Source organism: Rhinatrema bivittatum, chromosome 1 (genome assembly GCF_901001135.1).
Source record: "Rhinatrema bivittatum chromosome 1, aRhiBiv1.1, whole genome shotgun sequence".
In the NCBI taxonomy this organism is placed as follows: Eukaryota; Metazoa; Chordata; class Amphibia; order Gymnophiona; family Rhinatrematidae; genus Rhinatrema; species Rhinatrema bivittatum.
The window spans coordinates 646,591,962-646,664,050 of NC_042615.1; the positions used below are offsets into that span (position 1 = coordinate 646,591,962).

At 43.5% G+C, this 72,089-nt stretch overlaps 1 long non-coding RNA gene across 1 annotated transcript; it reads left to right on the plus strand.

Moving 5' to 3' along the window:
• The first annotated feature begins 36,764 nt into the window (after nucleotides 1-36,764).
• LOC115081824 lies at nucleotides 36,765-49,354 on the plus strand. The gene is made up of 4 exons (XR_003853903.1): nucleotides 36,765-37,011; nucleotides 39,403-39,580; nucleotides 47,437-47,951; nucleotides 49,246-49,354. It is a non-coding gene; the product is annotated as an uncharacterized LOC115081824 (long non-coding RNA).
• The last annotated feature ends 22,735 nt before the right edge of the window (nucleotides 49,355-72,089 follow it).

A 72,089-nucleotide genomic window follows, 5' to 3' on the forward strand; every position in this document is an offset into this window, starting at 1 on the left:
GAAATATCCCAGGATATTTTAACTCCACAGGCAAAAATGACAAGGGGTCAACTGAGCCCTCTGTTTTAAAGGAAATGTAATAGTTTAACTGGGAAGTAATTTACAGTAATACACAGATACGATAATGTGGCCTGATAAAAGCTCTTCTTGTTATCAGTTGATGAGGTGTCATATGCTATAATATCATGAGGTTACAAAATAGCCTTTTCATCCAAATGCATGGCACTGATTATTCATCAGAATGCTAGGACTTATAATGAAAGTTTCTGATATCCTTCTCTCGTTTTATTTATTTGATTTACTCTGAAAATTTATGAAACTACTTGTTATTTTTAAAGGTGAAGGCACTCATACAAAACAAAATATATCAAGTAAGATAAAAAAAAATATTGCAATTAAAAGTTTCAGTAGAGTAGCTCAGCATCTGGTGGTTGTTTCAACTTCCAGCAATGTTCTCTTGCATAATGTTTATTCTAAAAAAATGAATTGGAGAAAAATGCTTTTAAAAGAAAATAAGATTTATTGGAACTTCTGAGCTGTCAAGTAACTGACGACAGCCCTGATTAGAAAATGTATCCCGTATCATATCACATTTTGCTTCAAATTGACACTGTAAAGCAACCTTGTTGTGTGGTTATGCCCTGGCTTGAAATGCACAATGTCATCTTTCTGGAGACAAGTAGCTACAAGCTGTGATTGACTCCTATTTTGGCAATGTACTCTACATTAAAACAATCTCGTCTTGATGAGCGAAAAATATGCAGACCTAGTCAGAAGAACATGAGAATACAGTATATATATGAGATTAGTATTTCCTGTTTTATAACTGCTGATTGTATCCTGTTTTCAAACTATAATATATATTTTTCTGATTTTAGTTGACTAATACTAGGTATAGTAGTAGTAAAACAAAATTATTTTATTACAGCTTTCATAACAGTCAATAAATTATCGCAGATACAGCTATCAAATTCTGTGTAAGTGTAATGACTGATAGAATCTTGGGATATAAGTTGTACAGTTCTATGGTATATCTGAAGAAAGCCTTCTTACCATTCAATATTCTTTCAGATTCAACTAAAGGGAAGAGTTCATGAAAATGAAGGGCATTAATGCAGTGGGCACTAGTATTTCACACAAAATGGAATTCATGATATTTATCACAAATTCCATTGAGAGAGAGAGAAAAACTCTGGGGTTGCATACATAATTGTCATCTATATATATCACTATGAGAGGGTAATCTAGTAACTTGAGGTGAGGTTTTGGTGGTGGACTAGGGTTTTGGGGCCAGTTTTACATGCACGGTCAGATTTACGAACAACGCATTACACATCACTGGAGATTGGATGTGATTTGGAATCAGGAAAAATATACAAAGATGAGATTTCTGTTATGGAAGAGAAGGAAAGAGAGAAAAAGAGAGAGAGAGTGTTGTGATGGATGGCCGCAGAACCACCTGGCCACCCACAGAACCCCCAAATTAGGCCGATCCTCTTCGCGGCATCTTGGAGTCCCCACCATCGCCTCCTTCCCACTCAGCAGGCAGATTACACTGCCGCCGCTGCACTGCCTGCTTCAGCTTCCCCTAGGTGCGTGCATGCGGCTGGAAGCACTATTTTTAAGGCAGCCCCTGCTGCCCAAACTTTGCCTCAGCAACAGGTTGCACTCTTGAGAGTCTGCAAGTTGCTCTGTGTGTTCCTTCTCCAGTTCCTGCTTCTCCGTGTTCCTGCTCCAGCTCCTGCTCCACCTCGTTCCTGCTCCTGGTCCCATGCTCCTGCCCCGGATCAGCTCTCCTGTTCCTTGGATAGTTCTGGTTTTGACCCTGATACGTTCTTCGGATTCCGCCTGCCTGCCACCTGCTGTGACCTTTGGAGTATTTCCTGGATTCATATGTCTGCTGCCTGCCCCGAACTTTGACCTGTTTCCTGGATTTGTTTGCTGCCTGCCCCTGACTCTGCCATCTGATTCTGCTTTCACCTGTCGTCCTCCTGGATTTGTTGCTCAGAGACCTGTGCCTAAGTCCAGCTGGCCCTGGTACCTGGTACCCAAGGGCTCAACCTGCAGGGAACGAGGGTTGTTAGTGATGAAGGTCCAGTTGGGTCTCTGCACCATTCTGCTTCACCTGCCGATGATGGGGACCTGCAGAAGGGATCTCCTTCTGCTGGTAGTGTCAACCCCGCCTCAGCCCAAGGGTCCACATTGCAACAGCTTGCTAAGGCCATGGACCCGGCATACCTCTCAGGCCTCCAAGCCATACCAGGTCTGGCACAGAAAATTCAGCAACAATTCCTGGAGATGTTGACGACATCACTGGACTGCATAAATGCCTGACTCAATGCCTCGGAAGCATCCACCAACACTCCTCCTCCTCAGGCGGCACCTGTGGACCCCACCATTAGTCTTCCGGCTCCTCCTAGATATGCCGGTGACCTCAAGCAGTGCTGCGGGTTCCTCAGCCACTGCTTTATGCACTTCACCTTGCAGCCTGCACAATTTTATATGGATGTCATCAAGACCATGTTTATTCTCTCCCTCCTTGACAGGAAGGCCTTGGTGTGGGCCTCTCCTCTGTGGGAATGTGGGGTCTCACTCCTTCAGGACCTGCAGCACTTCATCCTGATGTTTAAACAGATGTTCCACAAGTCAGGCCATCTAGCCGCGACAGGGTCAGACATCTTGCACCTTCGCCAGGGGAAAAGGCCCCTTATAGACTACGCTATAGAATTCCACACCATGGCAACAGAACTCGGTTGGAGGGAGAACTGTCTAAAGAGTATCTTTCTGGAGGTATTGTCCTCATGTATTAAGGTTGAGCTGGTGGCCAGAGATCTCCCTGAATCCTTCAATGAACTGATTGACCTGGCTGGAAGGGTGGACCATCACTTCCAGCAGCGAGCCTGAGAACTTCGTACTCTGTGCTGTCCCATCACACTGGCACCTCCTTCTCTCGCCCACTCACCACCACTGCCTCTGCTCCAGTACATCCTGATGAGCCCATGCAGCTTGGACGAATCCCACTGACACCTGAGGAGAAACAATGTCGTTGGGCGATGGGCTTATGCCTGTACTGTGCCGGCAAAGGTCACTTCCTTGCTCAATGTCCTAAGAAGCCAGGAAATTCCCGGGCCTAGGACTCATCGGGGAGGTGATACTAGGCTTCACTAATCCCATTCCTCAGCTCATGCTTCCTGTGGCTTTTCGTTTGCTCAGCCAGGAATTCCAGACCCAGGACCTCATTGATTCTGGAATAGGATGGAATTCCATCATGAAGAGCTGGGTGAAACACCTGAAGCTACCAATGACCCTGCTGAGCAGCCCTCTTGTAATCTCCTCGATCTCGGGAGTTCCTCTCCCCAGATGAATCACTGAGACCCTGCTTCCCTTGGTCTGTGGACCGGCTTGCTGCACCTGGAGGAGATTACCTTCCATGTGATCGAGAAGGCTGTATATCCGGTTGTCCTTGGGTTACCGTGATTGCAGCTGCATTCCCCTACTATTGATTGGGAGACCCTCCAAATCAGTAAATGGGTTTCCCGCTGCCATCAAGATTGCCTCCTACCCGCCTTATAGCCTCCCGTGGTGCTCCTCGCTGCCACCATTCCGGACCTGTCTCCACAGTACCCTAACCTTTCAAATGTTTTCTTGAAGGAAAAGGCAGAGATCCTCCCTGAACAGCACCCCTACAATTGCGCCTTCATCTTGATCCCCGGCACTGTCCCTATGTGCGGGAGAGTGTATCCTCTGTCCCTTCCAGAAATGGAGGCCATGGCACAGTACATCTGGAAGAATCTGGAGAGAGGATTTATTCACCCCTCCACATCACCGCAGGAGCAGGGTTCTTTTTCGTGACCAAGAAAGACGACACCCTCCAGCCCTGCATCGATTACCGGGTTCTAAATGCAATTACAGAGAAGGACAGCTATCCTCTGCCCCTCATTGCAGAGTTGCTGGATCACTTGCAAGGGGCCAAGATTTTTATTAAACTGGACCTCCGAGGAGCATACAACTTGGTCCATATTAAACTTGGAGACGAATGGAAGATCATGTTTATCACAAGCAATGGCCACTATGAGTACCTAGTCATGCCCTTCAGCTTTTATAATGCCCCTGTAGAATTCCAGCAGATAATGAATGAAATCTTCAGAGATCTCATTTACGTCAACGTAGTGGTCTACTTGGATGATGTCCTTATTTTCTCCAAGGATCTCCACTCTCATCAACAGGATGTTCGACAGGTGCTCCAACGACTGCATGCCAAACAACTTTACACTAAGCTCAAGAAATGTATGTTTGAGCAGGAATCTCTCCCCTTCCTTGGATACATGATTTCTAGCACTGGGTTCCACATGGACCCAGAGAAGGTGGCCTAAATCTGAGACTGGCCCCAACCTTCTGGATTCTGACCTCTATAGCAATTCCTTGACTTTGCCAATTTCTACAGACTTTTTATTCCCAACTTTTCTCACCTGGTTGCCCCTCTTAAGGCCCTTACTAAAAAGGGGGATAACCTAAGGAGTGGCCCGAAAAAGTGACTGCAGCTTTCCACAAGCTAAAGCAAGCCTTCCTGCAGGAACCATGTCTCATACATCTGGATACAACTCGTCCATTTATCATGGAGGTCGACATCTCCGCCTTCGCAGTTGGAGCAGTCCTAGGCCAATTCTCTCCTAAAGAGGCCTTCCATCCCTGTTCCTATTTCTCACGGAGGTTCACTCCTGCAGAGAGGAATTACGGCATTGGGGATAAATAACTCCTGGCATAAAGTTGGCCTTCAAGGAATAGCACCAATGGCTAGAAGGGGCACAACACACCATTATGGTCTACACTGACCACAAATACCTAAAGCACCATCGCCATGCCCAGCAGTTGAGCGCCCACCAGTCTCACAGGTCCCTATTTTTCTCCTGCTTTGACTCCGTGGTAAAGTACAGACCAGCCACTAAGAATGTCAGAGTGGATACCCTTTCATGATCTTTCAAGATCATGAAAGGGTATCCACTCTGACATTCTAACCCCTTTCATATCCTAGTTATTTTTCCTTGTTTTTTGTAACTTTCTCACATCCTAAATATTGTTATAATATTTTTTAAGTTTCATACTATATTTGATGTTGAATTGGGAAATGTTCTTTACTTTGTTACTCTCTGCCTTTACTCACATTGTTAATTGTAAACCGGGTTGATGTGATTCCTATCATGAAATTTGGTATAATAAAAAAAAAAAAAAAAAATAATAATAATAATAATAATAAAAAGGAGAACCCTGATCCCCCTGGGTATGTGATTGATCCTGCACGGATTCTACTAGCCGCGTTGCACACTGTTCCTACCAGGAAAACAGTGGTCCCCTCTAGGCTTCGGCAATGTGTGGTCAAAGAATCATGGAGTGGTCCCATGATTCTCAAGTAGCGGGTCACCCAGACCGGGCCAGGACCCTTACTTTACTCAGGCAATACTATTAGTGGCCTCAGATGGACTGGGACGTGAAGGCCTATGTGGATTTGTGCCTCATCTGTGCTCAACAAAAGCCCTTGGTGGGGCAACCATGGGGGCTGTTACAGCTGCTACCATACCCCAAGAAACCCTGGACCCACCTGTCTACCCACTTTGTGGTAGACCTCCTTCTCTCTAGTGGCAACCACATCATTTGGGTTGTGAATAACCGTTTTTCCAAAATGTCTCACTACATTGCGCTTCCGACCCTGTCATCTGCCCCAGAGCTAGCCAAGCTATTCACCACACACATTTTTTGCCACCATGGACTGCCACATCACATCACCTCAGATCAAGGCATCCAGTTTACTTCCAAGTATTGGCGGGCCCTCTGCTGCAAGTTCAATGTCAAGCTAGATTTTACATCGGCTTTCCACCACCAGGTGAACGGACAAGTAGAACATTCAAATTGGACCCTTAAAACTTTTCTCCAGACATTTGTAAATGAGAGACAAGACAATTGGGCCGCTCTCCTTCTCTGGGCAGAGTTTTTGCACAATTCTCACATTAATGCGGCTACTGGGACTTCTCCTTTCCTGTTAGTATACGGGAGACAACCATTTCTGCCACTCCCTCTACCCTTGGTCATCCCTTCACTGGCCGCCCAACTGACAGCGCAGGAGCTTTATGACCTTTGGACCCAAACCAACAACATGATTCAAAAAGCAGCTCAGAAAGCAAAGAGTTTCGCAGATAGACACTGGCGCCCGGCACCACAGTTCAAACCAGGGGATAAGGTCTGGTTAAGCACCCGTAACATCTGCCTTTGAGTATCTTCCATGAGGTTAGCACCTCACTACATCGGCCCATTCTCCATCATGCGCCAATTTAACCCAGCAACAACACTGGCTTCTCACAACCTTAAGCATCCACAATGTTTTCCAAGTCTCTCTCTCCTTAAGCTAGAGGTCTTATCCTGGCCCTCCAGAAGAACCCCGACTCTGAAGAAGGTATCCTCTGATGAAGATCAGGTATACCAGGTGAAAGAGATACTGAACATTCGCCGCCAGAACAAAAGATGGGAATATCTGCTATCCTGGGAGGGATATGGCCAAGAAGAAAACTCTTGGGAGCCTTCATCCAACATTTTTGGATAAAAAACTTCTTCAAAGTTTCCATGCCTTGCACCCCAGGAAACCTAAGCTCCCGGGGGGAGCTTGGGGGGGGGGGGGGTACTGTTGTGATGACTGACCATGGAACCACCTGGCCAGCCACCCCCCCTCCCCCCCCGAACCAGGCTGATCCTCTTCGTAGCATCTTGGAGCCGCCACGGTCACCTCCTTCCCACACAGCGGGGAGGCGACACTGCTGCTGCTGTGCTGCCTCCCCTAGGCACGCGTGCATGCTTCCCCTAGGCCAGCTTGGGGGGGTCAGGAGGCCCCCCCAAGCTGGCCAAAAGTTCTTTTTGGGCTGAACGAGCCGTCCGGCGCGAACGAGCCGGGAATCACGTGACGCCGGCGTCACTCGACGTGCCGCCGACGTCACATGCTTCTCGCCAAGGATTGCAGAAATGGCGTCCTCACTCCTCGCTCCATCACCAGGGAGTTGTGGTAAGTCGGGGGGGGGGGGATTAAGGAGGGTGAGGGGGTTTATATTTTTATTTTGGCTCAACAATCGCGATTTCCCACATATCCAACATATCTATGTTGGATATGTGGGAAATCCGATCGTTTATGTCGAATCAATTTTTTAAGTTAAAAAAAAATATGAGTAGCGTTTTACTAATGCGGTCAATCCGAATGCACACCCCTACCCTCAATAGCTGTGCTGTAGTGGAGAGAAACTGAGATAGTGAGTACAGTGGAGCATACACAAGATTCTAGTATAGAGCCTCATTGGTTGATTACTCACACAGCGGTTTCTCCTGGAAGGTAACACAGAAGCTGGAGTAGAGGCAGGCCCTTGAGGAGCGAGTAACTGGTTCCAGGGAACAGCTCTGAGAGAATATAGATGGTAACTCACTGATGGTGTAGGCAGTGGTTTCTTCCAAGCAGAAGTGAGCTCAGGCAGCGAGTCCGGGAACATGGGCCCTCGAGGAGCGAGTACCGGTTCCAGACAGCGACCTGAAAGAAAAAAGAGAGGCCCCTGAGGAGTGGGTACCCCGATAGAGTAAGTCCAATTAAGGAGAGGCAGAGTAGCTAGCAAACAGAGTAGGCTTTTGTATCCGGGATGCATGACATCATCACAGGGGGACGCCCCTGAGGTTCGCACCAAAGAAGGAATAAGAAGCAGGGCCGCACGGCGTGCGTGCCCTATGGCAGCTGAACAACATGGCGGGATGCAGTGCCCAAGCCGGACCAGGGACGCCGGAGAGGACAGCAGGCAGATGCCCGGCAGCCAGACGTCCATCAACCGCAGGAGGAGTCGCCAAAGAGGTAAGGAGGGCGGAATGGAGACGTCAGGCAGTGACAGTCGTAACACCTGCGGGGATCAAGGGTTGGTAGTAGTGAAGGTCCAGTTGGGTCTCTGCACGCTCTATTCCACCTGCCGATGACGGGGACCTACAGAGAGGATATCCTTCTGCTGGTAGTGTCATCCCCGCCTCTGCCCAAGGGTCCACCTTGTAACAGAGAGAGAGTGAGAGAAACTCTTTATAAGGTTCTCATAGTACTGAACTATTTATACCACTAAAGGAAGGTAATCTAATAACTCGAAGTGAGGTTTTGGTGGTAGACTAGGGTTTTGGGGACAGTTTTACATGAAAAGTCAGACAAAGGAACAGCACAGTACACATCAGTGAAGATTGGATGTGATTTGTTCTCTCACCCTAGCATGATATTGTCAAGCTAGGGTGAGAACATTGTAGATATTTCATCTTTGTGTATCTTTCCTCTTTCCAAATCACATGCAATCTGCACTAATGTGTACTGTGCTGTTCATATGTCTGACTGTGCATGTAAAACTGGCCCTAAAACCCTAGTCCACCACCAAAGCCTCACCTCTAGTTACTAGATTACCCTCCTATAGTAGTATAAATAGTTTACTACTTTGAGAGCCTTATAAAGAATCTCTCTCTCTCTCTCTCTCTCACTCTTAGCACTTTGTTACGTTCAAAGTAAAAAATATTGCACAATGCAATAATATACCTATGCAAAGAGCTAAAATAGTGCATGGTGCAGTAACTCTAAAATTATCATAGTTAACCCCTTTTCCTTATCATGGGTGTTATTCATGTTAAATTTACAGCATTTTGATGAATCTAGGACTTAGCCTGTCTTTCATCTTTGAAAAAAAGAAACAAGGTGAAAATTAGACTGGGATCCAAGTGGCAAACAGGGAGGCATCAAAACCTGCAAGGTATAGCATCAGGAGTATGGCAGCAAGACCCCCAAGGTGTTGTGTTAGAATCGGGGTAGCAAAGCAGAAAGGCAGCAAGACTGTTAAGGTGTAGTATCAGGGCATGGCACTAGGAAGTTGCAACAAGACCCCCAAGGTACTTTCAGTCATCCTACCACCCACATAGAAATTCAACAAAAGCAGATTGATTTTCAAAAAGACCAAATTTTCCTTCTACTCTGCCACCAGCCATGAATCATGAGGGCTCATGAGTTATTCTGCCATCAAGAAGAGATGCTCACTGGCCATGCTTCAGTGGCAGGAAAGATAATGCTGACTCACTATGGCCAAGTCTGGCCAGGCCATAGAATTGTGTGCTCATTATGCCAGTGGACCTGTGGCCATTTAAATCGATGGGATCCCTCAGATTGCATGTCTCAGAAATTGCTGCTGGAGTCTCTTTATCTGGGGTGGGATGAGGTTTCTGCTGCTATCTTCTCTAGCTATGGTCTGCACCAACTCTTTGGGAGCAAGTGGCTGTGGGTGTGTTGAAGAGGGTGAGGAAGTGATAGCTGCTAGGATGCTCCTCATGATAAAATTTGTCTCTGAGGTAGCCATTTTTTCTTGTGGTACATCCGATTGCACCTTTGCCTCTGGTGCTCCTGTTTCTGTGCCCTAGCCACCAGTATCTCCTTCAAGTAAACGAGAAGCTGAGACCAGAGGATGACATCTTTCACCTTACATGCATGCCACAGTTTGGGTCACAACCTGTGGCATGCATGTCAGAGGTATTTGCATCTGTTGCTGCAAACAGTCCACAAACTGCAACACCTCTGCTTTTATTCTCTCTTGCTTGTGGCAACTCTCTAACTTTTCATCCAGAATATTTACTATGGGGATGACCCCACCAAGGAGGGTGCTTCTGGAACTCAGATCCTTTGTGGTATCCTTGAAGGGCTTCAGGACTTATATATTTATTTATTTATTTATTTAAGGTTTTTATATACCGGCATTCATGAAACGATCACATCATGCTGGTTTACAAATAAACAGGGGTGCAATAAATACATCAAAACAGAAATAACATGTCGAAGAAAGCAGTTACAATTAACAAGGACTATTGAACTGGGATCAAATCAAATCAAACTGGGATCAGACTTGTATCATCTGCTTATTACTACCTAACCATGATGCCTCTGTGGATGATCCATATCTATTTCCATTTCCAGAAAAAGGTTATGAAGAGGTGATTGCTGTCCACTAACCTCTGCAGCATTGTATAGGTGGATTTCCAGCAAGTGCCAACATCTTGAATCAGCCAATTATGAGAGATCTCGAATTCGGGAAGAATTCCTGAATTCTTCTCATGGAGACGTTTTCCACCCTTCACATTATGATGAAAATGTCCTGCTGGTATCCTGCACCTCTCTATTTGGTCCTTCAAGACTGGAATCCCATGCAAAGGGCATCCCTCACTGTCAGTTGTGGCAAATGTACAAAGCAATGATTCTCCTGATAGCCCTCATCTTCCACTGCCCTTATCATATTTTCACAAAAAAAGCTTGCCTGAATACTCCTGCCTGTCTTATCTAGCTGTGAGCCCTCCAGCATCTTTTTTTATGGCTATTAGGATCTTGAATAAGGCATGGGCGATACCTATCACCTGGGTGTGCAGCATAACCCACTGGCACACCCTGTTGCTTGGTTCACATGAGAGCTGTTGCCTGCCCCTGGCTTGGCTAACTCCCACCAGGGTGCTGTTAGGGAGAGGTAGGCATGTGTAGAGTGCACACTGGTTCAGCTATTGCTGGTGAAATGCATTTTATTCTCCTCTGCCTTGGTCAGCTGTGCATGCATGCATGCATGCATCTATAGCACTGATGGTACAAGGTGGGGATAACCTGCATACTGAATGTAGTTCTAGTCTAGAGGGCATTGAAATTGGGTGCTAAGAGGTGCAGCAGATGCTGTGGGATCAGCTAGGGAAAAGTCTTTCCTTTTTCAAACCTTTTGCTACAGCTTCTGCTTTGAGTGGGAGAGGAGGTTCTTGGGCTAGCAGTGATGCCTCCCCTGATACCAATGCTGGTGTTTGGTGATTCTCTAGGTGATGTTCCATATCAGCATTTGTCAGATGCCCCACACCTTCTCTCAACTAATGACCTTACTGCAATGAATACACTGAGCAGCTCACAGGTTCTCCCTCACTTTAAAGTGTCTCCATGCCCATGGATATCTTAAATAGTCTCTCGGCAATCTTGGGGACTGCTGCTGCTGCTGGCACTGGAGTTCAGGTTGAGGGTGGACCATGAAGTAGATGGCCAGGAGTTGGGGAAGGGGTGTCATGCAATGCAGTAGTAATGGGAGGCTTCTAGCTCCGAGAGCTCCTGCTTCCCCCCTTATTAAATTTGCACCTTTGTTTTTTTATGGCCAAGAAAGGAGCTAAAATGTGTCTCCTGATGTTGTGAGGAGAACAAGTAATCCAGCCAAAGAGATCTTGCTGAAAACCAACTTTGGTAAAACCTCTGACCTCAGAGAATGTGGCATTGGAGGACAAGGCCACTATGGAGGTCACAATGCCTAGCAAGATGATTGAAGTGATCTGGGCCCAGTAATGCGGCAAATGGGGGAAAAAATACAATCTAACCTAGATGCAAACCTTGAGAATGTAATTGATAAAGTGACCCATTTATTGCCTAATATAGGGAAAATGAATGCTCATATAGATCAAGTGGAGAACCTAGAGCTATCCTTAACCTCAGCTTGGCAATGGCTGCAAGTACTGGAGCAGGCACAGAGAAAGTCGGCTGAAAATCTAGATGACTGAGAATAGAAGCCAAAAGAAGAAGCTCTGGATAGTTGGCTTGCCAGAGAAAGTGAATGGAAAGGGTTCAGTCAAATTCCCAGCTAATTGGATTCTGGGGTTTCCTCACTTGGAGTGCAAAGGAGGCCAGCTAAAGACTAAACGTGATCTTAGAGCCCTGGTGCCAGCTCCAGCTGAGAACGGCTGACTGAGAGTGATATAATTATAATGAATCTACATTATTATGGTGAGAAGAACAGACTCCTGGAGGCTAGATGAAAGCTTAAAGAACTTTTTTAGCAAGATAGAAGAATTTATTTCTTTCCGAATTTTTCAAATTGACTCCAGAAGAAAACGACATGGATTTTCAGATATTAAGAAAGAATGGCAGTAAAGAGGCATCGCCTATGCCATGCTTTACCCTGCCCATCGGAGGATCCAACACACGGGCAAGGTATCCATGTTTGATGGAGTAAAGAAAGCTGGTCTGTTTCTGCAATGACTCCGGGGTGCAGAAGATGGCAGCGTCTGTTATGCCTTCCCACAGATCCTTTTCTGTGATGTATGGTTGCGAGAGTGACTGATTGGGTTGGAGTGGGGTTGGGGAAAACATACAGGGGTTATACTTGCATGGAGGAAGGACAAGCATCCGAGGGTATACATGAGGGAATCCTAAGTGGGATTGTGATGTCAGGGGGTAAATACAGATTGGGTTTGTGTGGGCTGCTATTGCTTTTATTTTTATTTCTGTCTCCCATTCACTTGCCTGGGGAATTCCTTGTCACTACTGGAATATACTAGGCGGTAGGCACTGGGGAAGGCCCAAAGCCAAGACACAGAGCTCATATTGGCCACAAGTACGGCCCTGAAGAAGACCTCAGATACATTATGGGGTAGATTTTAAGACATGCGCGTGCGCGCGCTACCTGGCACACACATGGACATGCAATTTTATAACATGCACGCGCGCATGTTATAAAATTGGGGGTCGGCGCGTGCAAGGGGGTGCACAATTGTGCACTTTGTGCACCGAGCTGTGCTGCCTTCCCCCGTTCCCTCCCAGGCTGCTCCAAAATCGGAGCTGTCTCTGAGGGAACTTCCCTTCCCCCTAGCCTGACCTTCCCACCCCTTACCCTAATCTTCCCCCCCCCCAGCCCTACTCTAATCTCCCCCTGTTTTGTATTTTACCTTTTGTGCCTACCTCCAGGCAAGCGCAAGTTGCATGCGCCGGCAGCCTGCCGGCACGCGAACCTCCGACACAGCGGTAATGGCCATTGTGTCGGAGGCCTCTGGCTGCGCCCCACTCATGCCCCGCCCCCAGACCGCCCCTTTTTGCAAGCCCCGGGACTTACACGCGTGTCGCCGGGCCTTTTTAAAATAGTCCCGGCGCGCGTAGGGCTTTTAAAATCCGGCCCTATGTGTTGGATCTGGTCTCAGTGATGGCAAGAAGATCCAAGATGTTCTGCACTTGTCACTAGATTTCAGGAAAGCAGAGCAAACAATTCTCACTAATACTAGTACTGCTTGTCAGGGCAGATTGCAGGAAAATATCAGCCTGGGGGATTTTTTTCAAAACTGGCCCTTGGGGTATCTGACTTCCTCATGTCAAAACAGGCCACAAACATTCAATAATTTTAAAATGTCACTTAAATTTGTTCTAATATTTTTCAAATACCACTAAAATATTTCAAAACAACAGACACAAGAAATAATAACACCCTACAATTTAAAACAGGATTAAAACATCTTCAGCTCTCCATACCATAAAATAAATAAATAAACACCAGGATTTTTTGATTTCCACTCACTCAGAGATTGTTGTGGATTTGGGGGAAGGGGGGCCACACAATCTTTATCCTCTGTCTCTTCCCTTCACACATATAGGCTTTCTGTCATACACACATGCAGGTGCTCACTCTCATACTCTAATGCAGGTGCTCTTTCATACCAACATGCAGGCACTCTCTTATAGGGATGTGCAGAGCAAAATTTTATGTTCATATTTTTTATGTCCGAAAGGGGGTCCCACTTGCGGCCAATATGGACATAAAAAAAATCCAATGAGTTGGGTATATGTACATATGTGCAAAAAAAAATTTAAACCCCCTCACCCTCCTTAATCCCCCCCCCCCCCAGACTTACCACAACTCCCTGGTGATGGAGCGAGGAGTGAGGACGTCATTTCTGCAATCCTTGGCGAGAAGCATGTGACGTCGGTGGCACGTCGAGTGACGCGGCGTCACGTGATTCCCGGCTCGTTCGCGCCGGACGGCTCGTTCGGCCCAAAAAGAACTTTTGGCCAGCTTGGGGGGGCCTCCTGACCCCCTCAAGCTGGCCAAAAGTTCTTTTTGGGCCGAACAAGCCGTCCGGCGCGAACTTGCCGGGAATCACGTGGCGCCGCGTCACTCAGACGTGGCGTCACGTGATTCCCGGCAAGTTCGCGCCGGACGGCTCGTTCGGCCCAAAAAGAACTTTTGGCCAGCTTGGGGGGCCTCCTGACCCCCTCAAGCTGGCCAAAAGTTCTTTTTGGGCCGAACGAGCCGTCCGGCGCGAACGAGCCGGGAATCACGTGACGCCGATGTCACGTGATTCCCGGCAAGTTCGCGCCGGACGGCTCGTTCGGCCAAAAAGAACTTTTGGCCAGCTTGGGGGGGGCCTCCTGACCCCCTCAAGCTGGCCAAAAGTTCTTTTTGGGCCGAACGAGCCGTCCGGCGCGAACTTGCCGGGAATCACGTGACGTCGCGTCTGAGTGACGCGGCGCCACGTGATTCCCGGCTCATTCGCGCCGGACGGCTCGTTCGGCCCAAAAAGAACTTTTGGCCAGCTTGGGGGGGCCTCCTGACCCCCCCAAGCTGGCCAAAAGTTCTTTTTGGGCCGAACGAGCCGTCCGGCGCGAACGAGCCGGGAATCACGTGACGCCGGCGTCACTCGACGTGCCGCCGACGTCACATGCTTCTCGCCAAGGATTGCAGAAATGGCGTCCTCACTCCTCGCTCCATCACCAGGGAGTTGTGGTAAGTCGGGGGGGGGGGGGATTAAGGGGGGGGAGGGGGTTTATATTTTTATTTTGGCTCAACAATCGCGATTTCCCACATATCGAACATATCTATGTTCGATATGTGGGAAATCCGATCGTTTATGTCGAATCAATTTTTTAAGTAAAAAAAAAATATGAGTTGCGTTTTACTAATGCGGTCAATCCGAATGCACACCCCTACTCTCTTATACAAACATGCAGGTGATCTCTTTCTCACATAGATCTGTAAGCTCTCTCTGTCTCTCAAACACACATTCAGGCTCACACACAGGCTCTCTCTCACTCAAACACTCATGCAGTCGTTCTCTCATACAAACATGCAGGCGCTCTCTCTCTCTCTCACATATGTAGGCTCTTCCTCTCTCATAACACACATGCAGTATCAGAAGTCAAGAAAGCTTGAGACAAGCACAAAGGAGCTCTGAGAGAGAAAGGGATTATAAAACTTAAGATATAGATGGGCAGACTGGATGGGCCATATGGTCTGTATCTTCTACCATGTTCTATGTTTCTCTGTTTTCTCCAGAGCATGCTCACAACAGTTTTGTCTGGGACACTACCATCAGGGTCCTAAACACAGTGATTCCACTCTCTCTGGGACATGCCATATTGCCCAGGTGCTACAGAAGCTAGAACATTACTCTCTTTAGGTGCTTGATTTATTTTGCTGACAGCTGCACTTGAAGGAAGAGCAGTCCAAGTGAGCCTAGTAACCAGACCTTTTCCATTAAACTTTTAACTTCATCTTGTTTTTGTATAATAAATGGTGCTGTACGGACCTTTCACAGCAGCTGCAGTTACCAAGTATCCGCTGAATGTCCTCACAGTTCTTGACCATGCCACAGAGATTTAAAGAAGCATTACCCCCACTTCCCATAGTTGAAAAGATGCATCAGAAGTAAGGGGGGGGGGGGGCTGGGGGAAGAGGAGGAAAATATAAAGCTCTGGAATAAATTAGATAGACTTGGACTAATTTTTAATTCCATTTCTGTTGTGTCTTCCCAATGAATAACACTTTCCTTCTGCCATGTGAAGCATGAAAATATGTTAACCAGAAAGAATGTAATGGAGGGTGCAGTGATGAAAAACTGCAGTTTATGGAATGAGAAAGTGTACAAGACATGTGTTTACGGATCTCAGCATGTCAGCTGTGGTTTACACCAGGGAAATGGATGCCATGCAACTACCAACTTTACTATCAAACCTCTGTAACAATACTAGCAGACCAAAAACACTCAGTCAAATAAAGCGTGATCTCTCCAGAAGCAGTGTCTCTAAACGGGTTTGCTATGCTCATGCATCTCCAGGAATGAACCTAACTCCTCCTAAGCAGAGACCCTCTTGTGTGGCTACGCTCTTTTCTCTGCTATGATTTCCATAAAACTGGAACACTACAATAGTGGTACAATATAGTAATTGCATGTGTACTCATCCCTAAATAGATGTCACAGTTTTGCCATGAACCTGAGGATTATTATGTACTGTTTAATGCTGACTTTGTACATTCAAATAGTGAAGCTTCTAAATCTCTCAGTTTGTTGCAGAAAAGGAAAATAATGATAAGAGAAAGGAGTTAGAGGATAGGAAGAGGTGAGCTACAGTAACACAAAATCTGTCACTGTATCTTGTCTCTGTTTTCAGCACTGGATACATAAAGTTAATGCAAAAATGTATCAAAGTTAAGTTCAGCAGTACTGAGTGTACTGTTTTTATTCTTATAGGAAGCTTGCTATTGTCAGTTTACACATTTATTTAAAAAAAAAAAAGAAACACACAGTCAAACATTCAAATTACAAGTTGTGAAGATGTTGTTAGCATTTGCATAAAAATATATTTCTAATCTCAGATAGACTAAGCTTAATATGAATGAGATATGACTTTGATAATAAAACAATGCATTTGTCCAATAAATATACACAACCTAATTCAGCTGACAAAATGAAAATATGTAACATTCTGTAAAACAAACAAGGGTGGGTGAACTTCCATGTTCCAGTTTGGATCAGAATTGTAGGCTGATTTTCCATGCTGGATCAGACTAAAATTTGGATTTCTGTGACTCTCTCTGATATGATAAGCATTACTTTAGAAAAGTAAAGAAAAGAAAAAGAAAAATGAAACCTATCTGGTTCTCAAAGGAGGTGGCTGACAAAATAAAGGCTAAAAGAACAGCATTCAAGAAATACAAAAGATCCCAAAGAGAGGAGCACAAAGAAGAATATCTGGTAGAACTGAGGGAGACGAAGAAATTAATCAAGAGAGCAAAAAGTCAAGCAGAAGAGAGGATTGCCAAGAAGGTAAAGAGAGGTGACAAAACATTTTTCAGATACATCAGTGAAAAGAGAAAAGTTCAAAGTAGTATAGTGAAATTGAAAGGTGGAAAGGATCAATGTGTGGAGAGAGACGAAGAAATGGCAGAAATATTAAACGAATACTTCTGTTCTGTGTTCATGAAGGAGGACCCTGGAGAAGGACCGTCCCTAGTTAACAAGATACTGGAGGGGAGTGGAGTAGATGTAACTCCATTTACAGTAGAAAATGTATGGGAAGAGCTGGGGAAACTGAAAGTAGACAAAGCCATGGGACCTGATGAGGTTCATCCCAGGATACTGAGGGAGCTCAGAGATGTGCTGGCGGGTCCGCTGTGTGACCTGTTCAATAGATCCCTAGAAATGGGAGTGGTGCCGAGTGATTGGAGAAGAGCTGTGGTGGTTCCGCTTCACAAGAGTGGGAACAAAGAGGAGGCTGGTAACTACAGACCGGTTAGCCTCACTTCGGTGGTGGGAAAAGTAATGGAGACACTGTTGAAAGAGAGAATAGTGAATTATCTACAGTCGGGAGAATTGCTGGATGAGAGGCAGCATGGATTCACCAGGGGAAGATCCTGTCAGCAAATCTGATTGACTTTTTTGACTGGGTAACCAAGGAATTGGATCAAGGAAGAGCGCTCGATGTCATCTACTTGGATTTCAGCAAAGCTTTTGATACAGTCCCGCACAGGAGACTGGTGAATAAAATGAGAAGCTTAGGAGTGAGTGCCGAGGTGGTGACCTGGATTGCAAACTGGTTGACGGACAGAAGACAATGTGTGATGGTAAATGGAGCTCTCTCTGAAGAGAGGGAGGTTTTAAGTGGTGTACCACAAGGATCGGTGTTGGGACCGGTCCTGTTCAATATATTTGTGAGCGACATTGCGGACGGGATAGAAGGTAAGGTTTGTCTTTTTGCAGATGACACTAAGATCTGCAACAGAGTGGACATGCCGGAAAGAGTGGAGAGAATGAGACGGGATTTAAGGAATCTGGAAGAGTGGTCGAAGATATGGCAGCTGAGATTCAATGCCAAGAAGTGCAGAGTCATGCATATGGGGAGAGGAAATCTGAATGAACTACATTCGCTGGGGGGAGAAGGGCTGATGTGCACGGAGCAGGAAAGAGACCTTGGGGTGATAGTGTCTAATGATATGAAGTCTGCGAAACAATGCGACAAGGCGATAGCAAAGCCAGAAGAATGCTGGGCTGCATAGAGAGAGGAATATTGAGTAAGAAAAGGGAAGTGATTATCCCCTTGTACAGGTCCTTGGTGAGGCCTCACCTGGAGTACTGTGTTCTGTTCTGGAGACCGTATCTACAAAGAGACAAGGACAAGATGGAAGCGGTACAGAGAAGGGCGACCAGGAAGGTGGAGGGTCTTCATCGGATGACATACGAGGAGAGATTGAACAATCTAAATATGTACTCCCTGGAGGAAAGGAGGAGCAGGGGTGATATGATTCAGACTTTCAGATACTTGAAAAACTTTAATGATCCAAAGACAATGACAAACCTTTTCCGTCGGAAAAAAATCAGCAGAACCAGAGGTCACGAGCTGAGGCTCCAGGGAGGAAGACTAAGAACCAATGTCAGGAAGTATTTCTTCACGGAAAGGGTGGTGGATGCCTGGAATGCCCTTCCGGAGGAAGTGGTGAAGTCTAAAAGTGTGAACAACTTCAAAGGGGCGTGGGATAAAAACTGTGGATCCATCAAGTCTAGAGGGCGTTTGGAGGCATTCAAACACTGCACAGAGCGGCAGTAGCCACAGAGGCATTCAAACACTGCACGGAGCGGCAGTAGCCACAGAGGCATTCACGGAGCGGGATGCCAGTGGCCAGTAGTTGGTGTTCCACCTTCACGGAGCGGAAGGATGGAGGGCTGCTATCTCAAAAAATAAAAAAATAAAAACAGGGGTGGGTAAGAGTATGGGGTAAGGGTGTGGCCTGCTTGTTACAGCGGTTGCTACCCCTAATTGAGCTGGACGTTCACTTGGATGCAGATACGGCGCTGCTCTCTAAATTGGTGGTAGGGTGGAGGGGAATTAGGGCTGGAGGGTACTGGAAGCCAATAGTAACAGGTGGGAGAGAAAAAAAGGGGAAAGAAAATGGATAAAGTGCGTAGCTTGCTGGGCAGACTAGATGGGCCTGGAATGCCCTTCCGGAGGAAGTGGTGAAGTCTAAAACTATGAACGACTTCAAAAGGGCATGGGATAAACACTGTGGATCCATCAAGTCTAGAGGGCGGGAATAAAGAGGAGGCATTCAAACACTGCACGGAGCGGCAGTAGCCACAGAGGCATTCAAACACTGCACGGAGCGGCAGTAGCCACAGAGGCATTCACGGAGCGGGATGCCAGTGGCCAGTAGTTGGTGTTCCACCTTCACGGAGTGGAAGGATGGAGGGCTGCTATCTCAAAAAAATAATAAAATAAAAACAGGGGTGGGTAAGAGTATGGGGTAAGGGTGTGGCCTGCTTGTTACAGTGGTTGCTACCCCTAATTGAGCTGGACGTTCACTTGAATGCAGATACGGCGCTGCTCTCTAAATTGGTGGTGGGGTGGAGGGGAATTAGGGCTGGAGGGTACTGGAAGCCAATAGTAACAGGTGGGAAAGAAAAAAAAGGGGAAAAAATGGATAAAGTGCGTAGCTTGCTGGGCAGACTAGATGGGCCGTTTGGTCTTCTTCTGCCGTCATTTCTATGTTTCTATGTTACTTGCCTGGGCTGCCAAACCTCATCAGGCAAACAAGAGGCCTGAAAACACAAGGTCTGGGGAAATGCCGCCTGCTTGTTTCTGTTATTGTTTAGTTTGCAAGAATCAGAGGATATGTGTTTTAATTCTACTGTTGCTTGAGGTCTGAGACCAAAATTCAATGGCATCCCCTATATCAAATGGCTACAAAGTCTTTTGTGCAGTAGTTGTAATTTAGTGATTGCAGTGTAATGCATCTCTGCATATATTTTATGAATTTTTCATAGTTGTGACTAACATACATAATGGCAGTCACTTTGAGGTCCCACTTTGTGGGAGGAGGACATTTTTTTTTCCATTTAATTTTCTTACTTTTTTAGCTTTCTTCTCTTCACTTCCCTTCAATGTTTACCGTTTAATTGTTTATGTATTTGCCTTTATGATAGACCATCCTCCCTATAGTTACCTGTATATTTTTCAGTTTTATGTAAGGGTTCTGCCCAAAAGTTTTTGTTTAATGTGAACCGATGCGATGTGCGAACGGACATCGGTATATAAGAGACTTTAAATAAATAAATAAATAAATAAATTATCGTATTACTGTTAGCTGGTAGGTTAAACTCTAGGAAAGGCATTGGACCACCATAGAATTAATTTACCATAGCTTTTCTCCAGGATTTACATCACTAGCCATGGTGAGAAACTGAAGTAAACTCTTTAAATTTAGAGAAGATACTAGAAAGAGATAAAAAAATATTCACGGTAAAAACTGGGGTTTGGGCGCTTTCAGGAAATATGCAAAAAAAAAAAACTACGTGCTTCAATTATTTTATTCATAGTAACATAGAAGATGATGGCATAAGACCAAATAACCCACAAGTTTATCCAGTTTTCCTTGTCTACATTGTTAAGGATATATCCCAGCTTCTAGCTATAGATCATATCCACTTGTAAGATATCACTCCTTATGATCAGAATATGTCATGCTGGTCAAACCAAGATCCATTGAGCTCAGCATCCTGTCTCTGAGAGCAGACAGTTCACGTGTCAAGTACCCAACAGATACCATAAAGTACATCTAATTCTTGTTACTCCCTTGAAAGAATAGTGATAGCTTTTCCTAGTCAATCTGGCTAATAAAGCTTTTAGGAATTTTCCTTCAGGACCTTGTCCACTAGGGATGTGCAGAGCAAAATTTTATGTTCATATTTTTTATGTCCGAAAGGGGGTCCCACTTGCGGCCAATATGGACATAAAAAAAATCCAATGAGTTGGGTATATGTACATATGTGCAAAAAAAAAATTAAACCCCCTCACCCTCCTTAATCCCCCCCCCAGACTTACCACAACTCCCTGGTGATCGAGCGAGGAGTGAGGACGTCATTTCTGCAATCCTTGGCGAGAAGCATGTGACGTCGGTGGCACGTCGAGTGATGCGGCGTCACGTGATTCCCGGCTCGTTCGCGCCGGACGGCTCGTTCGGCCCAAAAAGAACTTTTGGCCAGCTTGGGGGGGCCTCCTGACCCCCCCAAGCTGGCCAAAAGTTCTTTTTGGGCCGAACGAGCCGTCCGGCGCGAACGAGCTGGGAATCATGTGGCGCCGCGTCACTCAGACGCGACGTCACGTGATTCCCGGCAAGTTCGCGCCGGACGGCTCGTTCGGCCCAAAAAGAACTTTTGGCCAGCTTGGGGGGGCCTCCTGACCCCCTCAAGCTGGCCAAAAGTTCTTTTTGGGCCGAACGAGCCGTCCGGCGCGAACTTGCCGGGAATCACGTGACGTCGGCGTCACGTGATTCCCGGCTTGTTCGCGCCGAACGAGCCGTCCGGCGCGAACTTGCCGGGAATCACGTGACGTTGCGTCTGAGTGACGCGGCGCCACGTGATTCCCGGCTCGTTCGCGCCGGACGGCTCGTTCGGCCCAAAAGAACTTTTGGCCAGCTTGGGGGGGTCAGGAGGCCCCCCCAAGCTGGCCAAAAGTTCTTTTTGGGCCGAACGAGCCGTCCGGCGCGAACGAGCCGGGAATCACGTGACGCCGGCGTCACTCGACGTGCCGCCGACGTCACATGCTTCTCGCCAAGGATTGCAGAAATGGCGTCCTCACTCCTCGCTCCATCACCAGGGAGTTGTGGTAAGTCGGGGGGGGGGGATTAAGGAGGGTGAGGGGGTTTATATTTTTATTTTGGCTCAACAATCGCGATTTCCCACATATCGAACATATCTATGTTCGATATGTGGGAAATCCGATCGTTTATGTCGAATCAATTTTTTAAGTAAAAAAAAAATATGAGTTGCGTTTTACTAATGCGGTCAATCCGAATGCACACCCCTATTGTCCACACCTCTTTCAAAATCCTGCTATGCTAGTCATCTTGACCCTGTCCTCTGGCAACAGATTCCACAACTTGATCGCGCATTGGGTGAAAAAGTACTTTGTTTGTACTATTTGTTTTAAATCTGCTGGCTGTTAGTGATTTAGTATTGTTTGAGAGGGTAAATAATAGTGGTCCTTCATCATCACTATAAAAGAATATTTCTAGTGTGGGTATGTTCCCAACATCCTTCTGAGTAAAGACCAAGGCAAATAAATTATTCAGTTTTTCTGCTATTTCCTTATTCTCACAGATCACCCCTTTTACCCCTTGGTCATCTAGTGGTTCAGCTGACTCCTTCACAGGCTTTTTGCATTGAATGTACTTGAAAAAGTGTTTATTATTACTTTTTCCTCTATGGCAAGCTTCTCAAATTCTCTCTTGGCCTGTCTCACTACTATTTTGCATCCAACTTGTCAACACTTATGTTCTTGCCCATTTTCCTCATTTTATTCTGCTTTCCATTTTTTGAAAGATGCCTTTTTGGCTTTTATTCCCCATCAAATCATGCTGGCAGTTGTTTGATCTTCCTTTGACTTTTTCTAATACACAGAATACATTTCATCTGGGTTTCCAAGATGGTATAGCAGATCTTATCATAAGGATTGTAATATTTACAATTAAAAACCAAGCAATTTTCAAACCAATAAATATTACTGCTAGCAACACTTTTACTAGATGAGGAGTCTTCTTGAAAATTTAGCAATGCTGCTTGACTTGTTTTGCTTTTGGACTTGTCCTTAGAAGCAGTTCTGTGCTTTTTCCCATATGTATGCATATCAGAACCCAGACCTTAAAAGTTGGGGCCCGTGTTAGTTGCTGGCTGAATCCAATTCCCCCTTCCCCCCCACCTACTATTAAAGTGGAGAGTGATGTTGTAATTGCGTCAAAAGTTTCAAGGCTTATTGGTTGAGGGTAGAAATCCCTGTGCTTCTGCTAAGGGTAGCAATTGTTGCACAAAGTAGGTTAACCCCATGCACCCTTTTCTTAATTTCCATCCTCTAGCCTTTAGTATTTATTCCGTACTATAGTATGGAATACTATAGTATTTATTCCATACTCCTTTGAAATTCTTTAACTCTTTTAGTCTTCACCACCTCCTCCAGAAGGGCATTCCTTCTGGAGGAGGTGGTGAAGACACCACCCTCTCCATGAAGAAATATTTTTTGACATTGGTTCTGAATCACCCCCATGAAGTTTCATTTCATGACCCCTGGATCTACTGTTTCCTTTCCAATGGAAAAGGTTCAAAGTTTGTGCAACATTAAAACCTTTCAGGTATCCGAAGTTCTGTATCATATCTCCACTGCACCTCCTATCTTTTAGAGATGTGATTCGTACCTGCAAGTGTTTCTGGTTTCGTAGAACCGTGGGAAATTTCATTTCCCACGGTTCTGACCATTTTTTTTTTCAGCTGTCCCGATCTGAAAAAAAAAACAAAACACCCCAATCCTTCAGATTTAATTATTTACAATCCCCCACCCTCCTGACCCCCCAAAACTTTCCTAAAGTCCCTGGTGGTCCAGTGAAGGTCCCGGGAGCGATCTCCCACTCTCGGGCCATTGGCTGCCAGTAAAAAAAATGGTGCCAGTGGCCCTTTGCCCTTACCATGTGACAGGGGCTATCGGTGCCATTGGCCTGCCCCTTTCACAAGGTAGGAGCAATGGATGGCTGGCGCCATCTTAAAAAATGGTGCGAGCCATCCATTGCTCCTACCATGAGACAGGGGCCGGCCAATGGCACCAATAGCTCCTGTCACATGGTAAGGGCCATTGGCGCCATTTTGATTAGTGGCAGCCAATGGCCCAAGAGGGGGACATCGCTCCTGGGACCCCTGCTGGACCACCAGGGACTTTAGGCAAGTTTGTTTTGGGGGGGGTCGGGAGGGTGGGGGATTGTAAATAATTAGATCTGAAGGGTTGGTGTGTGTGGGGGGGGTTTCTGTGTGCCCTTTCTCCCCCTCAAAACAATAAAAAAAAACGCACAAATTTTCATGGGGTTTTCCTATCATTTTCAGGGACCCCCAATACATGACAAATTATGAAATATTGTATGATATTTTAATTTGTCATAAAAACAATGCACATCCCTACTATCTTCCAGAGTATATATATTTAGGTCTGTTTGGAGGTCTCACACCATTTTGGTCATCCTTCTCTGGACCACCTCCATCCTGTCTCTATCCTTTTTGAGATACAGCTTCCAGAACTGAACCCAGTACTCCAAGTGAGGCCTCACCAAAGACCTGTACAAGGGGATTATCACCTCCTTTTTCATGGGTTCAGGGTGAAAAGGATAGACTAAGGAGTAATTTTAAGGAAAGATATTTTTGCAGAGAGGGTGGTGGACATATGAATCAGCCTCCCAGTGGAGGTGGTAGAGACAAGGACAGTATCTGAATTCAGGACAACAGCAGTCACAGGAAATCTCTGAGGGAGTGTTAGGGATTGTAGAGATGCATAGACTAGATAGGCCGTATGGTCTTTTCTGCTATCATGTTTCTATGTTTCTATTATAGGCCCCCTGGAAAGAAGGGTTGCTGAGTACAGTTAGATATTAGTTGTTGTTGATTATGATAGCAGATATTCCTGGGTCATATGGCTCAACTCAATCTGATCCTAGTTGGTGGCCTTTTTCTTACACACAGTTTATATCTGGAGATTCTGACTTATAAGAATACTAACTTCCCTGTCCTGTCTACTATGGGAATTGGGCCACTTCTTATCTATCTACTCCATCCAGCTTTCAATTTATGCCTCCAGATCAATGACTTGGTTGAGTGATTCAACCAAATGGTAATAGCTTTTTATTAGTTGGATTAGAAATGTTTGCAGTGAGAGCCTCCACTACCTTCTTCCTGTTTTAGTTTGTACATGAACATGACCAAAAGGAAGACTGTGGTTCACAAAAGATGCAATACTAATCACTTTGCATTAGTATCAGATGGCTCTAGAACCTCACAAATACTCATGGCGCAGTATCACCATGATTCAATATGGAGGCATGATATTCGTAGATTTATTTTCCATTCCTTTCTGATAATTCCTAACATTCTATTTGCTTTTATGACTGCCACTGCACACTAAGTAGAGGATTTCAAAGAATTCCCCATAAGGACTTCAGTTCTTTTCCTGGATATTCTGTAATAGAAAATAAAGTCTTGCCAATCAAGTGAGTTGTAGAGAGTTTAAGGTATTAAGGTTTGAAATTTCACTGTAGTTACAAAGAATGAAGGATTCCAATCCCCATTAGTCATTGGTACTTGGCCCTATATCCCTACAAATTCAGAATCCAGCATCGCCCTGGCAAAGTAAATCAGAATGTAGATTTCCTATCTAGGGGGACTGGGGATTTTTACAGAAGTGCTAATATATTTTCAAAAATGGGGGAGATCTGCAATAGAGTAATCAAGCTGCATCTGATGGAGGGCCATAAAGAATCAATATAGCAGCAAATGCAGTCCTAAGACAAAAAAAAAAAAAAAAGAGCACAAAAGAAGTTGGAGGAACAAAAAAGAGAGAACAAAAAACAGAAGGGAATCCTTGTGCAGAGTTAGGGAAGAGGGAGGTACCCAGCTTCCCTCCCAGCTCCACTCTGAGGCCTATAAGGGCAGTGGCAAGGAAGGTGGAGCCCTGGAACAAGAAGGATGAGCTTAAGGACTAGAGAAACAACTGGAGCTGGGGGGGGTGGGGGGGGAATTCAAAGAAGTAACCTGAATGCCAATGTCAGGAAAAGGCGTTGCCAGAGCCCGCACCCTCCCCGCATGAAAGGTACCCACTGAAGGATTTTCCTGGGGATTGGCAATAGAGAAATATGCCCAGTGAGGAAAATGGAGATGAAATGTACCAACGGCTTCTTAGGCATCATATACATATGTCCATATATTATGATCATGTCCACTAAGGGTCATGAAATGAAACTCCAGGAAGGACAACTCAGAACCAAAATCAGGAAATATTTCTTCACAGAGAGGGTGCTGAATGCCTGGACTGCCCTTCCATGCTGTTGCTACCCTTAACAAATAGTTAAGGGTAGCAACAGCCACACCAGCAAGTTAACCCAGCCTTGATGTTGTTAATGCAACCAACAAGGGCCCCGACGTTTGCGGTTTGGGGAACAAATAAACATGTGGGTAAACTTGCTGATGTGGCTTTTACTACCCTTAAACTATAAGCCTGATTCTTTTGATGCAAGTCCAACTTTCTGCTTGCACAACAAGGGTTAAGGGAAATTGGATTCAAACAGCATTCCAGGGTCCTGAATTTTACAGTCTGGAAAACTGATAAGCATGGGGGTAACCTGCCCAGTGCAGCAGGTTTGGGTGAATGAGGGATAGAGTGAGCTTAGAGGCAGTATAGGTTTGAGGGTGAATTTAAGATTGTATGTTTGTGGATATTGACAGTGTGATCTAAATTGAGTAGTCCAAAACATTTGTATTAGATGTAGGTAGATTTTACACAAGGAGTTAAATTAACATAATGCTATATTTTCAATAAAGCATAAATAATTTTTAATTGAACAACGTAATCTTTTGAATTAATTCAATAAGAAGCAATAGTGCTTTTCTTTCCCAAATACTATAGTTTTGGGAATTTTTGTGTGTATATATATATATTTAGAGCTTGATTCCCTGGAATTTCTTCTGTCCAGACACAGAATAGGAGAAAATATTTTGTGAATCATTTCCTTAGTTTGGTTATCAATTTACACAGTGGGGTCAATAGTTAAAGCACTTGTCCAGATAATTTTTGTAGTGCTTGAAATTCATTCTCCTCTTCCTGTGCTACCACTCATCGATACATTTTGTCCAGGTAAATGATTCACAGAAGAAGGTTATGGTGAAGATGGGAAGAAGCCTATGGCAAGGCCAAGAGGGGATTTTGGGTTGCAATACATTTTTTCCTTCTGGAAAAGGAAAATCCCAATCTAGGGAATCCAATACAGTAGCATATAGCACAAAACACTTACCTGCATGGGAAATATATTTAGCATAAAAGTATCTGCTGGGTCCCAAAATCCAAGACATTATGGAGAGATTGACAATCCAGTTGGAGCACTGAGAGGAGAGGATCACCTTGCTGGTGGCTGAAAGGAATCATTAAGTTTTGCTTGAAAAACTTTCTTTTTTAAAGGTATTGGGGTGAAGTTAACTATTAGGGAATACTATTTAGTGTGTTTGTGTGTTTTGTGCTTTTAATAGTCAGTAAGGCAGCGAATAAACAGAAGTAAAACTGTTTGTATTTCCCAACCCTCCCACCCTTCACCCACCCACCTCTAGCTCATCATTTAATTTATAGGCAGGTGCCACTTTCACACACACACACAAAAAAAAAACTGCCTTTCAACTTCACGAATTCCCCACACCTTATTGACAGTTTGATCATTCCCCTGTAGGCCACTACCAGACATATGGGGGTAGATTTTCAAACATGGCGCGTTCGTGTACTTTTGCTGGCGCATCAGGCGCAAGCAAAAGTACGCGGGATTTTAGTAGATACGCGCGTAGTCGCGCGTATCCGCTAAAATCCTGGATCGGCGTGCGCAAGGCTATCAATTACGTATAGCCGGCGCGCGCCAAGCCGCGCAGCCTACCCCTGTTCCCTCCAAGGCCGCTCCGAAATCGGAGCGGCCTTGGAGGGAATCTTCTAACGCCCTCCCCTCACCTTCCCCTCCCTTCCTCTACCTAACCCACCCCCCCGGCCCTGTCTAAACCCCCCCCCCTTACCTTTGTCGGGGGATTTACGCCTCCCGGAGGGAGACGTAAATCCCCGCGCGCCAGCGGGCCCCTAGCGCGCCGGGACGCGACCTGGGGGCGGGTACGGAGGGTGCGGCCACGCCCCCGGACCGCCCCGGGCCGTAACCATGCCCCCGGGCCCGCCCCCAAAACGCTGCTGACACGCCCCGAAAACGGCGTGGCGCTCAGTCCCGCCCCCCGACACGCCCCCGACACGCCCCCCTCCGAAAACCCCGGGACTTACGCGAGTCCCGGGGCTCTGCGCGCGCTGGTAGGCCTATGTAAAATAGGCTCACCAGCGCGCAGGGCCCTGCTCGCCTAAATCAGACCGGTTTTGTGTGGATTTAGGCGAGCAGGGCTCTTAAAATCCGCCCCTCAGTGAATTCACTAATGCATTTAAAGGATGCTAATTAGACACATTCCTACTCCCTTAGCAACCTAAAACTTAACTAGGAACTGAACAAATTTGAGATGAAGGCAGCAGTCCAGCAGCAAGCGGGGGGCTTCCAGTCTTTTGCATAGAATGTCACATGTATGATTTTTTACCCACTGGTGAGAAATTGTACATGTGCATGCAATGCAAGGAGCTTCTGTCTCTCAGAGAACGAGTCCAATATCTGGATGCTAGAGTGGCAGACCTGGAGGAGCTGAGGCAGGCAGAGAGGTATATAGATGAGACCTTCAGGGACATAGTACCCAAGTCCCAACTTCAGACTGGCAGCCCTGGTGCTGCCTTGGAAGAAGAAGGTCTCATGATCAGAGAGCATCAACCTGGTGCAGCAGGAAACGATCCTGTAGCAAGGACCTGCTCTCCAGGTGGTGCATTGCCTTTCGCACCGAGGATGTGTCTCCAAGGCCTACTGCACAGGAGGGAAGGGTTAGGTCGGCCATCATAGTTGGTGATTTCATTATTAGGAAAGTAGACTGCTGGGTGGCTGGTGGGCATGAGGATCGCTTGGTAACATGCCTACCTGGTGCGAAGGTGGCGGACCACGTGCATCACCTAGATAGTATTTTAGACATTGCTGGGGAGGAGCTGACTGTCGTGGTACATGTGGGCACCAACGACATAAGAAAATGTGGGACGGAGGTTCTGGAAGCCAAATTTAGGCTCTTACGTACAAAGCTTAAATCCAGAACCTCCAGGGTAGCATTCTCTGAAATGCTCCCTGTTCCATGCGCAGGTCCCCAGAGGCAGGCAGAGCTCCGGAGTCTCAATGTGTGGATGAGACGATGGTGCAAGGAAGAGGGATTCAGTTATGTAAGGAACTGGGGAACCTTTTGGGGAAGGGGGAGTCTCTTCCAAAGGGATGGCCTCCACCTTAACAAGGGTGGAACCAGACTGCTGGCGCTAACTTTAAAAAGGAGATAGAGCAGCTTTTAAACTAGAACAAAGGGGAAAGCTGACTGTAGCTCAGCAGCGCATGGTTCGGAGGGAGGTATCTTCAAAGGATACTAATGATGCATTAGAATTAGGGCATCCCGACAGTGAGGTTCCAATAACAAGAAAAGTAGTCCAAGTGCCTGCAACTAAAATCTCACCTGAGCTAAAAAATTCTAACTTATCCCTATCAATTACAAAGCAGAATGAAAATACAAACAAAAAACAAACTTTGAAATGTTTCTTTGCTAATGCCAGAAGACTAAGGAGTAAGATGGGAGAATTAGAATGTATAGCAGTGAATGATGACATACACTTAATTGGCATCTCAGAGACATGGTGGAAGGAGGATAACCAATGGGACAGTGCTATACCGGGGTACAAATTATATCACAATGACAGAAAGGAGCACCCGGGAGGCGGTGTGGCGCTTTATGTCCAGGATTGCATAGAATCCAACAGGATAAACATCCTGCATGAGACTAAATGCACAATCGAATATTTTTGGATAGAAATCCCTTGTGTGTTGGGGAAGACTATAGTGATAGGGGTATACTACCTTCCACCTGGCCAAGATGGTGAGATGGACAGTGAAATGCTAAGAGAAATTAGGGAAGCTAAGCAAATTGGTAGTGCCGTGGTAATGGGAGATTTCAATTTCCCCAATATTGACTGCATAAATGTATCATCGGGACATGCTAGAGAGATAAAATTCCTGGATGGAATAAATAACAATGAGCAAATGGTTCGGGAACTGATGAGAGAGGGAGCAATTTTAGATTTACTTCTCAGTGGAGCACAGGATTTGGTGAGAGAAGTAATGGTGGTGGGGCCACTTGGAAATAGTGATCAGAATATGATCAAATTTGAATTAAATGACTGGAAGGAGGACAGTAAGCAAATCCACAGCTCTTCTGCTAAACTTTCAAAAGGAAAACTTTGATAAAATGAGAAAAATAGAAATAGAAAAAAAGAAAGGTGGAAGGAAGGCAAAATGATTACTGACATGGTTAAAAGGTGAGGTGAAAGAAGCTATTTTAGCCAAAAGATCTTCATTCAAAATTGGAAGAAGGATCCAACAGAAGAAAATAGGATAATGCATAAGAGTTGGCAAGTTAAATAGCAGACATTGACAAGACAGGCTAAGAGAGAATTTGAAAAGAAGTTGGCCGTAGAGGCAAAAATTCACAGTAAAAACTTTTAAAAATATATCGGAAGCAGAAAGCCTGTGAGGGAGTCAGTTGGACCATTAGATGATCGAGAGGTTAAAGGGGTACTTAGAGACGATAAGGCCATCGCAGAAAGATTAAACAATTTCTTTACTTTGGTGTTTACTGAAGAGGATGTTGGGGAGATACCCATATCGGAGAAGGTTTTCATGGGTAATGACTCAGATGCACTGAACCAAATCACGGTGAACCTAGAAGATGTGGTAGGCCTGATTGACAAACTGAAGAGTAGTAAATCACCTGGAGAGGATGGTATACATCCCAGAGTTCTGAAGGAACTAAAAAATGAAATTTCAGACCTAAATATTTGTAACCTATCATTAAAACCATCCATTGTACCTGAAGACTGGAGGGTGACTAATATAACTCCAATATTTAAAAAGGCCTCCAGGGGCAATCCTGAAAACTACAAACCAGCTAGCCTGCCTTCAGTGCCAGGAAAAATAGTGGAAAGTGTTCTAAAGATCAAAATCACAGAACATATAGAAAGACATGGTTTAATGGAACAAAATCAGCATGGCTTTACCCAAGGCAAGTCTTGCTTCACAAATTTGCTTTTTGAAGGAGTTAATAAACATGTAGATAAAGGTGAACTGGTAGATGTAGTGTATTTGGAGTTTCAGAAACTGTTTGACAAAGTTCCTCATGAGAGGCGTCTAGGAAAAGTAAAAAGTCATGGGATAGGTGGTGATGTCCTCTCGTGGATTACAAACTGGCTAAAAGACAGGAAACAGAGAGTAGGATTAAATGGACAATTTTCTCAGTGGAAGCGAGTGGGCAGTGGGCTGCCTCAGGGATCTGTATTGGGACCCATGCTTTTCAATATATTTATAAATGATCTGGAAAGAAATATGACAAGTGAAGTAATCAAATTTGCAGATGATACAAAATTATTCAGAGTAGTTAAATCACAAGTGGATTGTGATAAATTGCAGGAAGACCTTGTGAGACTGGAAAATTGGGCATCCAAATGGCAGATGAAATTTAATGTGGATAAGTGCAAGGTGATGCATATAGGGAAAAATAACCCATGCTATAGTTGCACAATGTTAGGTTCCATATTAGGCGCTACCACCCAAGAAAGAGATCTAGGTGTCATAGTGGATAACACATTGAAATCATCTGTTCAGTGTGCTGCTGCAGTCAAAAAAGCGTGTGCAGGTCCCCAGAGGCAGGCAGAGCTCCAGCGTTTCAATGCATGGATGAGACGATGGTGCAGGGAAGAGGGATTCAGCTTTATTAGGAATTGGGGATACTTTTGGGGAAAGGGGAGACTTTTCCGAAAGGATGGGCTCTACCTTAACCAGAGTGGAACCAAGCTGCTGGCACTATCTTTCAAAAAGGAGATAGAGCAGCTTTTAAACTAGAACAAGGGGGAAAGCTGACAGTCATTCAGCAGTGCATGGTTTGGAGAAAAGTATCCTTGAAGGATACTAATGAAGCAGGAGAGTTAGGGCATCTCAACAGAGAGGATCCATTAAAAGCAAACATAGTCCATGTGCCTATATGTAAAAAATCACCGAAGCTAATGATTTCTGAATTATCCCTAACAACTGAAAAGCAGGTTGATAATACAAACAAAAAACACACTTTGAAATGTCTGTATGCCAATGCCAGAAGTCTAAGAAATAAGATGGGAGAATTAAATAGCAGCAAATGATGAGATTGACATAATTGGCATCACAGAGACTTGGTGGAAGGAGGATAACCAATGGGGCAGTGCTATATCAGGGTACAAATTATATTGCAATGATAGGGAGGATCAACCTGGTGGGGGTGTGGCACTTTATGTCCGGGAGGGTATAGAGTCCAACAGGATAAAGATGATACAAGAGACTAAATGCTCACTCAGTAGAAGAATCTATATGGGTAGAAATCCCATGTGTGTTGGGTAAGAGTATAATGATAGGAATAAACTACCGTCCACCTGGACAAAATGGTCAGACAGATGATGAAATGCTCAGAGAAATCAGGGAAGCTAACCAATTTGGCAGTGCAATAATAATGGGAGATTTCAATTACCCCAATATTGACTGGGTAAATGTAAGATCAGGACTTGCTAGAGACATAAAGTTCCTGGATGTAATAAATGATTGCTTCATGGAGCAATTGGTTCAGGAACCAACAAGAGAGGGAGCTATTTTAGATTTAATTCTTAGTGGAACACAGGATTTGGTGAGAGAGGTAATGGTGGTGGGGCCAGTGCACAGCGCACAGGCCAGTGTCCTGTGCGCGCGATTCAGTAAACTAAAATATTTAAATTAGGTCCTGCGGTAAAAAGAGGCGCTAGGGACACTAGCACGTCCCTAGCACCTCTTTTTGGACAGGGGCGGTGGCTGTCAGCGGGTTTGACAACTGACGCTCAATTTTGCCGGCATCGGTTCTCGAGCCCGCTGAAAGCCATGGGTTCGGAAACCGGACGCCGGCAAAATTGAGCGTCCGGTTTTCGAGCCACAGGCCAATTTCAAAAATTTTTTTTTTTTTTAACTTTTTTTTAAACTTTCGGGACCTCTGACTTAATATCGCCATGATATTAAGTTGGAGGGTGCACAGAAAAGCAGTTTTTACTGCTTTTCTGTCACTTTCCCGGTGCCGGCAGAAATTAGCGCCTACCTGCCTCACAAATCTGCTTCACTTTTTTGAAGGAGTTAATAAACATGTGGATAAAGGTGAACCGGTAGATATAGTATACTTGGATTTTCAGAAAGCGTTTGACAAAGTTCCTCATGAGAGGCTTCTAGGAAAAGTAAAAAGTCATGGGATAGGTGGCGATGTCCTTTCATGGATTGCAAACTGGCTAAAAGACAGGAAACAGAGAGTAGGATTAAATGGACAATTTTTTCAGTGGATGCGAGTGGGCAGTGGAGTGCCTCAGGGATCTGTATTGTGACCCTTACTGTTCAATATATTTATAAATGATCTGGAAAGAAATATGACAAGTGAGGTAATCAAATTTGCAGATGATACAAAATTATTCAGAGTAGTTAAATCACAAATGGATTTTGATAAATTGCAGGAAGACCTTGTGAGACTGGAAAATTGGGCATCCAAATGGCAGATGAAATTTAATGTGGATAAGTGCAAGGTGATGCATATAGGGAAAAATAACCCATGCTATAATTACACAATGCTGGGTTCCATATTAGGTGCTACAATCCAAGAAAGAGATCTAGGTGTCATAGTGGATAACACATTGAAATCATCGGTTCAGTGTGCTGCGGCAGTCAAAAAAGCAAACAGAATGTTGGGAATTATTAGAAAGGGAATGGTGAATAAAACTGAAAATGTCATAATGCCTCTGTATCTCTCCATGGTGAGACCGCACCTTGAATACTGTGTACAATTCTGGTCGACGTATCTCAAAAAAGATATAATTGCGATGGAGAAGGTACAGAGAAGGGCTACCAAAATGATAAGGGGAATGGAACAGCTCCCCTATGAGGAAAGACTAAAGAGGTTAGGACTTTTCAGCTTGGAGAAGAGACGACTGAGGGGGGATATGATAGAGATGTTTAAAATCATGAGAGGTCTAGAACGGGTAGATGTGAATCGGTTATTTACTCTTTCGGATAGTAGAAAGACTAGGGGGCACTCCATGAAGTTAGCATGGGGCACATTTAAAACTAATCGGAGAAAGTTCTTTTTTACTCAATGCACAATTAAACTCTGGAATTTGTTGCCAGAGGATGTGTTTAGTGCAGTTAGTATAGCTGTGTTTATAAAAGGATTGGATAAGTTCTTGGAGGAGAAATCCATTACCTGCTATTAAGTTCACTTAGAGAATAGCCACTGCCATTAGCAATGGTAACATGGAATAGACTTAGTTTTTGGGTACTTGCTAGGTTCTTATGGCCTGGATTGGCCACTGTTGGAAACAGGATGCTGGGCTTGATGGACCCTTGGTCTGACCCAGTATGGCATTTTCTTATGTTCTTATTCTCACACATCTTCTCCTTTCCCTGTTGTGTTTCCTTCCCATTCCTCCTCAAGTGACCTCATCCATATTGAATGAGGACAGGAAACTTGTGGCAGGGTACTTATAAGGGAGTTGTGTAGATCTGGAGTATAAGGATAAGCAGAACAAGTTTAGCATATTTTTTACAGCACATTTTTCAAATTCCCTTGTAGATATCAGTTGAAAAGATATTTGTGATTATGTGATTTGTTCCAGGGTAATTTTCGCAGCGCAACAGGTTCCGTGTGTTTATCAGAAGTTCAAATGCCTTACTTTATTGCATTTCCTCTGACTTATACACTTTAGCTTCAAGCAGGAAATTACAAAAATGTCTTTTTAATGACAAATGTTGGCAGATGTATTTGGCTTCATGGCTTTTCTCCTTTATGACTCAAGATGACGTATGGGAGGCAGCATATAAAAAAAAAAAAAGAAGACAGTGAAACCAAGCTGCAAATGTATTTCTTGGCCGGAAGCAAGTATAGAGCTTTCACGATGTTTAAACTCCAATTACACATTAATAGAGATAAATGGAACACTACCTCCCCGAGCCCTGTTTTTCAACATAAAATGAAATGTGGTTTTATTCACAGGCTATTGTCAGTATCTCTGCCTTTAATTTTTCACATACCTCCATATTTGGCAGAAGTGAAAGTCCAATGTAAGTACCTATGAAATATAGAAATATCACAGTTATACCAAAAAAAAAATTACATGAAGAAAATAGAGGTTTTAGAAGTAACTCTGTACTTTACTCTTGAAAGTTATGTATGTTCATAGATGATGAACACCCAAAGGTTAAGTTTAATATTTGCATCCAGGAGAAATTACAGATTTTGTGTCCGATTGCTTACTGTTGAGATGTTTAAAAAATGCTGCATCACATAATATGGGGTTAGTTTTCAAATGCTGATATGGATTGTACACAGGTACAGTAGGGCTTAGAGTGAAAATTTGCATACAATGCAGTTTACAGATTTTCAGACTGCAGAAATATTCTATATACTTCCATTCACAAGATAAATCCACCTGTGTGCAAAAGGGGCTTTTCTAGAAGTTATTTAAAAGAGTGCACGTGTATTTTCAACATTTATTTATTTATTTAACATTTTTATATTCCGGGATTCATGTAAGAATTTACATATCATCTCGGTTTACACTGTAACTGAAAAAAACAACAAGGCATGTAAGAATGTGATTACATAGAACGGGGCATAAAACTTGGATCTGAATAAATGGGAAAAAATGCATAAATTATATTAAAGACATGAAAGAAGACATTAGTATAATTGGAACGCTTGCTCAAATAGCCAGGTTTTTAGTCTCTTTTTAAAATTGATTGGGCATTGTTCTAACCGGAGTTCTGGTGGTAGAGAGTTCCATTGTGCAGGACCTGCTGCAGACATGGCTCATTTGCTTAGAGAGGTTTTGATGTATGGTGTTAGGAGAGTGTCTCTGTATGCTGTTCTCGTCAGTCTGGTTGGTTGATGTGGTCGAAGTGGGATGTTGAGTTCCAGTGGAATGAGCTTGTGGATGGTTTTGTGTATGATCGTTAGTGTTTTATATAAGATCTGTACAATCATAATATATAGTACTATATATTATAGAATCCATCATCTCAAGTAGGAACAGACATAGGTGCTAGCTATTTAGCCAGGTAAGTGTAAGCTCACTTTTTTCCCTCTTGGCTAATATGTTGCCTTTGGTAACTGGAAGTTTTGTCTGTTGTTTCAGATGTTTTCACAATAAGTTGTTCTCATGAGTGGGTTTTGAGTCAAAACAAGAAAGAAAAACAGCAAATTTTCCTATATATAAAAATACCTTATAGACAAGAATTCTAGAAACATGTTTAAATAAAGAATTGAGTGAAAAAATGGCAGGTACATGCAAACACTACAAACTGATGATGTTCCAGAAAACAGTCTGAAAAAATTAATCATACCTGGCTGTTGAAAAAAGAAAGCACTCAAAAACTAAAAAAAACCCCAAAAACCTTCAATCACCTGAACTGAAGAAAACACTCCTACTTCCTCCGCTATCTAACTCAAAGTCACACTTTGCAATGTTGCAGGGGGCTGGTCATTCCAGCAACCTCCATGGGGGAATTATTACAAAATAGGCAGCAGAGGGAGGGGTGCACTATCTCTATGCTAGGTCCAAAAGGACTTAGAACTAGGGCTATTTCAGAACGACTCCCACAGGGTCATTACATACTTTTGAAAGATAAGCTGTTAGCACACATGATAATTTGCTAATAACACGCACACACACTTAATTGTCCATCAGGTGCATACTTATCATATACTTGATAGCTGCCAATTAAATATAAAACTACATATTTTGTGACAATGTAGCTGGGGAGTGTGAAAGTATCCTTCTTGATTAATTAACCACTTTTAAAACAGGTCAGGTGGCAGTGGCCAATATAGGTCTGAGGACCTTTTGCTATGGACTTGTTCTGGTTTCAGGAGGGGGCTGATTTTGGGGCACAACTCGGTGATTTTGGGGCACAACTCGGTGATTTAGCTAAGACTCTGTTCTGATTCCTCTAACGAAGGGGAACAGATGGTGTTTCTTTCTTGTGACTGACATTGCCTTTGTGACTTCACAGCTGAAACCTCTCAGTTTTGAGGTGTGACCCTTTCCTGGGGCTATACATGATTATCTGGAACACCATACATATATGGCCATTGGAAAGTCTTCAGTGGTTATGAAGAGCTCTTGAACCTCTGTTGGTAATTTGGATTTTTCACTAACATACTAAATGATGGCAAATGCAGATCAAGTGTCCCATCCATTCTGCCTGGCTGTCTTTCTCTTTTCCCCATTAAAGTTACATGAAAATGTTAAAAATAGACTAATCAGGATAAGTATTTATAAATATATGATGCTTTGAGTTCTGGCATTCAAAAGGCCTGAGTGTTATATGTTTGATTGTTAAGAATAAGTTGCTTTCCTGTGTGATTTAGACTTTGTGGTTTACACCACTATGGTTGCATTTTGTTGTTCATTCTTTCTTGTTTTTTGCCTTTGTGACCTCAGAGTGGAAACTACTCAGTTCTCATGTGACTCCCCCCCCCCCCCCCTTTCCTAGGGCTATAGAAGATTATGTGGTGTCCACTGCAGTGTGCAATGAATTATATGCTACTTTCCCTTTTCATTTCTGATGTTTGTGCATATGTGGTGGAGGGAGATTCCTGTTCAAAAATATGTACAGCAATTGTTGAATCCCAGAAAGGAAGCAAGATACATATTGCTTTCAGTGAGAGTTTTTTTGGCACATCTTGCTGTTTAATCCTTTAGGGGTATGCATTCGTTTTTAACAAGTGCCAAAAATGTAATAAACGAGGCCATTTTTGGATCATTCTGAATGGAACAAACTGAAAATACCTTCCTATGAAAATACCCCTCGTATTTTTGGGTCTTCTTGTATTTGTGGCATTTAAAAATAAAAAAAAAACCACATTTCTGGTGCCCCTGGCTGAGAGATCCCAATGCCAAGGCCTAGTGAAGTGCCAGGGCCTAGTGTCAAGGCCTAGACATGGACCAGTGCCAGGCACTGAATCCTGAGCCTCAGCACTGAGGGCTAGATTAAGGACAGGTCTGGAGCTGAGACTTAGAGCCAGCACCAAAGCCTAGGCCCAGTGCTAAGGTCTACACCTGGCACCAAGGATTAGGTCCAGAATGGGCCCGCATCAAGAAGCAGACCTGATGCTGAAACCTAGGCATGATGCCAAGGCTAGGAGCTGGCTGGGAACTGTGCAGATGCTTAAGTCAGGACTGGATCCAGAGCCAGGGTCTATCCCCTATATAAAGTTTCCAGGGCTGGGGAGGTCCCACTCTGTCCCCACTTACCTCTTTCCCACAACTGCTGAAAACAGGCAGGAGCGAGGTGCAGTCACTCCTGCTTCATCCTAATGCTATAAAAATGGTGCTGACCACATGGGGGATGGCAGGAAGGCGCTGAATTGATATCACTTTGGCACCATCCTCCAGGTGGATGGCACCAGCACTTAGGCAGGAACGACTGGGACTCAATACTGCCTGTTTCAACAGATCCAGGAAGGGGGTAAGTTGGAGGCCCCAGTGGGAGCTAGATCTCCGTTCCGAGAGGCCTCAGTGCCAGGCTCATCCCAGGAAAGCCCAGCCAAAGTCAGCAAAAGTTTTGTTTTTTTTAATTTGGAGATTTTTTTGTTAACTGTTTTTTGGTTTGGCAAAAGAACCAATCAAAAAAAATAAAAGGGTCCATTTTCAGCTGCTTTGCAGCTCGGCTAGTTAGCCAGATAAAAATATCCAGCTAACTAACAGGGTATATTCACGCCGCTGAATATACCTGGCTATTTTAAAGTTAACCAGTTATGTCTAACTGGCTAACTTTAGGGCAGCCCTATGGCCTGACCAGAGTTAGCTGAATAGGTTAAGTGGCTAACTTCAAATATTGGTGTTAGCTGCATAACTTATGTGGCTATCTCTGCTCCACCTGGAAATGCCTCCTGCCCACCCCCAGAATGCCCCCAACTTATGTGGCTAAATTCCGGCTACCTCAGCTCCCAAGTTCGTTTCACCTTGTTTATTGTAACTTTGCTTCTTGTTAAATGGTTTGTTAAAGTTATAACCCCCTTGTTCCTTGTAAACCGATGTGATATGATACTGATCATGAATGTCGGTATAGAAAAGAGTTAAATAAATAACTCATATGTGGCTAGAATTTAGCTGCATATGGCAATTAATATTGGCAGGTAACCATTTAGATGGATAACCTTTCAGTTATCCGTATAAAAATAGTTTTTGAATATCAACCTCAAAAATATTAAACAAACTGAATTAAAATAGAAAAAAAATGCCCACAATGAAAAAACAAACAGAACCAAAACTGTGGTGGCTGCACATCCCTATTATCCTTTTCATTCAGGAGATGGAACTGCTAAGGTAACCATTAATAGGTGAATTAAGAAAACTATAGTCTCATGAGCAACATCCCAGTACCGTGTGGTAATTGAAGTTGAAAGGTATGACTTCTGGAAGGGCTGCTGCAAATGGAGAATTATTGCAATTTTGTATGCATTTTTGATGGTGAAAGAGTTTCACTCTGTGTTAGCGTTTTTCCTTTTCTTTCCTTTTTGCAGGTTTCTTTCTTTCTGGACCAGTTCTGGCCTTCAGTCTTTGGCAGTATTTTGTAGCCTTGTAGAGTGCTGTCTTCAGCCTCTGCTCTACTGCCATCACTGCCTGTGGCCTACTCAACATAGGTTTCTCCAACTCCAGAACATCCGGATAACAGCACTCTGTCTGGAGCTTCTGGATCAGGTAAGTCTATTTGTTTTATTATTTTATTTTAGGGTACTTCCTTTACACTGTCTTGTCCTGTCTCAGTCAGTCCCAGCTCCAGTCTGTTCCTGAGATCCAGTTCTCGCTTACCTGCACCCAGCTCCAGTCTGTTCCTGAGGTCCAGTTCACGCTTACCTGCACCCAGCTCCAGTCTGTTCCTGAGGTCCAGTTCACGTTTACCTGCACACAGCTCCAGTCTGTTCCTGAGGTCCAGTTCATGCTTACCTGCACCCAGCTCCAGTCTGTTCCTGAGGTCCAGTTCATGCTTACCTGCACACAGCTCCAAGTCTGTTCCTGAGTTCTGGCCTTGCTTGCACATTGTTCCTGTGTTCCAGCATTGCCTGCCTTGCTCCAGCTTCACCGAACTGCACACGTGTAGCTTTAGCCTCATCATACCATCCTGTGCCACTCTGCAGTTGGTGCCCATCATGCTCCTCCAGCACCGGACCCACAACATCGTCAACCCAGAAAAGTAGAAAAACTCAACATTCTGAAACCATTGCTAAGGATAATCCATGGTGATGAAATGTTTATCAAAAGACAGCATGTTAACAGACTAACATACTTATACTTCATTAGATTAAAGTACAGTAGTTTTTAATTATTAATTTAGTTGGAGAAGAATTCCAAAGTTACCAAAAAAATCTATACCTTACCTCTGTTACATGTCCCAGGCATAGGCTAGGAACATGTAACAGAGAGGTTAGAAGTGATCCTTCGGTGTTATATAGGAAATTTGGACAGGGTAGGAACTATTTCTAAGACATCACACAAGCGTTAGAGACAGTTTTAGATCTGAGGGAGAGCTGCATTGGAACTTGTCAGAGAAGGAGTGATTCACTGAGCCGTATTTAAATTTATACATAGTTTTAAAAACAGTGAGGGAACAAATATTTACACTGTGAGTGAGTGAATATGTGATTGGAAAATTGATTTATGGTAAAAGAAACCTGAAAAGGTAAAGAAAGATGTTAGTCAGTTAAAAGTTAAAGAGCAGCTGTTCTGCAAATTTTAATCAGCTTTTATAGGTAGCTGAATGAATGAAACTGAGTGGAAGAATATAAAATAGAATAAAATAAAAGTGGTGTTAACACTGAAGATAGTTATTAAATAAAAATCCCAAAGTGCCTTAATGAAATATAAGCCTTATGATAATAAATGTCTTTAAAAGTAGTCTATATATTTCATGAAAGTAACTAATAATCCATAGAAGTGATCTGGCTCATTTTTAGAAGTGGTTTGTTATATGAATGAGGAAGCCTATGCATATTGGAGAATAATATTGGCCATAATAAACTAGCCAGTGCAGAAGTGAACTATGACTTGGAACAGCACTGCGGGGCAGGGCTGGAGCTGGTCTTGTTTCTGTCCAGCCCCCTCCCCTGCAGGTTGAGCCCTTGAGTTCTACAGGCTAGTAGGACTTGTCATCTGCAGAACATCATGGGTGTTGTGAAACTGCTTGTGGGCTGTGCTGCAAGCAGCTTCTTACCTCTCTTCCTCCTCACAGCCTTTCCGACGTGGCCTAGAGGCCGCCGATGCTGGAGCCGTTTCGCAGCAGTCGGGACCTGCTGCCGACCTGCTGTGCCCATGCGGCCTGGACCGCCGCGTTTCTGATCTTCTACGCAGTCAGGAGGCCACTCCCAACCCTGTTATCCCTCACTGCAGGGTGCCGTGAGTCAGCTGGCCTTTAATGGCAGGGAGCCGTGGACTTTAGTACTTTTTGCGGCCTGGAGGCTGCTTCCAACGCTGTCCTGCTTCGAGTTTCTGGCCTGCTTTTCTTTCTGCTTCCTGTGCAGCCGTTGCCACTGTCCGTGGTGCTGCTCCTCTGTTTCCTGCTTCTAGGCACCGGCGCGCGCCTCTTCACTATATTTAAAGGGCCCACGGCCAGATATGCCCCGGGCCCCACCTGATGTCTTCCTGTCTCAGCCCTATAAGAGGGCTTCACCTTCAGTCTTGCTTTGCCTTTGCATTAAGGCTTCCTGCTCCTGGAAGTCTCGTCTTCCAGCGCTCCATCAGGTATTCGTTCCTTGTTCTTCGTTGGCGCTCCGTCCTGTCTCACCTGAGTCTTCGTTGCTTCCTGTGGCTTCCTAATGTTCCATGTCTTCATGTTCCGAGGTTCCTAGTCCAGACTTCCTGATATTCCAGAATTCTTCATTTTCCGAAGTTCCGTTCCTCCTTCGCTTCTTCAAGTCCTCCTGACCCTCCAGCTCCACTGGTTCTCCAGATGACACCTTGTTGGGGTAAATCCGTCTCAGCGGTTCCTGTCCTCGTCATTGGAGTTTTGTCTCGGCTGGATTTCCTTCCTCTGCTTGTCCCGCTCTCTGCATAGTCCGTGACCAGCCTTTCCAGGTTGTGTAGGGCACGCAGTGGGACAGGGTGGTCCGTGACCAGCCCATTGGGTCCGCCCATGTCGGTGGGCTGTGTAGGGTGCCCTGAGAGACAGTGCCAATGTCTGAACCTTCCAAGCTCCTCGTCCACATCCAGAGTCTTCTTGTCCATGTCTTGAGTCTTCTGTGTCACAAGGCCTCCGTCTGCCCTCATCCTCAGTCCGGCCTTCTGCTTCTTGCCGATACCCAGTGGCAGGTCTGAAAGGGCTGGGAATGGTCGGAGGACTGTTCACTAACCAACATAGTATTGTTGGCTTCCAGAAACATGCAGGTCTGGCAGAGGGTTAGACTTTATCTTTACCCATGCTGGGATAAGTCTCGCCAACCCTCGGCGCTGTCTTGGTGTCTTCTGGGTCATGCCGAGGCTCAAGGACACATAATCCCCTCCAGATGGGACCGCTCTCCTAGCGATCCCAAACAGAACAATGGGTTGGACTGGGAGTTGTGTACAGCCTGGGACCTGGAGTCAGCCACAGGCTGGACACTGAAGTCAAGCCTAGGCTGGGAACTGAATACAGACACTGGATGAGAATTGGATGCAGGTACTGGCTGGGAGTGGGATTCAGGTACTAGCTAGGGCTAGAACTAGGTACAGACTGGGGGGCCTGAACTATATACAGACTGGGAGCTGGGACTAAGTATAGACTGGGCTGAAGACAAGGCTGGAGTTGAGTGCAAGGCCAGGACTAGAGGAAAGGGCAAAGCCTGGAAAAGAATATAAGAGACTGGACTAGACAGGACTGGACCAGAACTGGACAACAGACAGGTCTATAACAGGATTAGACAATGGACAGGACTAGACAGGAAACAGGAAAACCCAAACAGGGCGCAAGGCTGGCTAGGCAAACCTAGAAGGCCCAAAGGCCACACAGTAAGACAGAAAAGCACAGGAGGGCAAGAGCATTGCAGGGAGGCCGAGAGGTTGCAGTTCAAGGCAAAAAGGCCTGGAAGTACCCAGAGCAAGTCAAAAGGCCAAGAGAAGCCACAGAGCAAGATAAGAGGCCAAGAGAGCCATAAAGCAAAGCAGGAGGCCAGAGTAAGCAATAAGGCAAGGTAGGAAACCTAGGTTTTGTTACGTTCACTGCCCGCAGCAGCCCCGTGGTGCGGCTCTCTCACCTCTCTACACAAGTTTCAGTCTCCAGCTCCTCGTCGCTGGCAGCGGTGGGCCATTTTGTACCTCTTCCTGGCTTACCATCTGCACCAGAGCTAGCACGTCTCTTTTTTTCATCACATTTTCAGACTGCATGGGCTACCAGTGGATATTGTTTTCGATCAAGGTCCTCAATTCGTTGCCAGATATTGGTGCTCCCTTTGCTGAAAATTTGGTATTAACATCAGTCTCATGACCGCCTATCACCCCCAAGCCAACGGACAAGCTGAACGGATGAACCACTCCCTGAAAGTGTTCCTTTGGGCCTATATCAATGACCAATAAGACAACTGGTTGGAACTCTTATCCTGGGCAGAGTTTTCCCACAACTCTCACATCGCCACAGCTACTGGAACATCACCATTCTCTATAGTCTATGGGAAACAACCTCGACCACCATTACCCATACCTCTCTCCATGCCATCTCCTGCGGCACAGGCTACTGCGGATAACCTTAAGACATTGTGGGAACAGACGAATCTTCGCCTGCGCCAGACCGCTTCTCGGGCCAAGAAGACTCCTGACAGTCATTGCTGTGCAGCTCCTGAATTCCTTCCTGGTAATAAAGTCTGGTTGAGTACCAAATATATTAGACCACGAATTCCTTCGCAGAGATTTGCTCCAAGTTTTATTGGACCGTTCCTGATTACCCGATGCATCGGACCTGTGACTTACCAGCTCCAGTTGCCTCCTTCCTTGGGTATACATAATACCTTTCATGTTTCTTTGCTTAAGCCGGTAGTGTTGTCCTGGCCTACCCTGAAGGTCCCTGAACCATCTGCATTGATGGCAGATACTGATACGACGTATAAGGTCCATAAAGTTCTAGACGTCCACCATAGAGGCCTCCGATGGGAGTACCTCCTTTCTTGGGAGGGTTATGGATCTGAGGAAAATTCATGGGAGCCTGCTCGTAACATCTTGGACAAGACCCTTCTCTCAAATTTCCATCGTGCCCATCCGGGCAAATCCCGACCTCCAGGAGGGGGGCGTAAAGGGGGGGGTACTGTTACACTCGCCACTTGCGACAGCCCCGCGGTGCAGCCCTCTCACCTCTCTATACAAGCTTTAGGCTCCAGCTCCTTGTCGCTGGCAGCGGTGGGCCGCCAGTCCCGACCTTGGACTTCCACCAGCGCCTCCGTCCCTTCTCCACGTCTGGGGACTTCCAGCCAGGATGCCTCCATCCATCGGGTCTCTCCACGGGGTTCGTGGAGAGACGCCGCCGGTGGCACCACGCCTCTCCCTAGGCATGCACACACACACACACCAGTGAAACCTTTAAAGGGTCTGCGGCGGGAACCTGGCTGCGGACCCGAAGGCTGTAGTCAGTTCCCTCAGTGCTTAAATGTGCAGGCCTCACACTGAAGCATTGTCTTTGCAACAGGTCTTCTTGGTCTCCTGTTCCAGGTTTCCTTGTATTCATTGCTTCTCCATGAGCCTTGCTTCGTGTTCCTGTTTCTCCAAGTTCCTGGTTCCTGTTCTGTGTTTATCTCATCTGTGTGCTGATCTTGCCTGCCTTCTCCAAGCCTGACCACTACTACGCCTGATCTTGCCTCCCTTCTTCGTGCCTTGATTGTTGCTATGTCTGACTACGCCTGCCTTCTTCATGCCTTGACCATTGCTACATCGGACCATGCCTGCCTTCTCTGTGCCTTGACCATTGCTATGAACGACTTCGCCTCAGACTTTCTTGAGTCCAGAGTTCCACATTGCTTGCTACACCTTCCAAGTGCCACCAGCTTCCATTTAAGCTTGACAGTGATACCTCTGTCCCTATCCTCTGGACACAGACTAATAAGGCTTCGGCCTCCCTTTGCTCAGGCACCTTCAGTTCCTTGGTGCTTGAGTTCCTGTTCCATATCCCTTCCAGGATAGACCACGCCATCTGCTGACTGCTGTCTCTGGGCTGAACCATCTACTACCTATACTTAACCTTGATGCCCGCCTGCCGGCCGTGGCACCCGAAGGCTCAACCCAAGGGGAACGTGGTCTGGTATAGGTGAAGCTCCAGTGGCCTCTACCTTCAGCCCACTCCACCTGCTGATGGTGGGGACCCGTAGGCCCTCGCCTACGGGTTGTGTCAACCCCACCTCAGCCCAAGGATCCACCTCCTATGCAACAGGTAGGCTGCAATGCAAAATAAAAAGTCTGGATAGGCCATAAGGCAAGGTAGAATAGCGACAAAGAAGTGGCCAGCTGAAGAGAGCCGAGGTGTCTCAAAGAAGAGACACCGAGGGACTGGATGGGTTGGGTTAAATAGGCCTGGGGCTGAGGCATCAGTTGATCAGTGAGGAGGAAACTTGAACTGCTGGGGGTAGGCTTGCTGAAGACCTCTGCTGGTGGGGAAACTTCAAAGCAGGTGGAACCATTGCCCAGGGAAGCTGCATACGAGGCAAAACTGTGACAAACTGCTTAGATGGTAAAACTTACTTTGACTTAAAAAAAATAAATTTAACTTCAATTCAATTCTGGAATAAAATCCACACAAATTGTAAACTCCAGAACAAGAGGCTGTTTCAAATGACAAAATCTATAACAGTAATAGATGTAAAGTGTTTCTGCTTTTATAAAAACAGTTTATGAGAAATAAAACTCACCAAGAATCAAAAGATAAAGTAAATGAATGGATGTGAATGTGTATATGTGGTAAATATATTATCCATGCTGGTCATATCACATTCAAATTTGTCTCATGTCTCATTGTCATATCTTATAGTCACTTGCTTCATAGTCTCATGTCTCAAGCCTCAAAGTCTCAAGTCTTATAAACAAATGCCACAGTTCTCATTCACTGTGTCTTTAGAATAGGATAATCATAATTATACTTTGATTTAATTAACTAGTATTTTCAGGACAATAAGCCAGCATGACATACACTGAGGATAACATAGTAGTTGGCAGAAGGTTTTTGGTTTGAGGGATGTAGTTTTCCTTTTTGATTTGTTAAAGATGGGATAGTAGGTAGAGCCTGCCTGGAGTGGTCAACAGTTTGGAGTTCCTGTCTCTATCAAGCTTTGAGCTCAATCATCTAATGCTTCTCATCCTCAGTGGGATACACCAAATCTTCACACCCAAACAGCATTAACAAGCCACACCCATAAGCTACTGCTCAAATGGAAACTGAGCTAAGTATGCACATAAACAAACAAACTTTGAAAAGAGTGATTAGATAGTAAAGTTCACTAGAGACAGACAAAAGAGATAGGAGAAAAGAGAAAGAAGAACATATAAAGAGTAAAGAGACACACAAAAAGTATAGTAAAGAACATCGAAATACCTTTAAACTCACAGTTCTTGATTTTTTAAAGTTTTCTTTGAAATATCTCTAAGAAAAACACAAAGAAACAGTTCTTGAGGTTAAGTAAAAAATATTAAAGTAGAGATAGTTTAAGGAAAGAAGGATATACAGTATAAAATATACTGTATATCTGATCTGATCATAATCAGTTTCTCAGAGGAATCAGTTCCATAGTAATACATTACTAAAAGATAAATTGCATTGGTAGTTTACACAACATGCTATTTATTTAAGTTTTATCTGAATGCTATTGAATATTTTGCATTTCATTGTTTAAATACTTGAATTTCAAATGATTTACATTTTGCCCCAGGAACTCCACCTGATGGACTATCACAAAACCTTAAGTAAAATGTCCAAGACATTCTTTTTCAAACTGGCCTTTTCCATATAGCCTACTTTCCTATCAGCAGAGAACAGCTGCAATTGTCTAGGTTTGAAGACTGATTTTGCACTCAGTGTTTTTGTCTATTTTATATTGTTCGAATTATGAATGTTGATTTGTACTCTGCTTAGAGCCTTATTTTAAGCAGCCTTGACATAAAAAAATAAAAAAGTAAATAATCTAATTGAAATTCATCTACAGTGATTTTATAGCATTGTTTACCTTGTTGCCAAATTGATCTCCCAAATAAAATTTGTTCACTTAATTTTAATCCTGTGAGCCTACCTTGGGTGTAACATCTGGTAAACTATTTTCAATCTTATAATAACTAAGTAGAAACTGCTATAGCCTGAAACTATTGACCATCATCATTACCATGCAAGAAAATAGCTCCCCGCCTGGGAGGTCTACATATGTTTTATTGTACCCCACTATAAATTATAGAATAGAGGGTTATATATTTTTTAAATTAAATTAAAAATGTTGAAGATATACATTTTAACCTGTGGTTAAGCATTTATTCCCACCCTTTGAAAGCTTAGTTCTTAACATTCAGAGTTCAAAATGAGAAAAATATAGAAGTTTGATCATGTTCTTCCTCTTTCTCTGTATCAGGAAGAAAGTGTCTCTTGAAGTCAATTGAATTATGAGTCAAAAGGAATCCTGGGATGTGACTTCAAGCTAGTCTACTGGCATAGAACATCTTTGTGACCATACATAAATCCTTTAACGTCTTTCTATCTTATGCCACTGTAATCCCACTTTATACAATATAAAACTCGGTCAGTCTGTTTGGCTGTCCCATCCTGTGTGCATTGTGGAAAGATGGCACACAGCATTGGGTGCTACGTGTATTCTACCAGTGGCACAGAGTGACACAACTAGTTGGAAGTCTAGGTCCCACCAGCAAAGAAAGGTGCAGCATTGTATGAGTGGAACCATGATGCTGGCAGAGAGGGCAGATCCCACCAGCAGCAGAGTTGATAGCAACCCTTGAAGGAGCACAGGCAGCAGGAAGACTAGGCCCCATCAGCAGAGGAGACCTTGGTGCTGGAGGAGCAGAGTGCTGCAGGAGACAGGGTTCAGCCCCATCAGCTCAAGAACACATGATGACAACACTAATATACAAGGTATTTAGCAATGATGATCCTATTTGTACCAGTATATTACAAAATGTAAAGAACCCTCAGTTTTCCTTATCAGAAGGTGTATACTAACTTGCTGGGGAGGTTCAGAGAGATTAGTGAGTAGAGGTTGGGGTTTTGACTATCCCATGTAGAAGCAGCAGATGGTGTGCTCTAGTAGTATATAAACCCTTGTCACCATTTTATATCATGGATTTTCTTTTTGGGTTGATGTTGAATTTCTTGTAGATGTTTAGTTCAAATTTCTCTGGGTTGCTTTCTTGTGGGTCAGCCTTTCTGACTGGCCTATCTTTTGCTGGCTTTTCTCTTTTATGAAGCACATTTTTTGGAAACCCTCTTCTGTGAAACCTCTGGGACCCCTTACTAGAGGACTTCAGGGAGTCAATGTGCTCTGTTAGGGAAGATCCACTGTTCTCTATCCCACCTCCAGGGGATGGACCATTCAGTGACCCGATGCAGAGGAGTTCCAATTTTGAGTTGTTTCTTTTATGACTATTTGACTCATTTTAAGGGAGAAATAAGTTGTTTTCCACCCTTCCTGTCTCTTGTTGGTTTGTACCCTTGAGTAAGATTTTTATATTTTGTTTTTTTCTGGATTTAGTACCTCTTGGTACCAGGGCCCCAGTTTGGGATCATCACAAAGAAATGTCTGTCATCTGCAAAGGACCTAAGGAGTAGCTGTGACATTGCAGAGAAATGGATTTAGATCCCCTGTAAGGAAGAAGGCATTAAGATATCAGTCAAAACTATTTTTTACTACTGACTCAGGTGTCTTATACCTGGGAAAAGAGTGCCTCTTTGGCACCGCCAGAAGGAGATCTAAGAGAATAGAGAAGACATTCAGAAAAAGAATGAAAATTGGGACTTTTCATTTTCATAAGTAATTGGGACTACTAATCTGACCATTTCACATTGGGAAGAATCTGATATACATTTAGGAGTTGGAAGAAGAACTATGCTTTCTTCATTCTGAGTGACTGAAAAGGAGACAAAAATTTATTAAGAAATTGGCATGATCAAATTAAGACTTTTACTGGAAGAGTAAGGTCACAAATTTATGTTGGGATCATCTACTCCTAAAGTGTAAAAGGGATGGAAGGTTCTTTTGAATGCATATGTGTATTGAACTAATGCACAGTTATATAAAATAAGATAATATTAGAATGTTTTCCCTCTTTCTCTGTTTAGTCCTTACTGCTTGTGATTGGACAAGGGGGTTGAGCTGATGTTGTAAGACTCATCTTATTTCTTTCTCTCTCTCCCTGCCTTCTGTTTTCAGATTTCACTTCTGATCTGCCCAGCAATTGTGCTGCAGTTTCTAAAGAGAGTAAGTTTTCTTTTTTTTTGCATATATGTTTTCTTTTTTCAAATACTAAACTGTTTTTTTGGAGCTTATTAAGTGTAATGTGCATTCTTTCTGCCTAACTATTTACTTTGAACTCAAAGGTTGAACCACAACTTCCAACATTGGGCAATGGGCCCAGATATAAGCAGCCTTTTTTTGAATTATAACAGGTCTTCAACAGAATAATTTTTAAGGCATGCCAGAAAATTCCATAAAAATGAAATTATTTTTTGCAATGTGGCTAGAACTAAAATGGAAGACCGTGTGATACCAGAAGATGGAAAATTTTATCCTGAATGAGCAACCAAGATGTGAGCTCTCCATCAAAAAACATTATGAAACAAGATTGCCCAGATAAGATACAGACCAAGCCGGAGTGGGAAAGGCATGAAGCCAATGTTAAAGCAGAAATCATCTTGCATATAAGTGATGACATCTTAAAGCTAATTGTAGATCTGCCTACAGGGAAAGAGATGTGGCAAACACTTAAGGAGACATTTGGACAGGTCTCTGTCTTCCACATCTATAATTTTCCAAAGACCATTAAACAAAATGCTAACATAAAGGGGAAACCTGACAACATGTGTCAAAGTTAATATTAATGCAAATAACTCTTAGAAATAATGATGTCAACTTGCCAAATGGGCTCATAAAGGAGTTTATACTCCACTCACTGCCTGAGAGCTATGCAAACACTAGTCTGAAAAGTCTCTGAAACAGACAATAGTCCAACTTGATATGTGGCTGTGCAAGCAATTTCAAGAACAGAAACGTTCAAAAGGGCCTCAAAGTTAGATATAAGGTTTATCTGGGCAAGGACATAGGTCATGTAAAAAGCCATTGAAACTAAATAAAGAAACTGTTAGAACTTCTTCTACCTTCAGGAAACCAAAACCCTTTGGGAAAGGGGAGGGGAAGCATCCAAACTGGATTAAGGCAGGTACACTGATCAAAGGGAGAATGTCCATGATATTATCAGATAAATGCTTCTGGATTGAGATGCCTCATACCAATATGTGTGCAATGAAAGTGCATGTATTTGTTTAGACATATACTACAAAGCAATGGGAGATCTATAGTAGCAGGAGGAAAAAAAGAGAATCCAGATAACTGTTTGAGAGAAAAGTTAGAACTGCTGAGTTTATGCATACTTATAGGTCTTCTGAACTGGATGGGAATTATCTAAGTTTTATTCCATGATGCAGAGAGTCTATAAGATTCATCTCAAGAACAATGAAAGTGTAGTGGAGCAAGATGGCTGGATTTTTCTAAAGCAAAAAAAGACTAGTGCAAATCTACTTAAATTGAATTAATGCAGCCTACAGAGAAGTGCAATGCAATTAAGGCTTGCTCACATGGAAACAGAGGGATCTATTAATGGCACAGATGCTGTGGGCATGTTAATTATGAATACCTAAACAAAATCAGGAGAGAGGAGCTTACAAATGGGCTTGACCTTTGCAACTGCAAAGCAGGACCAAAAATCTGGAATGCAATGCCCGTAAACCTTAGACTACAACAAGATTACAGGCAATTTAAAAAGGACCTGAAAACTTGGTTATACATACAGGTGATTCTCAGAGCAAATAGCTGGCTTTTTCTTAGTATTTATAATTTTATGATTTTATTCTGTATTTTCTTTTCTTTTATGCTCTTTTAGTAACTTTATATTTATGCAGTGCTGTTTTAAGTTTTATTTCTGATGTTATTATTTATTTGATAATTAATTTGAAATTTTAGTAGTACTTAATTATAATTCTGTTATTTTGTACTTTTATTGTCCGATTTGTAAACCGTTGTGATGGTACTTCCAAATGACGGTATAGAAAAACTGTCAATCAAATAAATAAAGTGAAGGAGTGAATAAATGAATATGAAATGCCTGACACTTTAATATTGATTTATTCACTCTTTCTGACCCGCCCTAAACTCCCTCAGGGGGAGAGAACTTAGGGCATGTCACAAACAGTGCCGGCGATCAGGTTCAGAAAATAGACTCTGAACTTATCAGCGTGCGTTTTCCTAACCCATGGATGTGTGCTGGTTAGGAAAATGGATACTGATAAATTCAGCATCCGTTTTCTTAACCGGCATACAGCCGCTGACAGCGGACATCTCTTGGGCGCTCGCTGTTAAGGAGGTGCTAGGGGCGCGCAATCACCCTAGTGCCTCCTTGACAGCGTGAGCCCTAATTTAAATATTGCATCGAGCCCCCAGGGGAGGTATCTGGGGGTGCATTAGGAAAGTGGGTGCTGAACACTCAGCACCCACTTTCAGTGCACTTTTTTTGCATCAGCCTCATAGAAACAGAACCAAAGCTAAGGAGATCTAAAAGATCAAATATAGGAAATCTAACCCAACTCATATGCTTCTCAGTTCAAGAAAAGGATGCATCTGAGCCAACTTCACGGAGAGACATTGAGAACATGCCTCCTGAGGCAGAAAAATGGAGAAATGCAGTAAAAGAAGAAAATGAGGTTCTTCATAAAAATAAGACAAGGACACTGACTAAATTGACAAGAGGCATGCAAACTGTATGATGCTGTTGGATTTTTAAAACTAAGGGCCTGATTTACTAAGGTTTTTCTCCAATTCTATATCTATGGGAAAAATGCTTAGTAAACAAGGTCATAAATATGATACATATGGAAATGTACAAATATACAAGGCAAGATTGGCAGCCAAAGGCTACATGCAAAAGTATGGCATTGACTTGAACGAAATATTTGCAGCAGTCCTGAAGCACACAACCATAAGAATCCTGCTTTGCATGGCAGCCAGCAAAAATTTACAAGTGGTACATTTTCACAGATAAACTGCTTTTCTGCATGGTGAGCTTAAAGAAGATATTTATTTGTATCGCCCACCAGGATTTGAAGAACCAGGCAAATAAAGACTAGTATATAGACTACAAAAATCCATATAAGGCCTAAAGCAAGCTGCTAAAGCATGTGCTGACAAACTGATTGAGATGCTGAGAAGCATGGGATTTAAGCAAGAAAAAGCTGACCCATGTCTTTATTCTAAACATGAACATGGAAGATGGATGTACATGTTGCGTTATGTAGATGACTTGATTGTATGGTATGAAAAGAATGACAACAGTTGAGAGATCATAGAATATTAGTAGTATACTGGGTAAACCATCCATCAAACTGACTTACATGTGAGATAAAGATGACATTAGCCAATCACCATTCATTTCCTGTCTAAGCCCTACCAACAACTGTACCCAAGACCCTATACTTTCATAGAATGAATGGGTGTAGCCCCACGCATTCCATTCCCCCAACAACACCACCAGCTCATCTCATACCTCAACCATACCCATAACTCCATGTACGCTCCTATAGAAATGAAGTAGTCCTGCCCATGCCCCACCCCTGATCCATACCCTCAGTCTACTCCAAACAACACTCCCTAAGATGTCCTTGGGAATAGCACTTGGCTGCTTTTCATGACATCACCAGGCAAAATTATTCCCCCTACAATGTAATCAGAAATGGCCCTGATATTTTTGATGAAAACAGAATTAATGTGTCCTAGCCACCTTTTGATTACATCACTGGAAGTCCAAACAACTGTTACCAGGGGTGCTCACAGAACCGAAAATAAAGTTCCTGACCCCGGATTTCAAAATTACTATCTGTGACATAGCAGGAAGCTCTTTCCCCCTCTCTCTCTCTCATATTCTGTGCATAGTGATAGGGAATAATCTCCCCTTCCTTTCTTCCCTCAGAAGACTACAGTGTGAATATGCATACACAATGAGCCTGCCTAGCAGACATTAACATAACATAGCATATGCTGTACTGGGTCAGACCAAGGGACCATCAAATCCAGTATCCTGTTTCCACCAGTGGCCAATCCAAGTCATAAATACCTGGCATATACCCAAACATTAAATAATTCTCAAGCTACTATTGCTTATTAATTAATAGCAGTTTAAGGATTTTTCTACTAGGAACTTATCCAAACATTTTTTAAACCCAATTACACTAACTGCTGTAACCACATCCTCTGGCAATGAAATCCAGAGCTTAACTATGCACTGAGTGAAAAAGAATTTTCTTCAATTTATTTTAAATGAGCTACTTGCTAATTTCATGGAGTGTCCAATAGTCCTTCTATTATCTGAGAGGGTAAATAACCAATTTATATGATTTTGTAGACCTCTATCATATCTCCCCTCACGTGTCTCTTTTCTAAACTTAATAGACACAACAATAATATGAACTGGTTAAACTCTGCCATACTCCCATATACCCCACACAGAAACCTCAGATCCTTGGTTTCTGGGCTCCTCATCGTCCCCAACTCCAAAACAGCGCACCTCACCTCTACCCAAAAACGAGCCATATCTGTCGCCAGCCCCACGCTATGGAACTCCCTCCCGCCCCTCTTTAGAAATGAACCTTCTACTCAAATCTTCAAAAAACACCTCAAAACCTAGCTCTTCCTAAAAGCCTTCTACCAGAAATGTAGCCCCCTTGCCCAGGTCCCCTCCCCTACTCTGAAATGAATCTTCCCCAGTCCGCCGTCAACCACGCTGTGGTTCCCCTTGTAAAATAACTGTACATATCTAATCCTCTATGCTACCCCATCCATCCCTCTATCTTCTCCAAGTCACAAGTTAACTGTTATTTCTGAAAGTTACTATGTCATTTAAATTTCTGAAAGTTACTATGTCATTTAACCTTCTAAGCTACTATGTAAATCTATCTCTATAAATTATTTAAGTTACAATGTTACAATGTAAATCTATCTTTCTAAATTATTATTTAAGTTACAATGTTACAATGTAAAATAATCAGCCCCTGCCTTATTTATGTTCAGTTACATGTAAACCGATGTGATATTTCGATCAAATGTCAGTATATAAAAACAAATAAAAAATAATAATGTCCTTAGCCTTTCCTCATAGGACAGCCGTTCCATGCTACTTATCAATTTGGTCACCCTTCTCTGCACTTTCTCCAGTACAACTATATTTTTTTGAGATGTTGCGACCAGAATTGCATACAGAATTTGTGGTCTCACCATGAAGCAATACAGAGGCATTATGACATCCATCATTTTATTTTCCATTCCCTTCTTAATTCCTAGCATTCTGTTTGCCTTTTTGATTGCCATAGCACACTGAGCCAGCAATTTCAATGTATTATCCACTATGTCACCTAGATCTCTTTCCTGGGTTGTAACTCCTAAGATAGAACCTAACATTATGTAACTACAGCAAGGGTTATTTTTCTCTATATATATCACTTTGCATTTGTCCATGTTAAATTTCATCTGCCATTTGGAAACCCAGTCTTCCAGTCTTGTAAGATCCTCCTGCAATTTATTACAATCTGCTTGAGATTTAACTACTCTGCATATTTTTGGGTAATCCTCAAATTTGATCACCTCATTTATAATATCCCTTTCCAGATCATTTATAAATAAGTTAAAAAGTACTGGTCCAAGAACAGATCCCAGAGATTCCCCACTGTTTACCTTTTTCCACTGTGAAAACAGACCATTTAATCCTAATTTAATTCAGTGTGACATTTGAGCAGATCTTGTTGCACAGGAGGTGGACCCTTGGCCTGGCACAGGATTGGTACGGCCCTCTGAGGGGACCCAGAGGGTGCCTACCACCAGGAGGTGGATCACACAAGGAGACAGAAGCTAGCTGGAACTTCACCAATAACAGCCCCGGGGCTCCGTGGGTTGAGCCCTTGGATTCCCGGACTGCCTAGGCGAAGGTGGGCCTCTGGGGGTCTCCCAGAGAGATGATGGAGAGGTGTGCCCACGAAGAGTAGAGGTGCACGGCTGATGGTGAACAGATGAGCTAGACCAGGAAGGACCACGGGAACACAGGAGTAGCTCTCTGCTTCAATGGCAGGGGGGTGAAGAAAAGAGGATTTATATTCAGACAACAACCAACAAGAACTGAATTGCACAGGCTGGGTAAACAAATAAGCATGAGAGTAGCTTGCTTATTGCAGAGGTTACTACCCCTAACCAATTAAGCTTGATACTTCACTTTGTTGCAGCTCCAGCACTGCTCTCTACATCAATGGCAGGGGTGGAAGGTAACTAGAACCAAAAAGTTACTAATAAGGGCAAAGAGTAACAGATAAGTATGAGAAAAAATAAGTATGAAAGCTTGCTGGGCAGACTGGATGGGCCGTTTGGTCTTCTTCTGCCGTCATTTCTATGTTTCTATGAGTAAACGCAGGAACACTGGAACAGGAACAGATGCAGGAACACTGGAACAAGCACAGGAATGCAGGAACAAGGACGGCAACTAGCTCACACAATGGTGACGACCCATTTACCAAGGCTAGGAACTGTGGAAAGGGCCCCGCCTTAAGTAGCTGATTCAGGTGACATCATCTCCGTGCGCCATGGAGTGAGTTCCCGCCGTGGACCCTTGAAAGGGCCGCGGGATCGGTGCGCACGCCTAGGGACATGGTCCCGACGAGGGAGGATGCCGAGGGCCTGCGAGACTCCTGCAGGGTGGCCTTGGGAGGTCGAGGGCCCAGATGGAGCAGCAGACGCTGACGAGGAGTGCCAGGGACGGCAGCAACTGGCTGCGGCTACAGGAGAAGTTGAACCAGGGCCTGTTGGAGCGCGAGCGAGGTGAGCAGGACCGTCCATGGCTCCACCACGGATGGAGCGCACAACAGATCTTTGGTAGTAGTCATAATGATTAAAAGCAGAGTGTGTGTGGGAGTGGGGTGGGGGGGTCAGTGCTAGAACTCAGACGAGCAAAAAGTAAATAAAACAAGCATTACGTTCTTTAAAATACAGACCACTGTATTTTACAAATACTTGTATAGCACCTACACAGTGTAAAAAGAATGTGTTAAAATTCAATGAAACTATAGGCTGGTTTTCTATGATGACTGCAAACCATGTAGTTCACATAGACATGCATGGACATGTACAAGTAGAAATAAACATGTGATAACTAACATGTGATAGTGGTCATATGAGAGCACAATCCCAGATAGAAAGACAATATATAGTCATGAATATATATTTGAACTAACATCTGTGTCAAGTGTGTTTTAAGGATCTAGGGAAGGTTTTATCTTTATAACAGTTAAAAACAATTGGTTCGATACAATAAAAATCGCAGGAGAGCGGGCAAGTGCCTGCTCTCCCGGCGCGAGCACAGGCCACTCTCCTGTGCACACGATTCAGTAAATTAATTTATTTAAATTAGGGCCCATGGTAAAAAGAGGCGCTAGGGACACTAGCGCATCCCTAGCGCCTCTTTTTGGACAGGAGCGGCAGCTGTCAGTGAGTTTGATAGCCAACGCTCAATTTTGTCGGCGTCTGTTCTCAAACTCGCTGATAGCCATGGGTTCGGAAACCGGACGCCGGCAAAATTATGCATCCTGTTTTCAATCCGTGGGCCCATTTTACATTTTTTTTTAAATTTTTAACTTTTTTTTAACTTTTGGGACCTCCGACTTAATATCGCCATGATATTAAGTCAGAGGGTGCACAGAAAAGCAGTTTTTACTACTTTTCTGTGCACTTCCCCGGTGCTGGCAGAAATTAATGCCTACCTTTGGGTAGGCGCTAATTTCTTAAAGTAAAATGTGCGGCTTGGCTGCACATTTTACTTACTGTATCGCGCAGGAATGACTAATAGGGCCATCAACATGCATTTGCATGTTGCGGGCGCTTTAGTCTCGGGGGGGGGGGGGGGGTTGGATGCGTATTTTCGACATGCTATTACCCCTTACTGAATAAGGGGTAAAGCTAGCGCATCCAAAACGCGCATCCAAATGCGGGTTAACAGTGCACTTCACCAGAGCGCACTGTACTGTATCTGCCCGAATGAGAGGCCAAACTTTGGGAGACAAAGAGCATGCCCATACAAACAAGTTTAGCAGGTGATACTAATAGGTTTATTAATCTTCATTTACCACCATGCTCAGGCTGTGTAAACTGGAGGATGCAGTAATTTCATGAACTAGGAGAATGGCTAGTTAAGGACCTAATTGGGACAGACATCTGGACTCAAGATCTGTGAATAAGTAATCTAATCAGGGTAAAACAAAAATGGTTTTGGAGGGAATTGAAGGGTCTAGGTTAATAATAATAACCCCCATTCAAGAGAACTAACTAACATTACTGTAAGGGCTAGTGTAGGTACATCACATGACAGAATGGGCAACCAGTTTTGTGATGTACTACACAACACTTTTAAGGACTGCTGTGGTTTATGCCCCTGTGTGGAATAAAGGTACATCCTGTGACCAGAAAGGTTCATCAGTCTGCAGATTGTTTGGTCTGAAGAGGCTGAAACAGGAATAGATTCTTCAAACAATGAGAGGCAAAAGACAAAGTTTATAAATAAGATTTCACTTACTAAACTGCGGCAAAGAAGAAAATTAAAATGCAAGTAATGGTTTTGATGTATCTTGATTTTTCATATTGTTGCAAATGCAGGAAATGTGGATGCTTGCTTGAGAGAAAGTGAGCCTTTGAACCACGGCGCAACCTCAGGACGGGACTCTAAGGAAGACACCATGGGAGGTGAGCGGTTCAGGCACAGCTGGGCTTGGAACTTGGAACGTAGCTTGGATCTTGGAACGTAGCTCACTCAGACCTCCGCTGAGCCTGAACGCGCAAAGTGAGACCCAACAACACAATGCTGGTCTTGATGTAGACATCCAGCCACTTGATAGCCCTTTCGGACTTGGCTTGTGCGACAGACAGATGAAAGCCGAAGACAGAACATGGCATGACATGGAACTTGGACGGACACTGAGAGGACTTGGAACTTGAGATGAAGACTCGGAAGGCTTGGAACTGGAGACAGGGAGTCAGAAACAGGAGGAGTCCAGCTTTCTGGGGCACCACACCTCAGCACGCCCTACACAGCCCCCCATGGGCTGGTCACGGACCACGCTGTCCCACTGCATGCCCTACACCACCTGCCACAGGTTAGTCGTGGATCACATGGGGTGTGGGACAGGCTCAGGAATGAGTCTCAGAAAAGGATAGGAGTCAGGACATCACTTGGAATGAGGAACAAGGCATGGAACAAGGAAAAGCGATCTACTGACTGGACAAGCTCCACAAAGCCCAGAACTAGGAATACGAACAGGAACTCAAGACTTGACTTGGAACTTGGAACTCTAAAACAAGGAAGGACTCCGAGGACTTGATCCAGTGAAGATGGACTTGGAAACAGGCCCTGTGCCAGGAAGCACTCTACACAGCCGCCCATGGCTGGTCACGGACCAAGACGCTGGCATGCCTGGAGGAAAGATGAGGTAGAATCCAGAAGGCTGACCTTGAAATGAAGGCCTGGAACATCAGGAACTTCATTGAAGAGTTGGATGAGACGAAGATCCAGAAGACAGGACAAAGAGAATGCAGGAGACCAGGAACACAGAACGGAGCTCTGATGGGACAAGGAAGCTCTGATGGGACAAGGAAGCCAGGAACCAGGAAAGGAACAGGAACAAGATGATCAGGAACATCCAGCGAGCAACATGAAGACCATCCAAACAAAGTGAAGACCATAGGAGACGTCAAAGGGAAATACACCATGGATGACCATTAAATCCCTTGTGAAGGCCCTGAGGAAGTAGAGGAAAACCCTTTTATAGAGCTGCAGGAGCGAAAAGGGATGACATCATCAATTGGAGCCACGGGGCTTTTCCCACTGCTGGCCCTTTAAAAGTTGAAGAGAGGCACACGCACAAACCTATGTGGAGCCCAGTGGCAAGGCAGAAGCAGCAGCATCGGCGGCATCTCTGCCACAAAGGGGATGGAATACAGCGGTGGCAGGAGGTGGAATACAACAGCAGCATTCCATGTCGCAAAGAGCAGCAATGGCAGCGGCTCCCCAGCTGCACAAGAGTCAAAGTTAGTGGTGGCACTTCATGCCGCAGAGAGCAGCATCGGCAGCGGCTCCCCAACTGCAGGGAGAGCAGGGCCAGCATCCAGCCAGCAGGCAGCAGTGGCAGCAGCTCCCAGCCGCGAAGACAACGGCAGATGGCATCGGACTGGAGGTGAGAAGCTGCTCGTGGGATGGGCTCTGCGAACGGCATAGCAACACATATGTTTTCAATCTATTATAAAAGGAAAAATGTGTGACCATATGTGGTTTTATTTTTTTAATATTAGACCAAGAAAATATTTCTGCAACAAGACAGTATACAACATCCAACACAGACCAGCATCCACCTTGTAGCAAGATGCCAAAAAAAATAAAAAATTAATAGGCCACACAGTTTTTTCTGAGAGCAAACCATGAAAAGGAAGCAAACATTTTTATAGCTAGACGAGCAAACTTCCACATAGTTCTCAGGTATGTAAATGAAAAATATATAACCATGTGATTTTTATTTTCATATCAAAACAAGAACTGAATAAACTGAATACACCAAAAAATTCTTAGCAGTCACCTTACAAGAAACCAAACGGTAAGCAACAATAGTATTTTTTCTGTTATAGTTTTGCAAGGTTACAAAATACTTTTTCAAACTATTGTAATAAGAAAAATGTGTGTCCATCTATGAAATGTTTCTGTACCAGAGCCGGATACACCAGTGAACACGGACCAGCATGCACTATGTAGTGAGACCCCCAAAAGGGAAAAATAAAAGGCCATGAGACTTTTCTGAGAGTAAACCTATCAAATGTAAGTAAACCTTTTTATAGCTATAAGAGAAAACTTCTAAATAGTTCTCAGGTACATAAATGAAAAATATAGCACATTGTGCTTTTTTCATTCCAGAGCAAGAGCAAAATACATCAACAAAATCTGAACAAAAACTTTATAAGATATCAAAAGATAAACAACATAGTAAATATTATTTTCTGCTATAGCTTGCAAGGATACAAAAACTGTTTTTAAAACTAATTTGAAAGAAAATGTGTGACCAAAGATTTTTTTTTTTAAAATAGTAGGCCAAGAAAATTTAAAGAACAACAACCATCCACAAGAATTCTTATAAAGTAAAAATACAGCAAAAGCTCCACAGAGAAGTTGCCTATGCACCCTGACATGCTAGAGAGAGCTTATGAAAGCATCTCTTTGTATATGATGAAGAGGTTCTATGTTACATTTTTGAAGATTCTGGTTGAGTCAGTCCCACCTGTTCCTAAAGTTTTTTTTACCTTGCAACAGAGTCTAATGTAACTTTGATGGACATTGATGCGTCTGCTGGTGCTGCTGACCTAACGGCCTTTTTACAGAATTCTCAGGATGAGATAGAAACTAGGTCAACATTATTTGCAACATTCATTTTTGAACTGGATGAAGTATGGATGATGAAGATGTTCTTCCTCCTCAAGAGTAATTTTCCCTGCTTCTAAAACATCAATTTTCCCAGATGTATCATGAGATACTTAATAAAGGCAAAGTCTTTTTTGTCATAAAAAGCATCAGGGCCATCTTTATAATATAATTTCTGTACAAATGTTTGCTTAGTTTGAATTATGCAAGTACTTATCTGGCTAAGTGGTGGCCACTGAACGGAACTGGGTATTCAGTCACCGCTACTTAGTAGTGTAAAATAGCAGTAGTAGTAGTAGTGTTAAGTAGAAGGGTTAAGTAGTAGTAAAACCATGGCTTAAACTGGGCAGATATAGCTGACAGTCACAAAGATTATAATCACGGTGGAGCTGAGGTAATATGTTGTGTCGAAGCTGCCACAGGTTTGTATGTACATATACACATGTTTGTACATGTATTTTCCTGCGCACAGCAGGGAGGAATGCTAGTGCGGGTTTTTTAATGAGGGTTTTTTAGCACCATGGTCAGGGCATGGATTAAGTGAAAGCGCCAACTTGAGGGGCATTTTATTCCATTGTTGCATTGAGGTGGTGTGTTGTCAGTCCATGCAGCTCTGATATTATTATGAAGATCTCAGATTGTATCCAGTTGTTCCTGATGCTCTGGTATAACCTGTGGGTTCGCCAAAGGATGATAGCAGCGGAAGTGGTGGCAAGTGACAGAGGTCGTGGCATGCGGTGTGAATTATTATATTTGCCTTGTTTTCTGCAGCACACAGTTATCAGAAATATATGCCTTCCTATTCCAGGTTCATAATTTCATTAAAAAGAGAGACCTGGTCGCTAGCCACATTTGCTTTTAAAGGCATATTTTCGGCACGGATTATCGACGTGGATGCAGCCGCTTATTACGTAGGGCCTTACTGTGCATATGTTCGAGCGTTTCTTCATGTGTGCGTGGATTTGTGCGCACAAATCATTTGCGTAATTATTATTTTTTTTTATATCCCATGGAGACACCAGCTTTAGCCGCCCACAGTGATCAAAACCCAAGCTGACAACCAGCGCCTGGTTTACCGCGAGTCTCATTACATCGGCCCCAGTGTCTTGTTTTCACACACTGATTTTTTTCATAGGAAAGACATTGCTGCTGTTTTACAGTTTCCTGGTTACATCAAAATTCTTACAATATTCAGAACATTTATCTATACTTTGTTCCTCCTTCACTCTTCTGTGACTAAAAGGATAACTGCATGAACCTTAAAACTCTCCTTCTGAAAAAGCATCTTATCTGAAGGGACTAGAGACCAGAGATCATTTCCTTGTCTTTCCTCTCTCGTCGTCTTTCTGTCTTTTTGTTTTACTTACTTGTACTTCTGAGCTGTTTCTCAACCACATTGCTCCCCGAATTGCCTGTGAGGTTGCCCAACCAAGCACCTTTCTCTACCACAGAGGGAGAGGGAGACGTGTCTGAGTGTTGAGAATGCTTTTTCTGTTTTTCCTGTCATCTTGATTTTTCTTTCTTGGGTGCATAACAAAGAGAATGGATCCCATGGGATAACTATAACACTTGTTACCTTACATTTCCTTGATCTGAGTGTAAGTAATGGAACATCTTTTTAATGGCCTACTATCCCACATGACCTTACAACCTTTCTGCAGAGATGGTTTGTAGTTGACAAATATGACAGGCAAAGCTAGTGAACCCTTAGGCCAGCAATATTTTCATCTCTAATCCATCACAGACATCAAAAAATAATGAGATCTCTTGAAACAGTGCCAGGAGTGAGCTCATGTGACACTGAGATGATGAATTAACTCTATGATGTAGAAAGCAAAAGGGATCAGACAGTAATGTGCAGGTAATTTTATTTTTTGAGGAGCCTTACAGGGAAAAGGATAAAGTGTGACCACCTCACCATAAAACACTTTGCATACTTTGTTGCTTCAATAAAGGTTAAAAAAAACACAAAACAAAACAACCTTCCACTTTGATCTAGACATAGAAACCTCATCTTCAGAAGACTAATTGTTTTGCTTTATATCTGGCCTGGTGGAGTAGTGACTCCATTACCTCATTCTTTTGATACCTCCAGAACCAATGTTATCTAGCAGAGCACATGAGACAGAAACAACCAGACAAATCAATCAAACATACTTCTGCCAAACAGTCATTTACTAAGGATTATCCTTTTTTATGTATCCCACCTAGATATGCACTTACACAACCCACCCTGTCTTACCATAATTGCAGGATCCAGGACACTTTGGCCATGATGTCCATCAGAACATAAGAGTCACCACATGTCCGAATATTAAGAGTATGGTAGTGCTTACAGTAGCAATAGATGCCTTCCTGACATCTAGATAGCATTGATCCATATGGGTGCAATCTCCTGCCCCTGTCATCTTGGGAACGGAGCTATTTTTATAAAAGCCTAATTATGCTTCTTGTTTCTCACGCAGTATAGGGAAAATGAATGTGCTGGGGATGTAGGTGACCATGGAATCCAAGAAAGAAATGATCTGCCTGTAGTCAGAGGATAGACTGTTAACATTTCTTTCATCACCCTCTGAAAGAAGTAGCCAGGGTAAATCATTGTCATAATTGTCATCTTCACAGGCAAATTCTGAGGATGATATATAAATAGGACTGTGGAGAAACTCTCAACTGATCTGAAATCAGAGGTCTGGTTAGACAAAACTTAGGAAATCTTTCTCAGTCCATATTCAGTCTGTTTAAATACTCTTAAAAGGGCAATTGACAAAGATTTTTTTCACATTCTGTGTTTATGGGAAAAATCTTGATGAGACAGGCTCTTAGAGGAGAAAGATATTGATGGGTATAATGATATACTTAACCTACATGCTAGGGAAAACTGCTAATCCAGCTATTTTTAGTTGCTTGTCATATCTGGAGTGAAAAAAGTACTTTTTTTCATTGCTATAGCATTGGCTACAGATACACGTCATTTTTCACTTTCCCACAGACTACCATACAGAGGCTCCAATACTGTTACCTCTTGCACCACATCCTGTGTTCCTCTAAGGAGAATGTCTAAAATAGTTTCCCCTTTTGTTGGTTCTTGTACCAGCTACTCTATGAAGGAGTCATTTATTTCATCTAGGAACTTTATATCTCTAGCATGTTCTTTTTTTTTTTTTTTTTCCAGAATAGATTTTATTGGTAAGGAAATATTACCATGCTGCAAATAGCATACAATGTGAAACCATACAAACTATAAATCACAAGAACATGCACATAACAGGTGTTACAAACAAAAACATCGCTGAATAGCAGGTATATCTCCGTCCCATCATATTTTGTCAACTTTTATGCCCATCCCCCAAGATCAAACCATCCCACAGCCTATCTCTCACACACCACAGTCACACCCCCATCCCACACAGACATCCATGACCCAGCCTACCCCACCCCTGCCCCCAGCCCCTCCCTACCCATCCCACAGAGGCCAGGGTTACGACCACCCAGAAGTGTAGCCACTATCTCGTAAACCTTCTTGAATATCAGCTGGTAACAGTTGGATATAAGTGGACCAACAAGCCCCATACTCCTTGTCAGGTTTTCGTTGCCCCACCAGAAAGTCCAAATGTTCTAATTGCACAAACGAGGCCATCCTCTGAAACCATGCCCTGACAGAGGGCGGCGTGTGCGGATCCACCCACACAGCTGGAACAGTACGGCAGACCAGCAACTTCCTGCAGAACTTTCATCTGTTTGACTTAATACCCTCTTTAATAAATAGTGCCACCCCTCCATCAATTTGATTCTTCCTATCATTTCAATATAGTTTGTGCCCTAGTATCACAATGTCCCATTAGTTATCCTCCTTCCACCATTTTTATGAAATGCCAATTATATCTATGTCTTCATCCAATGCTATATGTGTGTCCCAAAACAATTGTAATCTCACCTTATTTAAAGTTCTTGTGAACTATCCACTTTATTATAAACAATTAATAAATAATTTGAAAAGAGATGAGGTAAGTTTCATATGTATAGATGCATGCCTCCATGGCCTTGCGTCTTATTTTTCAATATAATCAGCAATAAATATCAGCAATTCATCCAATGCTATACACTCTTAACTCTCCCATCTTATTTTTTTAGATTTCTAGCATTTGTATAGTGACATAAGTATGTTTTTGTTTACATTAACAACATGCTTATCGGTTGACAGGGATAATTTGAAATTTTTCTGCTCTGTCTTCTCTTTACTTAAAGGCACCTGGTGCACTTTAGCATGTATTACAACCTCTTTTCTGGGATGCCCTAATTTCCTGTTCTCTTAAGTATCCTTCAAAGATGCATCACTCTGAACAATGCTTTTCTGAGCAATGGTTAACTTTCCCTCATCATCTAGTTTAAAAGCTGCACTATCTTACAGAGATCCAAGATGGCGGCGTGGCATAAGCACATGCAGAAGAACTCTCTTGCGCCATGGTAGAAATTTCCTTCAAGCCTTTCTGTTATTTTTATATTTATTTATTTATTTAATATATATATATTAATATATATTAATTAATATATATTATATATATATATATATTATATTATATATACATATTTATATAATAATATCTCCTAATCTAGGATTACATATATATTACTCTCATATATTATATACTAATATATATTACTCTATATACTTATATATATCTCTATATCTCTCTCTTCCTCTCTATCTGACTCTATATTATCTTATTCCTTAATATCTCATTAATTAATCTCTATTAATATATATATTAATTATAATATATATTAATATATATAAAATATATTGCCTCTTACCACGATGTCCACATACTCAAAGGAAGGCTCGAGTTCGAGAGCTTACCTCAATGCCAACATCCAAAGAACGACAGCCGCGGATCGAAGAGGTATTTGCGAGGCCTGTTACTGAGAGACCGGAGGGAGGGGCCGCTGGTGAGAGTGACGAGAAGCAGACGCCGATCGCGATGGCCGAGGAAACATCCCTCAGCCCCGGAGCACCTAGGACCCCTAGTCCGCCGATAGGACCTCCCAAGAGAACGGAGGAGAATTTTGGAAGTTCAGCTGTTCCAGCCTCCCTAGAGGTCCCGCCGACCCTGAGAGTTGGTAGTGATACACTGACCGACTTGGAGAGCCCAGAGCAGGGCTCCAAGGGCCGAGGAGCCGTGGATCAGAAGGGAAGGAAAACAGAAGCGGCCAGAGGAAATCTCCTGGAGGTAGGAGTGATAATGCCAGATATTACTGAGATGACAATGACTGTGCCAGAAAAAATAACTTTGCAGGAGGTGTGGAAGTTACATTTGGGTATGGATAAATCCATCAAGTCCATTTCCATAATGTTAAAAGTTCAGGCCAATAGAGTACAATGTATTGAAAATAAGACAAGTCATATGGAAACTTCTATATCAGGAATGGAACAAGAAATAAAGAAAATTAAGGAAATTCAAGGCAATTTAATCAAGTCAGAAATCATGCAGTCAAATAAAATGGAAGTGATTGAAAATACAATGAGGAAATCCAACCTGAGGTTTTTGAACTTCCCCAAGTCTCGTATTATCCCACCTAAAGAAATGCTTAAAAATTATTTCTTAAAGATTTTGAAGCTACAAGAAAAGGATATCCCAACCATATCAAAAGCTTTCTACATACCTTTATCTAAAGATCAAAAAGAGAAGGAAATACAAGCAAATGAGGAAACATCGTCACTAAACCTAACAGAATTATTGGAAAAATCCACTGAGACACCTATAACATCAAGAGCAACCTTACTAGTGATGTTTACTTATATCTCAGAAAGAGATTCTATACTGAGACTTTTCTTTCGAAATTCAGATCAACAATTCCATGGACAGCAAGTGCGAGTCTTTCCTGACATCATAAAATCTACCCAAGAGAAAAGGAAAAAAATTCTTCTTATGAGGAATGAGGTGGTAACTAGAGGGGCAAAGTTTAGTCTACGGTTTCCATGCAAATTGTATACTTTAGTTTCAAAATGCTAAATATGTCTTTACAGATCCTTTGCATCTTCGGGATTATCTGGATACACACTCCTAAGTTTTGTCTCCAGGGGAGTTTAGGTTATATTTGAAAGATAGTAATGGGTTATCTTATGCAATGCAATCTTTGTTAAATTGATTATTACTTGTACATCTGCTTCTTAACATCTTGGATCTTCCCTTTTTACCTATGATAAACAGAGGAGAAAAGTATATCTTTTTTTCTTGAAAGTATTTGTACCAGATGTAATGGTTTATTTTTTCTTTCTTTTCTAATCTCTGTATTTTTCTGGAGACATTATAATTAATGTAATCATTGTTTAAAATTCAATTTAAAAAAAAAAAAAAAGCTGCACTATTTCTTTTTTTAAGGGTTAGTGCCAGAAGCCTGGTTATATTCTGGTTAAGGTGGAGCCCATCCTTTTGGAAAAGGAATCCCCCTTCCCCAAAATGATGCCCAGTTCCTAACAAACATGAACCCTTCTTCCCTACATCATCCACACATTTGAGACTCTGGAACCTCTGCCTGCCTCTCGACTCCTGCATTTTGAAAGGGGAACACTTCTGAAAATGCTAACCTGGAGGTTTTGTATTTTAACTTTCAATCTAAAATTCTAAATTTGGCTTCCAGAACCTTCCTCCTACACTTTCCTATGTTATGAACCAAGACATCTGTATCTAAATTCCTTTCTTTATGATCCATGAAGTCCACCACCTTTGGATCAGGCAAGCAAGTTTCCAAGCGATCCTCATGTCCACCTGCCACCAGCTACCTATCTTCCTAATAATCAAATCACTAAACACAATGGCCATCCTAAGCCTTCCCTCCAGGGCACATACCCCTAGAAACCTATCTTCTGAGCAAAAGAATATTGCATCACTTTGAGGGCAAGTCCTAGCTTCAGGATTGTTTTCTGCCACACCAAACTAATATTCTCCTTCCAGGTGACATTTCTTCTCCAAGGCAGCACAGAAGCTGCCAGATTGGAAGTGGGAATTGTCTACTGTGTCCCTGAAGGTCTCCTTTATATACCTCTCTGTCTTCCTTAGCTCCTCCATGTTTGCCCTGTAGCTTCCAGAAATCAGACTCATTATCTGAGGGCTAGGAACTCTTTGTACCTAGTGCACACATACAACCTCTCACCAACTGGAAGCTCATCATATTTGTGGCCATTTTCTAAGATGGTGCCAGCCGTCCATTGCTCCTATCATGTGACAGGGGCTGATCAATGGCACCGGTAGCCCCTGTCACATGGTAAGGGCTACCAGTACCATTTTGATTCCTGGCAGGCCCGATGGTCCGAGAGCAGAAGATCGCTCCTGGGACCCCCGCTGGACTACCAGGGCTTTCAGTAAGTCTTGGGAGGGATCGAGATGGTGGTGGTGGTGTATGTGTGTGTGTGTTGTGTGTGTGTGTGTGTGTGTGGGGGGGGGGGGGGTTGTAATTAAGTAAATTTGAAGGGTTGGGTTCGGTTTGGGTTTTTTAAAAAATAAATGTACCCCTCCTCCCTGCGCTAACCCCAAAACAAATTTTTCCCTGAATTTTGGGAAAAACTCTTCTTTGGTATTCGGCTCTCCCGAACCAGGACAAATTAGACAATTTTGTTGAAATTGCCTAATTCATTCTAAACGAATGCACATCCCTAAGAACTAGTATTAAGTGACACCAAGCCGGTGAGACAACACTTAGTATGCACTTTAGTTTCCTTTATTGTGTTAGCATAGTCAGGAATCCTGTTTTTCATTTATTTAAAGTTCAGCATAGGAGAATATCAGCACATTTTGATAAAAAAGAGTACCTGAGATAGCATCTACCAGTGCCTCTCAGCTAACAAGCAGTGAATGCAAGAGAAGCAGCAGCCCCTTTCATTGAACCCCAGACCTGATGAGAGAACAAAGAACCAGCGCACCCTAACGCCAGCTTGTGGCACTCAAATTACTCAAATAAGGACACAGATAAGTGTACACTGACACCAGCCACAAGAAAGTCTAGCTAGACCCAAAACCATTTATACCTTCAGAGACTTTTAAAGGAAAAGAAAAGACACTCAAAAACAAAAAAGGCAACAGTGAACATCACAATCAGAGAATGAGAGAGATAAAGAAGGATATTTAAGAAACAAAATCAAATAGTGACAGAAAAAGTAAAAGGAAACAGGAGAAAGAGAGACGTAAATAGTGATTAACGTAGACTTGCCAGAAAAGTCTCTTTTCAAAGAATCATTCTTCAGCTGATTCCAGTAACAACATCTAAAAAAAAGAGTTTACACGAAGAATCAGCTCCTTTAAACAATTATTGATTTAAAGCTCCATCTTTAATAGTCCACTGTTAAAGGAGAGGACAAATAGAGGACTTATCTGATAGTTATCTTGGTTTTATTCAGAACCAGTTCTGTTAGTTTCTGGGGCTAAGACAAATAAAAAGAGAGTTCTTATTAGTTATCATTTATATAAGCATCTGTTATCCTGTTTTGTTGTTAAGATATTATTCATGGTAGATACAACATTGATAATTCTTGCTTGAAAATAAAATTAATCAGTTTTGAAGTATCTTGAATGCTCTGAGAGGTTTCCTCAGGTTACATTTAAATTTTGCATTTGTAATTTGAGTTCTGCCTTACCCCTCTCCCCCTGAGGCACATGCTGAGTGAGTTTTGGACCCATTTTAAGGGACACTCAGTTGAAAGGAGAATTCCTTTTCTGCCCTTCCCTTCTTGGTTTCCCTCATAGAGTAACTCCTCTAATAACATATGAAACTACATTTTTAGTATCGCACCTCAGCCACTGTAGCGGAAGGGGGGGAGGGGGGTGTCACCATATTACACCAAAAAGACAGGGGGATAGACTTGGAAAAACAGGTGTCAGAGAGACTAGAACCTCTGACCACAAAGCCCACATACACGCTCGCTACATTATGTAATCCACTTGTGAAAGGGAGATTCGCACTGCAGGCCCGCAATCTGACACATGAAGAGCATGCTGACAGAGGAAGATCTGTCAACTAGAGTGCCAGAGATTGAGGCAGAGCAGGGATGAAGCATAGGAGAAAGGCCATCATTGCTTAGGTCAGACAGTATTCAAGTCAGAGCAGCATCCTGTAATCGCCGTGTAAACTCCCTCCAGCACAATAAAGTGAAAATAATTCTCACTTCTCCCCAAGGTGACGGAGAAAGCAGATGGGAAGAAAGACACATGTATGATACCAGCAAAGGAGAAGGCATCTCAAATCTCAGGGACACACTATCTCACAGAGACCATCAAAAACATGGAGACGGATGTGCTGGCATATTGGTCTCACAAGTCCAGCACCTGGCCAGACGTAATGAGAATAGCTCAATGCAATCTCTCTTGCCCAACGAGTGTCCCCAGCAAAAGAGAATTTTCCATGAGGAGACATCATAAGCCCTCATCACCCCAAGGTTTCACCACACTTGGAGAAGCTCATGTTCTTTAAAATTAATCTGCCTTTCCTTGGCTTTCCAGCTTGCGAGTAGCAAGACGAATGAAAGGAACTTGAATGTCCTCTAGGCTGCTCTGCATGTCTGCCTGTCATGCCTCAATAACAGCAATGGGGGTCTACATCCAGCATCCAGCAACATCCAGTGACTGTGATTGACTGACAGCATCTGCCTGATGTGTCCCCAACATGATCAGTTAGGCCACACTTCAATAATCACACTGCAGCTGCTTCCCCGGCCTGAAAAGCCAATCCAAGGGCCAAAACATGCCAATGCTGAGTCCTGCTGGGTCCCCTACACTGCCAGTTGGGCCACATTTCAGTAACCACACTGCTGCTGCCACCTCGATCTGAAAAGTCAATCTAAGGGCCACAACACACAAAGGCTGAGTCCTGCTGTGTCCCCAACACTGCCAGTTAGGCCACACATGAACAACCACACTGATTCTGCCTCCCCATCCCGAGAAACCAATCCAAGGGCCAAAACACACCAATGCTGAGTCCTGCTGTGTCCCCAACACTGCCAGTTGGGCCACACATGAACAACCACACTGATTCTGCCTTCCCATCCCGAGAAACCAATCCAAGGGCCAAAACACACCAATGCTGAGTCCTGCTGTGAGAATCTCTGACGCATAGAGGACATTGTGTTTGTGCACCTCCATTGCGCCCCCCCCCCCCCCGCCCCTCCCCATCCTTCTTGTATTAATGCTTAAGGTCACAGAAAGTCATACTAATACAAATCCCAAAGAAAGGAAATTAACTGAGACTCTGTTGTAAACAGCCTATGAGGGTGAAAGCTTCTCTGTGCCAGCATTAGTAGTTGGTGGGCCTGGCCAAAATGTTGAAGATCCTCCGTGGCCTGGAAGCTAGAAAATCTGGTGGAGACCAGGTCCCAGGTGGTCCACGCCGTTCCGATGTCTATTCCCTCCTCTCCCCCCAGGTTAAGCCTAGCAGCACTGCACTCCCCACCAAGTCGAAAACAGCTATCTGAGGCACGGAAAGACAGTCTCCCTCACTTCTGTTCAACTCAAGCAAATAAGCAGTAACCCCACTGGCAGGAGCCTGCTGCTCAGTGCTGTATCCAGAACTGAATCTGGGGGGCCCCCCAAGGTTTACATGGGGGGGGTAGTAAGCATACAGCTGTAATCTTATTCATTAAATAATGCCTTAGCGTGCACCTGGCAATGCATTTCTAAGTAGCGTACAACAACCATCATGCATCATGAGTGATACTTTAAATCTTTTAAATTAAATATTTCAAGCACTTACCAATTTTAAAAATGTCTTATTAATCTGTATTAATTTGTTATAGTTTATAAATACACAATATAATGTAAAAAGTAAACAAAAAACACAACAGAAATATCAAATTGAATCACATAATTAAACAAATATCAATGTATTCTTTTATGAATCTTCTTTCCAGAACAGCAGAAAATATCATTACTATAATAAAATAGCAATAATCATAATAATCACAGGATCTTAAGATTTGCATCATGTGTAGGACAGAACTAGGATATGCAAAAAATATATATATTTAGATTCTGGTGTCTCCTCAATAACAGTAAAACAATTTCCCTCCAATGCCAAACACAGTGGGGTAGATTTTACAAAGTTACACACACGCGCACTTTTGTTCGCGCACCAAGCGCAAACAAGAGTAAGCGGGATTTTAATAGATACGCGCGTAGCACCGCGTATCCATTAAAATCCGGGGTCGGCGGGCGCAAGGCTGGCCAAAATCGGCAGCCTGCGCACGCCGAGCCACGCAGCCTGTCTCCGTTCCCTTTGAGGCCACTCCGGAATCGGAGCGGCCTCAAAGGGAACTTTCCTTCCACCTCCCCCCACCTTCCCCTCCCTTCCCCTACCTAACCCCCCCCCCCAGCCCTATCTAAACTCCCCCCTACCTTTATTTCAGAAATTACGCCTGCTCAAAGCAGGCGTAACTCACGCACACCGGCTGCGCGATTCCCCGGCCTGGGAGCTGTTTTGGAGGCCTCGGCCATTCCCACAAAACGCCCCCAGGCTGGAACCACGCCTGCGGCCCCGC